We start from the raw sequence: 72,089 nt of genomic DNA on the forward strand, positions 1-72,089 counted from the left end.
TGACACACAGTTATATATTTCAATGAAGCATGGAGAAGCCCCTAAATTAGCTATTTTGGAAGCATGCGTTTCAGACATTAGGAAGTGGATGACTTTCTTGCTCTTAAACTCAAATAAAACAGAAATGCTCCTTTTAGGACCCAAAAAACAAATAGCGTTGTTAGCAGATCTCACTGTGAACCTCGACGGCTGCATGGTCGTATCCCAAAAAACTGTAAAAAACCTTGGCGTTACCCTTGACCCTGACCTCTCATTTGAAGAACATATAAAATATGTCTCAAGAGTTGCTTATTTTCATCTTCGAAACATCGCAAAAATTAGAAACTTCCTATCAAAAACTGATGCAGAAAAATTAATCCATGCTTTCGTTACTTCTAGATTAGATTACTGCAATGATCTTATCTCTGGTTATCCAGACAAATTAATAAGTAAACTTCAATTAGTGCTGCACACAGCTGTTCCTGTCCTTGTCCACCTGGTCATACTTCTGACCTAGTCTAAAATCAAATATACTCTGGATTTAGCCAAGAGAAATTTATTTATTACTCCAATTGGACTCTTAATATCTCACCCGGCACAGCCAGAAGAGGACTGGTCACCCCTCTGAGCCTGGGTCCTCTCTAGGTTTCTTCCTAAAATTCGACCTTCTTAGGGAGTTTTTCCTAGCCACTGAAATTCAACACTACTGTTGTTTGCTCCTTGGGGTTTAAGGCCGGGTGTCTCTGTAAAGCACTTTGTGACAACTGCTGTTGTAAAAAGGGCTTTATAAATACATTTTGATTGATTGATTGATGGTGTCCTGATGTATGTCCTTCTGTGCTGGAGGGTCATGGTGGCTGGCATGGATCCAGGTATCTTTCCCAGAGACTCGTAGTGCTGTGTGAGTTGTCAGGAGTACCTGGTGTGGGCCGCTCCATCGTGGATCCTAACATTTCCTCCTGTAGATCTTAATGTAGACCCAATTGCCAGGTTGGTATCTATGGCACGGCAGCGTCGGGGAAGGCGGTCCTTGTTCCTCCTTGACCTGTGAATGCATGTGTTCGACAATTCTAGTTAGCTCTGTGGCATAATCCAGAAGTGAGTCAGTCATGATTTGTAAGTCAATGTTTGGAGGAGGCTCCAAAAGAGTCCTCAGTGGTCTGCCAGTCAATATGGAGGGTGGAGGGTACCCAGCCCTTTGACTAGGAATGTACCCAGCCCATTGTGTTTCTGGATCAGGACTGCATTATCAAATCCCCTCTTTTCTGCTGCGTAGAGGTTGAAGGGTTTGGTGTAGTCTGGCAACCCCAGGGCTGGAGCTTGCTGTAGAGCCAGTTTCAGTTAAATGAAGACGCGCAGAGCGTCTTTATTGTTGATGACAGCATTTGCTGTCATCGACGTCCAGGTCGTGTAGTGTGTGAGACAACCTGGCATACTCTGGGATCAACATCCTGCAGTACCCCGTCATACCCAGGAACGTTGCCAGCTCCTTCTGTGCCCTGGGCTGTGGGCAGGCAGAGATAGCAGATACATGGTTTGTACAGAGATGTTTCTCACCCCCTTCCAATACGTGACCCAGGTACATTATCTGGTGGCGGACCAGCTGTGATTTTGTCCTTGAGACCTTGTTACCCTTTCTCTCCAATGCCTGCAGAAGGGTTATGGTGTCTTGGATACAGGTTTCTTCGGAAGGTGAGGCAAGTAGGATGTCGTCGACATACTGTATCAGGGTGCTTCCCCTTTTCAAACAGACATCGGCCAGGTCTGCAGCCAGCACCCTGTTGAAAATGGATAGAGACTCACAGTATCCTTGGGGCAGTCTAGTGTAGGTGTACTATTTGCCCCGGTAGGTGAAGGCAAAAGTATGGCCGTGAATCTGGGTGCAGAGGAATAGAGAAGAATGCTGAATACAGGTCAATGATGGTGTAACACTTTGTGTCTGTTGGAATGAAACACAGAATGGTGGCAGGGTTAGGTACCACTGGGAACTGAACCACATCATTTAGAGGTTGTAGGTCCTGAAACATTCAATACTTCCCTGTGCCCACTTTCTTCACTGGCAGGAGGGGAGTGTTGTACGGGCTGATGATTGGGATGAGTACACCTTGTCGCCGCAAGTCTTCAAAAGTAGGTTTGATTCCTGCCTCACCTTCATGTGATATCCGGTACTGTCGCACTCAAGGGCCGTCCATGTCAGGTTTCAGAATCATGTGGACACTTGGAGCAGAGCGGATGTGACCCATACTGTTTGGTCCTGTCGACCAGACATCCCCTTCAGCACATCTTCAATGATTTTCTCCACTTCAGGACACGTTTCTGAAACCACACACTGTGTAGAGGCCAGTTACTTCTCATAAATTGCAGAATCAACAGTGTTAACAACACATCGGTATACTGACATTCCTTCGCGAACTGTAGTTTCCCATTGTGTGTTTGGCGTTGGTGACCATGTTGTCAAGTGTTTTCAGCATTTTCGCCACATCAGCTGCATTGTAGGCCCTTTTGCTGACTGTCAGGGTGATGTATGGATGTCTTAGTGAATCAGGGAAATACCTTGCCTGTTCCTCAGGGTTGAGAGAGACTGTTGCTCCCATACTTTGTTTTACGATGTATAAGTAGGATGTGGTGATCATGGAGTTCCTTCCAAGCCAGCATAAGAGATCTCTACCCATCAAACTGACTGGTATCTTTGGGCAGTATAGGAATACCTGTTCAAAAGATTGGCCTGCCAATTTAACATTCAAAGGTTTTGTGACTGTTAACAGTAGCAGGCCCACTGAAGCCTCTTGCTGCTTGGGTTTTGGATGATAAAGGACATGTTGGTGTTTCCCAACCAACACAGGAAGATGTGGCTCCTGTGTCAATCAAAAATGTCATTGGCTTTAAAGGTTTGAAGATTTTTCCACTCAGAAAACGACCGGCACATCCCTACCTATGTTTTTTTGTTTCAATAATTATTAGTTACTTATATATTGATGAATAATTTGCAACAACTTGGGTTTATCTGTCCAAATGGCTTCACTGTTTGGATAAATTGCAGAACTAATGTCTGTTTGTATTTCGTCTGGGTGCTCTGAGTGTACCCTTTGTATCTCAAATATATACACAGGGTACACTCAAGGAACAATTTCTAACAGGAACCCACACTAGTGCCATGTTTAAGTGACTAGATAAGACATAATTCTGAGTGCTAGTGACAAAGACTGTACAGGGTAGGACTAGTTGCATTAAACAGCAAAAATGTTTGGCTGTCAGAATACCCCAAAAACAAACGTTATCCTTAGTTTCTCATAAAAATAGGCACAGAAAATCACCAGCATAATTATGGCAATTGCCCCTCCGGTGTTTATTTGGAGATTACAGGGATCAAAATATAAAGCATACAATACAGCACACTATTATGGTCTATGTGTTTGTTGTTTATTCTGAACCTCCTTCAAATAGCCACCAGGTGGTGCCAAAGAAGAATAGAGAGCCGTGACGTAATTTAAATGTCCGGTTATACCATTACAGGCCCAAATGGTTTATATTTATAATAATTTGTAACATACACCTTTTGCTATAATTTTCATCAGAACATATATCATACCATACAAAAATAGAGAACACAAGTGCAGTGGTGAGATAATAAGGAACGCAACCCAATCACCCGTTTTAATGAGCATTCTCATTCACACACACATCCAGTCCCCAACCGCACGCACACAAACATTGGCTCACTCGCTCACACAGAAACACTCATTCAAGGTCGACCATTCATACTTCTGTTAACATTGCTAAATTTGTCAAGTAGGTTTTGCTTACCTATTTATGATGAGCACAGTTCAATCAGCTGGAGGGAGTTGAAAAGCAGACACCCTTGTCGTAAAAATACTAAAGTCCCATCTGGGGTGCCAAATTGTGGAAGATGGAAAATGTTCGCGATTTATTAAAATAAAAACTTCTCAGTCGTTTGTATAACAGTTGATTTTTTATTTTGTGGATCCACGGGAACAATCGTCACAACAATGACAGAGAATGAGTACAGAGACCAGCAGAGTAACGTCATCACAGATTGTTCTGATTATGCATTTCAAGTTTCAAGCTTATATTTTCTTCCAACAGTACAGATGACGGAATTAGCATTTGCAGAATGTACGTACAGTAGGGAGAACAAGTATTTGATACACTGCCGATTTTGCAGGTTTTCCCAGTTACAAAGCATGTAGAAGTCCCTAATTTTTTAACATCAGTACTCTTCAATTGTGAGTAACGGAATCTAAAACAAAAATTCAGAAAATCACATTGTATGATTTTTAAGTAATTAATTAGCATTTTATTGCATGATATAAGTATTTGATACATCAGAAAAGTTTAACTTAATATTTGGTACAGAAACTTTTGTTTGCAATTACAGAGATCATACGTTTACTGTAGTTCTTGACCAGGTTTGCACACACTGCAGCAGGGATTTTGGCCCACTCCTCCATACAAACCTTCTCCAGATCCTTCAGGTTTCGGGGATGTCGCTGGGCAATACGGACTTTCAGCTCCCTCCAAAGATTTTCTATTGGGTTCAGGTCTGGAGACTGGCTAGGCCACTCCAGGACCTTGAGATGCTTCTTAAGGAGCCACTCCTCAGTTGCCCTGGCTGTGTGTTTCGGATCGTTGTCATGCTGGAAGACCCAGCCACGACCCATCTTCAATACTCTTACTGAGGGAAGGAGGTTGTTGGCCAAGATCTCGCGATACATGGCCCCATCCATCCTCCACTCAATACGGTGCAGTCTTCCTGTCCCCTTTGCAGAAAAGCATCCCCAAAGAATGATGTTTCCACCTCCATGCTTCACGGTTGGGATGGTGTTCTTGGGGTTGTACTCATCCTTCTTCTTCCTCCAAACATGGCGAGTGGAGTTTAGACCAAAAAGCTCTATATATGAATGGGGTGAACTCCCCTCCCCCACGAGTTCAACTTCCCGTTGCAATGTAAATGCCAAATCTGGTTTAGGGTTGTAGCAGGTTTCCTAAAACATCACCCCACACCCATGGAAGGACAAGTCTCTCTTTTGTGACATTTTGATAATTGCCAAATCTGGTTTGGATGTGTGAAGAGAGAGAAGTGAAAAAGGAGGCAGAGACATGGTGATAGAAGAGGTGCAAAGTGGTAGAGGAGGCGCAGAGTGATATCGAAGACAGTCATAGAGGGGGTGAGAATGACAGAGGAGGCATGGAGATGGAGGAGGCATGGAGACGTGGAGTGAGAGGAGGTAGAGGAGGAAAGGAGGCACAGAGGGATAGAGAAGGCATGGAGTAATATAGGAGGCATCCACATGATGGAGGAGGCGTGGGGAGGTAGAGGAGGTTTGGAGGCGTGGAGTGATAGAGGTGTGGAGTGATTGAGGAGGCGTGAAGGTGCAAAGTGATAGAGGAGTGGAATAATTGAGGAGGTGTGTAGGGATGAAGTGATAGAGGAGGCAAAGAGATGTAGAGCAGCTTAAAGAACTGTAGAATTATTAAGCAGTAAAGTACCTGTAGAGGTGTGAGGTGGTAGAGGTTTGAAGTGATAGAGGAGTTCTACAGGAGTAGAGAATATATAGAGCAGCGGTGGAGATATAGAACAGCGATAGATATAGCGCAGCAATAGAGACGTAGAGCAGCAGGAGAGAAATAGAGCAACAGAAAAGATGTAGAGCAGCATCAGAGATGTAGAGCAGCGATAGAAGGGGTGTAGACAAGAGGTAGAGTAGATAAAGAGCAGAGTAAGACTTCCCCTGGTGCACCACATCAAAAACATCTTGTCTCTAAGTGACCTAGGTCACAGTAGGTCACCCAATGTATTCCATTAGGATAAACACTTTTTGGGGGTCATGTATGACTTCCTGTGGACTAGGCCACCCTGCAATGAACATATCCGAAGCACAGCTCTTTACGACACTTGGAAACCCTTTAAAGGTTGAGTTGAAATTTGAGGAGTACTCCCATGAGAGGTCTACTTTTGTACAATTGGGCAGTATTTCCTACCCATGCATACTGTATACTTTGTTAATGTGCATAAGTCACCTTACATGACTTGTGCCATTTGCAATGAATTCTCAGGCATACAGCAAGAGGCCTTTCAATAGAAAGCATTTAAAGTTATTTCTCTCTTGTACAATTGGGTAGTATTACCTACCCATTGTTTTCTATTCCAAAAGCATATATTTCAAATCAGCTACTATAAGCTTATGGTATAGATTTGCAGTTTTTTAGGGTGTGTCCTTCTCTCAGCCACCTCCTCCAAGATGTCCTGCTTGATCCCCTGCGCAGAGCACGCCTTCCTGATCAGTTTATTGAGCTTTTCTGCTTCCCCAGACCTGATGTTGGAACCCCAAAACACCACCTCAAAGATGGCACTATACACCACAGACTGGCAGAACATATTCAGCAGTGTATTGCAACCGTCAAAGTACAAATTGTGGTTTGCCCGTCAGATTGTCAGTGATCCAGGAGACCAGGGTTCCTCCAAGTGCAGCATAGGTAGCATCACAGACTGATGGACCCTGCATACCACATTAATCGCTTAAAAAGACCAACTTTGCCACATATTCATTGTTTTTCAGGATACAAATGTAACAGCGGTCATTTTACTTTATTCTCAAGCAAATGTCTTTAAATTATACTCTTGGACTGCGTCAAAATTAACATGTCATGAAAGGTGTTACCGCAGAGCCTACGGTGGTTAAAATACATATCATGGGCCATTTACTGGGGTCAACTGAGTTTGACTTCAAAATTCATTAACTTATCTCTTCTGATGACATCTTACCAGTCATGTGCATGCCTGCCTTTAATAAAAAAGATACATTCAAAATTGAGATTACATCAAAGTCACTACACAGGTGTAAGCAGAGTGAAATATAGAGGAAAGCAATTTGTATCTGTCAGGACTGTGACTGAAATGCTCAACAACACCCACTAGAAATCTACATTTCCTAGGAATACATGTTTGCATTGAGATAAAAAATGTGAAGTATCAGTCTCAAAAAAATCATTTTTTAAGATAAAAACTGAATTATTGAGATCAGTCATTGGATTACTGATCTCAAAAAATAGAATTGTTGATCTCAGTAAATCATTGAATATGTGATAAAACGGCTTGCCATAGGTTTCAAGAATGGTAATTGTTTGGGAATTTCTTGATATCAAGATATATGTTTTTAACTAGTTCTACCTGAATTGAATAATAATATTTGAATAAATGTTCAAATGGCTTGCCATAGATACTTTCCAAGTGAACATAACTGAAAACACATTACGGCACCATAGGTTATTGCAAAAGTCTGTTTATGTTCATATCTACCTGACACGTTGTCATACTACTCAACCAAATGCCAAACGATGTGGCGACAATAATCCAGTCAAGTGTTAGGTCTTTATTGGAAAAGATTTGAGATGCCACAGGGAGTCTAAATAATGGCTGCACATACAGAAGAGGAGTCATTACTGTATTTAGATCAAGGCCGTAATTACAATATATATTGGGGGACCCCCCCCAATATTCAAATATGCTCAAAATGTCCCCCCCAATATACTGATATATGAATAATAAATAAAATAAAAATGTGCTATGCTACGACAGGCAACCATGAACCGCCGTCCATTAATAATTATTAGCAAATGTAAACATAATCATAACAAATTGCCGTTATTATTATTACCGGTTTTACGGTTTATTGCAGTTCTGCTTGTGGTTTGTCCAAATACTGTTGCCGTACTGTTGTTGGTAGGTACAATCAATGTCAAACATTGTACTGTCTTTCTATTTCATTAGCCTACTACTTTCAAATGTTTTAAAAAAGTGGAAATCTAGAAAGTAATATGAGTGTTACGTAGGCTATCTTCCTGTCAATTGTGATAGTTTTAACATGAACATATCATTTATTGCCGGAATCAATCACTAGTTATCTATTATAGCTAATTTACATGGAAAGTTAATTAGCCACACATTTATCCAGTGACTAACAATGGTACTCATGTGCATATTCAGTTAACTTTAATGTCTTACGTTGATGATGTTGGTAGATACGTAAAGTGTCAATAATTTATATTGCGGTTCATGTATAATTTATGCACATAACGACAGCCAACAGTAGTTGTTTTCAATGATTGTATATTCGTATATTATACAATATAGCTGTATTTGCTCATGAAAAATAGCATTATTAGTGTTTGTTTGAAGTGCAAGCAGTTTTATTAGTCAGCTTTCATTCACAGTGAGTGTCATCATGAGCAAGAGGAAGGGTGGCAGTGACATTCATCAGCTTTTTGATATAATAATCATTGCCATTCAGATCAGAAATGGTTAGTAATCCATTCCTGAACATCATGGCATGAAACACGACTTGTTTACTGATATTTATTTCATGTTCACTCTGGTGCGTTCAGAGTAGAGAGAGAGGGAGAGAAAGAGAGCATGAGGATGCTAACAATGCAGGGTGAAAAGGTGACATGGTGAGTGAGAAAAGGATCAAATATTGATGACCAATCTGATATCGCCCTGTTGGTGTTGTTCCCGACAACATTATAATTAATGTTGGCACAACTGAGGTTAGGCATAGGCACAGGTACCAATGAGGATAGGTTTAGGCACCGGTGTCCCTGAAGTTAGGGTTAGGTCAAATGGTGGGGGATGGGGGAATATTCTGTCTTTGGACTGGTGTAACCAACTAACTACAGGTCAGTTGCAATGATGGTCCTGGAGCAACATTTAATATGATGTTGTAGGAACAACAACACAGCGATATCAGATTGTGTAAATATTTATGGTTATATTTTGGTTAATATTTATTTATATATATATATGTTTTTCTGGCGGAGACCCCCAGACCCCCGGCTGATTTGGTCCCCCCCAATGTTAACCCCACAGCCTTGGTTTAGATGCAGTAACATTTTTATAGGACCAACAAAACTTTCTAGTGTTTATGTGCAACAGAGTTAGAATATGCACCTATATATATTTTGGGTTTGTCCATAATTGAGCAGACACATTTTTGACTAGTTATTAAGGAGCTATCTGGTGGAGGGTTTCTGCACCTGAACTTTGCACACGTGGTCACGTGAATTTTCAGTAGAACTAAGTTGCATTGCTGAAGATATGTTTATCGTGAACCACACAGTCTGATATCTTTTTGTACATTTTTCAAATTATATATGCTTTATGTGTATACATTTAACCCATTTAACAAGTATGTAGTCAAAAAATATATAAAAACAAAAAAACATGGTAACTGGAATCAATCTCTCCTACATTGGAAAGGATCATATAAGTGCAAAGAAGGAAGAGTGCTGCTTTGACATTAGGTGTAGTAGGAGCCACTGCTCAGTGGACAGCAGGGTATAATTAATTAGATGACAATTCTAATTGTGATCTGATTAATTATACCCAGCTGTCCACTGATTTTATTATTGGAGAAGAGAGCCGTGGACATTTTTTGAAGTCTAAAGCTTCAATCACCATCTAACTGGAAAGGAACAGTTAAAAAAACACAGATTCTTTTTTTTTAATTTTTAACCTTTATTTAACAAGGTTCGTCAGTGACAAAACATTTTACAAGAATTTAAGTTGACTAAATAATTATTTTCATGATTGTATTGCACACAACCTGACCCCAGCCCTTATTCATGTAATATTTTACAGAGATATGTAGATATGTATGATAATTAGGGAGAAACAATGGTGGCTGAGACAAAATATTAGCTGGATTGTTTTGGGTTTGGATGTTTGAACTATGATAAATTTAGAGATTATTTTAAATAATTCAGACTTTGTTTGAAATGACTCCAATGCTAATTTGTCACAAATGCAATTCAAATGTGATTGTCACATTCAATATTTGTAGTCTGAAAGTTTAAAACCTAGTGGAATTACAGGTTTTACCCATATATCAAACCACCTTGATTGATGGTTTAACATCCAACATAAATGAAAGTTCTGGCCATGTAACTTGTTTGTGAAAGGTTTGAGGGTTTTTTTGTCAAATATTTGGCATGTTTTTCATTTCCAGATAACTTGACAGTTAACATGTGGTATGTAACTTATTTAGATAGAGGGTGAAATTTGCATCAACATCTTACACTATGATTTTGAACATTCAAAGCTCTGGGAAGCTTATTTTTTTGACATATTACAATACAATTCCTAAACTTGTTAAAATAACATCTTATGAAATTCTTAAAATTGGGGAGGGAGAAATCATAACTTAAAATCTGCTTGCAACTGTCATATCGCCCACTGACATTGCTAAGTACACAAAGTGCAAGTTACCAAGTGCAAGTGCATTAGCTGCATAACTGAAAGTGCAAGCATTACCACCAATCAGCCTACAACTAGTGATAACTGTGTCCTTGGGATGTTTCAAACACCCTTGCCTAACCCCTAACAATCACTGGATTTGGGATATCCCATAGCAATCCTGATAGCAATGATTATGCCACTTCAAACATTCCTGGCAATACTATGACAACTAGTGGAGCCACATAAGTAAATGACTGTAAGACAAAGTAAAGAGAAAATATAAATGCATTTATTTAATGTTATTGTGCAAATATTTATCATATTAATATCAGCACAGTTTTTGTAGAAATAACACAAGACAGGTACAAAATAATGCAGTTTTTTTTATGTTGATACAGTACTGTCCAAAGGTTTTAGGCAGGTATGAAAAAATGCTGTAAAGTGACAATGTTTTCAAAAAGACATGTTCATTGTTTGTATTTTTCAATTAACAAAATGCAAAGTGAGTGAACCTAAGAATTCAAAATCAAATCAATATTTGGTGACCATGCAGCATAAATTCTTAAAGTAATACTTGCACACAGTAGTTGAAGGAACTCGGGAGGTCGGTTGGCCCAAACATCTTGGAGAACTAATCACAGTTCTTCTGTGGATTTAGGCAGCCCATCTCTTCATGTAATCCCAGACAGACTTTATGATGTTGAGATCAGGGCTCTGTGGGTGCCATACCATCACTTCCTGGACTCCTTGTTTTTTTTTACACTTAAGATAGTTCTTAATTAATTTCACTAAGTTTTTGGGGTTATTGTCATGCTGCAAAATAAATTTGGGGCCAATCAGTTGCCTCCCTGATGGTACTGCATGATGGATAAATGTCTGCCTGTACTTCTCAGCATTGAGACCATTAATTCTGACCAAATCCCAAAATAAAATTGCAGATATACAGCCCCAAATTTTCTAGGAAGCTCCACCATGCTTCACTGTTGCCTGCAGACAGTCAATCATGTACCGCTCCTCAGCCCTTTGGCGAATAAACAGCCTTCTGCTATTACCAGATATTTAAAATGTTGACTAATCAGTACAGTGCACATGCTGACATGTTTCGGTACCCCAATTCCTGTGTTTTTGTGCATTAAGTTGCTTGGCCTTTTTTTCACATCGGAGGTATGGCTTTTTGGCTGCAAGTCTTCCATGAAGGCGACTTCTGACCAGACTCACCAGGGTCCCACTCTTTTCTGCCAATTCTGAACTGATGGCACTGTTCTACCTATTCCTCTTCTGATTGCAAAGGAACGTAAGCAAAGGGTCTTTCATCTGCTGCGTTAAGTTTCTCTGGCCGATCACTGCTTCTACCATCCTCAACGTTGCTGTTTCTGAGACAGCACATCTGGAAACCCATCTGCCTTGAAATTCCAGCCTGGAAGAGACCTTGCTGATGCAGCATAACTACTTTGTGTCTTTGCTGTGCTCAATCTTACTATTGGTGTATGACTTTTAATAGTAAACTGTCTTCAGCAACCTCACGTTGTTAGATGAGTTTGCCTGGTCCTCACCCAGTTGTATTCCTCCTACACTGCGGTTTCTGATTCAGTTAATGATTGTGTTTCAACATATTGAATTTATGATCATTAGATGATCATTATCACATGTTTGGTATAATTGTTTAATCATACACCTGACTGTATGCCTACAAAATCCTTGACAATCCTTGTGCAAGTGTCCCTTGTGGCTGTTTTAATGGCAAAGTGTGGTCACACCAAATATTGGTTGGACTTTTATTTTTCTTCTGTTCACTCACTTATGTTAATTGATAAATATAATCCACTAGCATGTCTATTTTTGAACACATTCTTAGTTCACAGGATTTTTCACACTGGCTAAAACTTTTGCACAGTAATGTGCATGTCCGTAACTGACAATCCATGACACCAAAATGTAATTAACGTATACATAAATGTATTTAAACTGCCATAGAAAGTATCCCATAATAATCCGCATGAAGGTTGAATCTTCAACGATGCCATTTTGCTGAAAATAATTTAGAAAGTCAAGCCTTTGGTTTGAAGATAATTATGCACCCAAAATGAACACACATTCAAACCCAGTAAATCCTAAATAAAAACTTTAAACTTAAAAAATAAAAGTTGGTATGAGTTCTGTGTGATTTCTAAATGTTTACCTCTGGTAACTTCGAAACAGCGCTCACAGTGAATGGTGCGTCTGTAGACCCACATACTGTCCCCAGCTTTCAGATGACCCAGATCACTGCTGCACACCTCACACTGGTGATGCAGAGAAAAACACATTCAGAAACGCTTGTTAGGCAAAGTTGGTTCCAGAAGTTGCACAACATTTTCAGAACTTTAAATCTTCATCTGCATTACGTTGGTCCTCCACTCAACGCAAAACACTGGCAAAATAGTCTCAATAATTTGTGCTCTGTTTGTGTTGATTTGTGCTTTTTAAATTTGTTTATGCTGCTATAATATTTTATAGGTCATTCTGTGGTAACTCAGCCCCCCAACATTCAATTCACCCAAAATAGTCTTGTTTGTTTGTGCTGCTGCAGTATTTTGCTTTTTAGACATAACATTTTAGGTGAATTTTTGTGAATTTGAAATATTCTTTAATATTTAAAAACTTCTAGCAGCACATACGAAAGTTTGAACAGCTCAAATGGAGCAGAGATGATTGAGCCTATTTTCAGTCTGTTTAGAGCATATTGGTGGACTGGTAAAGTCATCACATAAAAGGTGTTACGCTACTATACTATTGTGCTGGGGGATATGAGGAATGCACTATTAACTTTTCCCAGTCTCCTCCAGTTTTAAATTTTAGGAGGAGATGAGGTCCTGGTTCACACCTGCGGATTACCTGGTTTGGGGGGCCCGTTGCTGTCCCTGTCCTTGTCCACTTGGTCATACTTCTGACCTAGTCTAAAATCAAATGGACTCTGGATTTAGCCCAGAGAAATGTATTTATTATTCCAATTGGACTCTTAATATCTCACCCGGCACAGCCAGAAGAGGACTGGTCACCCCTCTGAGCCTGGGTCCTCTCTAGGTTTCTTCCTAAAATTCGACCTTCTTAGGGAGTTTTTCCTAGCCACTGAAATTCCACAATACTGTTGTTTGCTCCTTCGGGGTTTCTCTGTAAAGCACTTTGTGACAACTGCTGTTGTAAAAAGGGCTTTATAAATAAATTTGATTGATTTGATTGAGCTTATCGCTCCCTAGCTCTGCCGCCATGTGTTGGAGTTTACCCCGGTGAACGAGAGGGGCGTTTCCCTGCGCCTACGGGTCAGGGATAGGTCTCTCACTGTTGTTTGTGCCTACGGGCTGAACGGCAGTGCAGAGTACCCGACCTTCTTGGAGTCTCTGGGAAGGGTGCTGGAAAGTGCTCCGACTGGGGACTCTATCGTTCAACTGGGGGACTTCAACGCCCATGTGGGCAACGACAATGACACCTGGAGGGGCGTGATTGGGAGGAACGGCCCCCCTGATCTGAACCCGAGCAGTGTTCAGTTATTGGACTTCTGTGCTAGTCACAGTTTGTCCATAACGAACACCATGTTCAAGCATAAGGGTGTCCATCAGTGCACGTGGCACCAGGACACCCTAGGCCGTAGGTCGATGATCGACTTTGTTGTCGTTTCATCTGACCTGCGGCCGTATGTCTTGGACACTCGGGTGAAGAGAGGGGCGGAGCTGTCAACCACTGCTGACTGTGGAGCACCCCACAAGCCTTGCCATTTTAGAGATGCTCCTACTCAGTCGTCTGGCCATAACATTTTGGCCCTTGTCAGGGTCGCTCAGGTCTTTACTCCTCCCCATTTCTCCTGCATCCAACACATTGACAACGAGAACTAATTGTTCGCTTATTATTTAATCTACCCAGATCTGCCCTTGTTAGGAGATGATCAACGTTATTCGCTTCACCATCAGTAGACTTTGAATATTCTACAATTTTCTTATGACAGTTAAACAACATGTCAACAGGGTATGCAGAAATATTGAAGGGTGGTGAAGAAAAGTACTTTACCTACTTGGCACTTTAACCAAATTAATGTCTTTAACCACTTTAATGTTTTTTGATTAATTTATGATCCAGCATCTCAGAAACAGCTGACATGAGATTGGACTGTAAGTGCCTGAGTTTAAAGAGAACAGCAAAAAACAAACATTCAGTGAACGGTAGTTCTGTGGGCAGAAACCTTTTTTAGGAAAGAGGTCAAAGGTGCATGTAAGTCCACAACTACTCAAATAACCTCTCTTTATGGTGTGCTCAAAGGTATTTCTGAATGCACAGTGGTTGGGCTGTCAGTAAGGGATGGGGAGATGAGGTTAACAGGGGGCACTTTACCAGAACTGGATGATTGAAGACTGTAAAAATGTTCTGATGAATCTTGATTTCTGATGCAACATGCAGATGCATATTCTACCTGATGCTTCCAGCATGCTTCGTTCAAACTGGTTCCACAAATAGTGACTTCATTTTACTTCAGTGGCCTTCACAGTCCCCCGATCTCATACCAATTAAGGTCCTTTTGGATAAGGTGGAGCGGGAGGTTTGCAGCATGAATTTATGGCTGGAACATTGTCAGGGACTGCATGATGCTATTGAGTTAGCAAGGACCAAAATCCCAAAGGAATGACAATTCAAGCTGTTCTGGAGGCAATATACTGGCTACTGAGTGTAAATTGCGAAACTTATATAACAGAAGCTTGTATGCAACTCAGTCAGCTGTTCAATTATTTCAATATTTGTTAAAATGGTTGAAGCATACTACCTTGAAGCAGGTAGTATGGCAGTTGATCTTCATATCCTCCAGCACCATCTTAGGGTCAGAGCTCATGGGTGAACGGCAGTAAGAACACAGGTCTCTCTCCAACACAGTCCTAGAGGGACTAATAGGGACAGTATCATCCCTGTGTGGAAGAAAGAATGGATGTAGCATCTCATGTGAGGCCAGACATAATTGTAATATTAAAACTTGCAGTGCTTTGTAATTTGTGATATTACAGGAGCCATGCTGCTGTAATATTTGTAGAATGTGGTTTGGCATTGTCTTGCTAAAATAAGCTAGGCATTCCCTGAAAGACAGATGGCAGCATATCTGCCATCTGTTTTAGCGGTTTTAGCGAGCGCCGAAGAAAAATTACCAGTGCCAAATATGAACTGAAAAAAGATTTGCATTTCAAATCATCTCCGAATGTGTTTAATAGCAATTTATCAAACAACTGTTGAACAAGCAGAACATAAACTGAAGGCTTATGAAATCCTCTAACGTAAAACTTCACATTACAAAACAAAGCAAAAATGTTCAATTAATCATGATTTGATTTTAGGTCATATTGTACTGACCTATAGACTACCATGGCCTTGTCAGATCCTTTTATTTAGTTAATAAAAAGAGGGTGAAATGTTCTGAAGCAGGATGTGACCTCTGCAACTGACTGTACCTCACACCCATGTCCCTCAAACTCACTCCACTCCCCCTTCCAATGTTGTAATAAATAAGATTTATTCAGAAATAACAAGAAAATGCATAGATTTCTGTCATAAGGTAACTCATTGCCTTTACTGTACATGGACCAATTATTCTTACTGACGTGCGTAGTAACCCCCCAAAGGCCCATTCTGAGCCAGGAGAAACCCTGTCATAAGTTTGCATACCCTGGCAGAATTAGTGACATTTTGGCATTGATTTTGAAAATATGATTGATCACGCAAAAAAAAAGTATTTTATTTAAGGATAGTGATCATAGGAAGCCATTCATTATCATGTTGTTGCTTGGCTCCTTTTTAAATCATAATGATAACAGAAATCACCCAAATGGCCCTGACCAAAAGTTTACATTTCCCTTGAATGTTTGGCCTTGTCACAGACACGCAAAGTGACACACACAGGTGAAAATGACAATAAAAGGTTAATTTCCCACACCCACAAATTGAAATTAGTGTCTGTGTATGAATAGTCAATGAGTGTGTTTGCTCTCATGTGGATGCACTGAGCAGCCATGGGGAGCAGAAAATAACTGTCAAAAGACCTGCATAACAAGGTAATTGAACATTATAAAGATGATAAAGGATATAAAAAGATATCCAAAGCCTTGCAAATGCTAGACAGTACTGTTCAATCACTTATTAAGAAGTGGAAAATTCAGGGATCTCTTGATATCAAGGACAAGCTCTCTCTTGATAGACCAAGAAAGATTTCAGCCAAAACTGCCGGAGGAATTGTTCTGGATACAAAAAAAACTTCACAGGTAACCTCAGGAGAAATATAGGCTGCTCTGGAAAAAGATGGTGTGGTTGTTTCAAGGAGCATAATACGACAATACTTGAACATAAATGAGTTGCATGGTCGAGTTACCAGAAAGAAGCCTTTACAGCGCCAATGCCACAAAAAAGCCTGGTTACAATACACCCGACAAACACCTTGACATGCCTCACAGCTTCGGGCACACTGTAATTTGTTTTATTAAGTTTTATGTTCACAACCATAAGCGCTATGTTTGGAGAGGGGTCAACAAGGCCTATAGTGGAAAGAATACCATCCCCACTGTGAATCACTGATGTTTTTGGGGCATGTGAGCTCTAAAGGCACGGATAATCTTGTGACAATTGATGGCAAGATGAATGCAGCATGTTATCAGAAAAATACTGGCAGACAATTTGCATTCTTCTGCATGAAAGCTGTGCATGGGACGCTCTTGGACTTTCCACCACGACAATGACCCTAAGCACAAGACCAAGCTGACCCTCCAGTGGTTACAGCAGAAAAAGGTGAAGTTTCTGGAGTGGCCATCACAGTCTCCTGACCTTAATATAATTGAGCCACTCTGGGGAGATCTTACACTCTGGGGAGATCTTACATGCGGTTCATGTAAGGCAACCAAAGACTTTGCATGACCTGGAGGCATTTTGCCAAGACGAATGGGCAGCAATACGACCTGCAAGAATTTGAGGCCTCATAGACAACTATTACAATAGACAGCACACTGTCATTGATGGTAAAGGGAGCAATACACAGTATTAAGAACTAAGATTATGCAGATACTTTTTTTTTCTTTGCTGCCATGTTTTGTTTTATGATTGTGCCTTTCTGTTATAACCTACATTTGAATATAAATCCCATAAGAAATAAAAGTAATATGTTTTGCAGGCTTATTCATGTTTTCTTAAAAAAATAAACATATTACCAATTCTCCAACGGTATGCAAACTTTTGAGCACAACTGTTGTGCCTTCAAAGATGTGGATGTCAGCCATGCCATGTGCACTAATGCACCCCCATACCATCACAGATGTTGGCTTTTGAACTGTGCACTGATAACAAGGCAGATGGTCCCTTTTTGCCCAGAGGATGTGGCATCCATGAGTCACAAAAATAATTTCTAATTTGTATTTGTCAGAGCACAGGGCAGTTTTCCACTTCGCCTCAGTCCATCTTAATAATTTTACCTGTTCCATCCACACTCATACTTTTTCGTATGGAGGATGCTTGTCTACATTGGAATTTAAAGCACTAGTGATATACTCTAGAACCAGTTCAGCTTCAGGTAAAGTACAATGAACAAAATTATAAACGCAATACTTTTGTTTTTGCCGCCATTTATCATGAGCTGAACTCAAATACTTTCTCTATGTACACAAATGTCCACTTCTCTCTAATATTGTTCACAAATCTGTCTAAATCTGTGTTAGTGAGCACTTCGCCTTTGCCGAGATAATCCATCCAACTCACAGGTGTGGCATATCAAGATGCTGAATAGACAGATTATTGCACAGGTGTGCCTTAGGCTGGCCACAATAAAAGGCCACTCCTATATGTATTGGCATAAAAGACTGTGTTAACTTTGTAATTATTGGAGAACATGTAAGAACTATGGAAGATCAACATTCTGGACTCATGCTAAATAAAGATTCTCCCCTGATTACCGGTTGCATTAATTTTATTCATGGATAAAAAATTGACAGAATCTAACACAGGCGATTTCATCACTAAAATCTGAAAACATTTTCCCCCAAATTCCATCAAAATGTCTTCTGCCCCACCAGAGGAGACAATACACTGGACCAGGTGTATACAGACATTCCAGAGGTCTACAAACCCCCCCCCCCCCCCCGCCTGGGTCAGTCTGATCACCTCTCATTGTTCCTTCTGCCCAAGTATTTACCCCTCATTAAACAGGTGAAACCATCAGTGAGGTCAGTCAAAGTGTGGCCAGAGGGAGCAGACTCACTAGTACAACACCAGTTTCAACACACAGACTGGATACTGTTTGCAATTGATGCCACCCTTGACTCCCATACAGACATATGCTTGCTCCGTCCGGATCGAGGAGCACTTCAACAAAAACTCAGATTTTGCATGTCGTAGGGAATCCAAGCCATCACAGACTACTGGCCAAATAGCCCCACCCCCACAGCTAGCGACGTCTCCACCACCGACAAGTTAAACAGGTTCTATGGTCGCTTCGACAGGGACAACAAAAAGCCAACCATCAAAGCTGAACTCCACCCGGACGTCCCACCCTAAGTCTGTGCTCTCTGCACTGTGCAGGGTGAATACACGTAAGGCCACTGGTCCTGATAGAGTCCCCGAGTGTGTGCTCAGAACATTTGCTGGTCAGCTGGCCGAGGTCTTCACTCAGGTGACCAGCATGTTCAGAAGTCTTGACATTTTCAACTTGTCACTGGCCCAGGTGGTGGTCCCCACGTGCTTCAAGACCGCAACCATTGTGCCAGTGCCGAAGCAGTCTTCTGCATCTAGCCTGAATGACTTTCGACCTGTCGCACTCACCCCCACGATCATCAAGTGCTCCAAAAGACTAGTTTTGGTCTGCCTCCTGTTGTGGAAATTTCTTATACAATGTATTCTGATTGTATAAAGGACTGAGTCCCACTGTTAAGATAGGTACAGGAATGTGTGGGACCTGGTATTTGCATAGGGGGCATCTATTGCCTGTCCAGATGGAGATCAATGGGTTTTAGGACAGGATAGGAGAAGATACAGCAAGGGGGCAGTAAGGCCAGTTGGCCCCTTTGGGTAAACATTATTACAGGAAGGATAAGGTGGGGGAAGATAGCATTTGACGTGTGTGATAGAACAAAGGGAAAGGTGTTTGATTGACATGAAACAGATGGCAGCATCTTACCACACCCCTTTTTCCTATGTAATAAATACTGTCGAAATGATGTTTTTATTTAGAAACTATCCACCGTTACTTTGTAACCTGTATACTTTCTCCTTGCAAGCAAGATTAAAACCGTTTATTGCGCAATTGATTTCTCCTGTCTTACCTACCATTTTCATAGAACTTTGGAATTTTAGAAATTGCCATCACACTCCCCCCAAACCTGGATTCCTACCAGTTTGCCTACCGGTCAAATAAGTCTACAGAGGACGCCATCTCCACAACTTCACCTCCTCTACCCTGATACTGATCACTGGTGTTCCACAAGGCTGCGTGCTGAGCCCCCTTCTGTACTCCCTCTTCCCCCCAACTGTGTTCCTGTACAAAGCTCCAACATGATTGTCAAGTTCACAGACGACACCATGGTGGTAGGCCTGATTAGTGACAATGACGAGTCAGCCTACAAGAAGGATGGTCAAGTGCCTGGCAGCATGGTGCGCTGATGACAACCTGGCTCTCAATGCAAAGACAACCAAGGAGCTCATTGTGGATTACAGAATGTCTAAAGGCTGCAGTCGCCCCAGTTCTCATTGATGGCAAAGAGGTGGAGTGTGTGCCCAACTCCAAATTCCTGGGTGTCCACATATCCGAGGACCTCAACATCTCAGCCCTGTCGGTCTTCCAAGATCCTTGTGAACTTCTACCGCTGAACAATCGAGAGCATTCTGACCAATTGCGTCACCGTGTGGCTTGGTGGTTATTCCATAGCTGACCAGAAGGCCCTGCAACGGGTGGTGAAAACGGGTACCCAGCTCCCAGCTATTGAAAACCGCAAGCACAAGCGGTGTCTGCATAGGGCTTGTGGCATCACCAGGGACCCTTCACACCCATGGCACAATCTATTTGCCCTCCACCCATCAGGCAGGCGGTACAGAGCTCTCTGTTCACACACCAGCAGGCTCAGAAACAGTTTCTTTCCATCTGCTATAACCCTGCTGACTTCCCATTACCAACTATACACTACCGGACTAGTCTGATAAGTTTTTTTATTTCATGTGTCATTGCTGCTATTCCTTTATTTCATTTGCACATGCCAACTTGCACCTTAACCCTGCACATTTGGAACTGCAACTGTACTTGCAGTTTCAATTGTTACACAAGCCTACCTCAAGAACCTTATTGCTGCTATCCCTACATTTTAGCTGCACATGCTACCTTTCTCCTTCATTTTGCCTCGATTGCAAATTCAGAATACTATTGAGAATTGCCACAACTATTTACAGTGGGGAGAACAAGTATTTGATACACTGCGGATTTTGCAGGTTTTCCTACTTACAAAGCATGTAGAATCTAAAACAAAAATCCAGAAAATCACATTGTATGATTTTTAAGCAATTCATTTGCATTTTATTGCATGACATAAGTATTAGATACATCAGAAAAGCAGAACTTAATATTTGGTACAGAAACCTTTGTTTGCAATTTCAGAGATCATATGTTTCCTGTAGTTCTTGACCAGGTTTGCACACACTGCAGCAAGAAATTTGGACAACTCCTCCATACAGACCTTCTCCAGATCCTTCAGGTTTCGGGGCTGTCGCTGGGCAATACGGACTTTCAGCTCCTTCCAAATATTTTCTATTGGGTTCAGGTCTGGAGACTGACTAGGCCACTCCCGGACCTTGAGATGTTTCTTACGGAGCCACTCCTTAGTTGCCCTGGTCGTTGTCATGCTGGAAGACCCAGCCACGACCCATCTTCAATGCTCTTACTGAGGGAAGGAGGTTTTTGGCCAAGATCTCGCGATACATGGCCCCATCCATCATCATCATCATCATCATCATCTTCCGCTTATCCGGGGCCGGGTCGCGGGGGCAGCAGTCTAAGCAGCGATGCCCAGACTTCCCTCTCCTTAGACACTTCCTCCAGGTCTTCCGGGGGGACAGCCGGCCGGGAGACATAGTCCCTCTAGTGTGTCCTAGGTCTTCCCTGGGGTCTCCTCCCGGTGGGATGGGACCGGAACACCTTCCCAGGAAGGTGTTCCGGAGGCATCCGGAACAGATGCCCAAGCCACCTCAGCTGACCCCTCTCGATGTGGAGGAGCAGCAGCTCTACTCCCGGGTGACCGAGCTTCTCACCCGATCTCTAAGGGATCGCCCAGCCACCCTGCGGAGAAAGCTCATTTCGGCCGCCTGTATCCAGGATCTTGTCCTTTCGGTCATGACCCAAAGCTCAAAGGCCCCATCCATCCTCCCCTCAATACATTGCAGTTGTCCTGTCCCCTTTGTAGAAAAGCATCCCCAAAGAATGATGTTTCCACCTCCATGCTTCATGGTTGGGATGGTGTTCTTGGGGTTGTACTCATCCTTCTTCTTCCTCCAAACACGGCGAATGGAGTTTAGACCAAAAAGCTCTATTTTTGTCTCATCAGACCACATTACCTTCTCCCATTCCTCCTCTGGATCATCCAGATGATCATTGGCAAACTTCAGACGGCCCGGGACATGCGCTGGCTTGAGCAGGGGGACCTTGATTGCGCTGCAGGATTTTAATCCATGACGGCGTAGTGTGTTACGAATGGTGAGACTGTGGTCCCAGCTCTCTTCAGGTCATTGACCAGGTCCTGCCGTATAGTTCTGGGCTGATCCCTCACCTTCCTCATGATCATTGATGCCCCACGAGGTGAGATCTTGCATGGAGCCCCAGACCGAGGGAGATTGACCGTCATTTTGAACTTCTTCCATTTTCTAATAATTGCGCCAATAGTTGTTGCCTTCTCACCAAGCTGCTTGCCTATTGTCCTGTAGCCCATCCCAGCCTTGTGCAGGTCTACAATTTTATTCCTGATGTCCTTACACAGCCCCCTGGTCTTGGCCATTGTAGAGAGGTTGGAGTCTGTTTGATTGAGTGTGTGGACAGGTGTCTTTTATACAGGTAACATGTTCAAACAGGTGCAGTTAATACAGGTAATGAGTGGAGAACAGGAGGGCTTCTTAAAGAAAAACTAACAGGTCTGTGAGAGACGGAATTCTTGCTGGTTGTTAGGTGATCAAATACTTCTGTTATGCAATAAAATGCAAATTAATTATTTAAATATCATACACTGTGATTAGATTCCGTCTCTCACAGTTGAAGTGTACCTATGATCAAAATTACAGACCTCTACATGCTTTATAAGTAGGAAAACCTGCAAAATCTGCATTGTATCTCCCCACTGTATCATTTTCCATCTTTATAAAGTTCCATTACCTTGTTATGTAGGTCTTTTGACAGTTCTTTTCTGCTCAGTGCATCATGCATCCACGTGAGAGCTAACGAACTCATTGACTATTTATTCACAGACACTAATTGCAATTTAAAAAGTCCCAGGTGTGGGAAATTCACCTTTAATTGCCATTTTCACCTGGGTGTGTCACCTTGGGTGTCTGTAACAAGGCTAAACATTCAAGGGTTCGTAAACTTTTGATCAGGGCCATTTGGGTGATTTCCGTTATCATTATGATTTAAAAAGGAGCCAAACAACTATGGGATAATGAATGGCTTCATATGATCACTTTCCTTAAAAGTTTTTTGCATGATCATTCATGTTTTCAAAATCAATGTGAAAATGTCACGATTTTTGCCAGGGTATGCAAATTTATGAGCACAACTATATAAAGATGAACCCACTAACGTGTTTATTATTATAATTTTTTTAATAGATTTACAATTGCTTAAATCTCCAAATGCAGCGTCATTATAAACACTTTTTAGACCCCCTTACAAATGGTACCTTATTTGACCCAATCAAGCAGATATGTTTTATGTGGTATCTTGTGGTAGGTTGTAATACTGTAGATGTTACCTTTCTGGGATAAAGTACTCAGTTTGGATGGATGTTGGTATAAGATCAACTGGCGGATTCTCAGTCCTGTTCAGATAACACAAAATGCATTATTAACCATATATTGTATGGAGTGTAGAAATTATATTGCTTCTAGAAAATACAGAAACACAGAATTATACACATGTCAAGCCCGGTCTTACTTTTTCTGGGTAGTGCCTGCTGTCATTCTGACATCAGTTGTCTCACTCACTTTTGGTTTTGATGGTGGTGTCCTATTCAAAAACAATGTTACTGTTACCACTTCCATTACCATAACTACTGTTCCACAATGTTCCTTTTACTATTTTAGTTTTTGTCGCATTGTCACTGTTACAACAGGAACATTGTCATTGTTCCTGTTGCAATGCCAATGTTACTGTAATATTAAATCTCTGTTAAAGGTCACATTATTAACTGTAGTGTAATAATCAGGATTATGATGTAAAGGGATGTCTGTCGAACCAATGTGATTGTGTGTATAACATTCACAAACACAATTGGACCATTAGATTTTTTGTAAAGATGGACTAGAACTGATCCCCTGAACTATTTTCTTTATGGAATCAATTGTTTCATCCAAGTACATGCCCGTACCATTACACCGGAACTGAACAACATTACACTGCAACGAAACGCCCGTTGCTGTTGACATTAGCCTCCCAGAAACGAGTGTAGTACAATAGTAGCCTATTCACCGTGGTGGCCAAATGCTATTGTTTGCTAGGCAAAACTCGTCTGTGCATTACCAAACCTTCATCATATCAGACCGGGAAAGACGACGTGTTTGTAGCCTATTCATTTAGAGAAGAGGAGAAGAGGAGAATTCACAATAAATCCCTCTCACAGCCACCGGAGGGCGAGCATTCAAGGTGAGCACGGGTGAAGAGGATAACTATACAAATCATTGGAAATCTCCTTTGATAAATTCATTTGATCGCCTATTCCCTATGGGCACAATGCTATTGATTTTTTAAACCAATCTCTTCTTGGCTTTTCTATAGCAATCGGGTGAATACGATTTACATGTGCATTCCATAGCTTCAAGTCTTTACATTCGATTGGATTCTTGGTTGGTTAATTGAGGACAATGTGGTATGTAAATGGCAATAAATGGAATAACTTCAAATTAAACTGTAGAGGCCACACATTCCTCACAATTTTGATTTAATCAAAGTCAATGTAGCCAAATTGTTATATGTATGAGCATGTTATGTCTGATATCAGACTTGACATCACTCTTTCTGGTCGTGTCACACACTATATTGGATTCTGAAGTTATATTAAAATATTTTGCCATATCATCTTTTTATTCATTTCAATATTCATAACTGCTTGTATAATGAAAACACATGGTGACGTAAAACCTAGTTGCCAAGGCTGCTGCCGTGAGGGAGCAGCAGCAGGAACAAAATATGATCAATAGGCCTGTCTGTTAACCATTTTCTCACTGAAAACCATCACAAGCCATAAAACAAAAAAGTTATTTACATATTGTACAGGTCATTTCTTTTACCTTCCACCTATCACCTTTTAGACAGGTGGGGGGTTTAAACTGGCAACCCTTCAGTTGCTAGCTAGCCTCTCTAAAAGCTAGGCTGCCCTTTGACGGTATTGTCTGAGAATGTTTACCCTTGCTTTGAGGTCAAGACCCGGTCGGTGAAGGTCTCTGTGTTGTCACTCGGCAATTTCACAACTGGAGATCTGTAAAACAGAATAGGCTTAAACATTGTTGGTTATGTATTTATTTAGAGTGGGCACACTCTATAATAAGCTTGGGAATAGTAAAGATAAATAGGCTGTTTACATTGTCTCTCGTTCATACAGTGAGTGAATGCTTTACCTGCACACACTCTGACTTGTGTTAACTGAAGTCTGTGTAGTCATGTCATTTTTGGTGGTGGTTGTTGTGCTGAAGAAATATATTGAATGGTGTGTCAAAATATTAAAATGTTACTGTCAGCTTTGATTAACTTGGCCAGGGTTCCCTTGCATAAGAGACGACCAGCTAGCCTTGTTGAATAAAATACAAGAAAAATCAGGCAAAACCTGAAAAAACACTTGTTATTGTGTGTGCACACTTCAGAACTTACCTTTTCTTCTTAGGTTCTTCTGGAACTATTGTTTTATAGACTTTGCTTCTGTAATAAAATCAAAGAAATAAAGGCAAAATATATATATTTTTATAACTAATACATTTGATTACACAAAAATGAGCAATACTGCACAACAAAAATAAGATTTTACAATTGCATGAATTTAGGTTTTGGTGGTATGGTACTGAAACAAGTACTGTAACAACAGCATTTGACAATATCTTTTACAACAGCAAAATATCACCATACAGAAAGATTCTGTTCATGGTCAAACATTACCCTTTTGTGTAGGTTACGCTAGAATGTCCATTAAGAAAATGCAATGTGCTACATCATGAAGGGATATTTTACCATCACTAATGAAAATGTAACCAAGAGGATAGGTTGAGGATAGGTTGAAGTTGCATAATTGAAATTAAATAGAAAATAAATGTCTATATTGTATTTTATATCTTTTTTTTCTCAGTCTCCCTAGATAATTAGGATCGGAGGTGTTATCAGTTATTATTAACATATTTAATATTTTGCACTGAAAAATGCCACATGGCATGTCACATGATAACAGACAAACAGTGCTGCTTAAAAGTATAAGAACCCCTTACAAAGTTGTATATTTTTTGGTAACACATACTCTGTCATAGCTATGTCATAATGTGTCATGTCAGCTGACATAACATGTCATATCCTGTTATAACATGGTCACGACACTAATGACACATATTTTGAAATATTATGACATATATTGTGTTTTTTTATGACTTGATTTATGTATTTTTGCCCACATGAAATCTGAGTTTCTGTTAAATAAACAATTAAATATGTTTTTGTTTTTCCTTTATTTATACAGTGGGCAAAAAAGTATTTAGTCAGCCACCAATTGTGCAAGTTCTCCCACTTAAAAAGATGAGAGGACTGTCATTTTCATCATAGGTGTACTTCAACTATGAGAGACAAAATGAAAAAATCTGAAAAATCACATTGTAGGATTTTTTATGAATTTATTGGTAAATTATGGTGGAAAATATGTATTTGGTTAATAACAAAAGTTCATCTCAATATTTTGTTATATACCCTTTGTTGGCAATGACCGAGGTCAAACGTTTTCTGTAAGTCTTCAAGGTTTTCACACACTGTTGCTGGTATTTTGGCCCATTCCTCTATGCAGATCTCCTCTAGAGCCGTGATGTTTTGGGGCTGTCGCTGGGCAACACAGACTTTCAACTCCCTCCAAAGATTTTCTATGGGGTTGAGATCCGGTGACTGGTTTGGTCCCTTTGGTCCCTTTGCAGAAAAATAGCCCCAAACCATGATGTTTCCACTCCCATGCTTCACAGTAGGTATGGTGTTCTTTGGATGCAACTCAGCATTCTTTCTCCTCTAAACACGATGAGTTGAGTTTTTACCAAAAAGTTCTATTTTGGTTTCATCTGACCATATGACATTCTCCCATTCCTCTTCTGGACCATCCAAAAGCTCTTTAGCAAACCTCAAACGGGGCCTGGACATGTACTGGCTTAAGCAGGGGGACACGTCTGGCACTGCAGGATTTGAGTCCCTGGCAGCGTAGTGTGTTACTGATGGTAGCCTTTGTTACTTTGGTCCCAGCTCTCTGCAGGTCATTCACTAGGTCCCCCATGTGGTTCTGGGATTTTTACTCACCGTTCTTGCGATCATTTTGACCGCACAGGGTGAGATCTTGCGTTGAGCCCCGGATCGAGGGAGATTATCAGTGGTCTTGTATGACTTCCATTTTCTTATAATTTCTCCCACAGTTGATTTCTTCACACCAAGCTGCTTACCTATTGCAGATTCAGTCTTCCCAGCCTGGTGCAGGTCTACAATTTTGTTTCTGGTGTCCCATGACAGCTCTTTGGTCTTGGCCATAGTGGAGTTTGGAGTGTGACTGTTTGAGGTTGTGGACAGGTGTCTTTTATACTATTAACAAGTTCAAACAGGTGCCATTAATACAGGTAACGAGTGGAGGACAGAGGAGCCTCTTAAAGAAGAAGTTACAGGTCTGTGAGAGCCTGAAATGTTGCTTGTTTGTAGGTGACCAAATACCTATTTTACCAAGGAATTTACCAATAAATTCATAAAAAATACTACAATGTGATTTTCTGGACTTTTTCCCTAATTTTGTCTCTCATAGTTGAAGTGTACTTATGATGAAAATTACAGGCCTCTCTCATTTTTTTAAGTGGGGGAACTTGCACAATTGGTGGCTGATTAAATACTTTTTTGCCCCACTGTATTTGTTATGAATTGGGATAAATCTTATAATATAAATAGGGTTCATACACTCTCAAGCAGCACCGTATGTACTGTAGTTAAATAGAGCCCTCGTGAAATTTCCCATTAACCATGTACTACTGATGAAAAAAGACCATAATAAAATAAATTTGATTGGTTTGATCGATAGAAAGACATTTTTCTGGTAAACCAAAAAGAAAAGTAATATACTGTACATTGCCAAGTCATTTTGCCTACTGGGTGCAAACACAGTATTACTGCAACACGTAGAGGTATGAATTCTGTGAGCATGGGAAAAAGCCTACTCACCTGCCCTTGGACAAATCTTCCTGACTTCCACCAAATCTGCAACCAGTCAGAACAGTGTTAGAAAATACATTTTGACATCTTCATGTTGTATAGATATAGACATTGTTTTTTATTTGAAGACAATGGCCCTCATTCACGAAACATTCTCAGAAAAGATCTCAGACTCAAGCGTGGGGAGAGACTTACAATCATCTCCAGGTGTGATTTATGGAAATGTTGCACCTCTTCGAAATTAGCATAGATGTCATCACAAATTGATAAATCTGAAAAAGCCACGTACACAAGAATGCACTGTATCTGTCCTTATTTACATATGACACACCCATAATGTATGCCTAAACAGATAATTTACTATTCGTTATTCTCCTTGACAATATCAGTACAGTTACGGAACACTCTTTTGTGTCTCAGCCCAGAGGTGAGGTCCTTTAGAATAGCAAGCTCTGCATCATTAGGATAACGGCTCAACCCAGAACCACTGGTTTATTTATCCTCATTAGTCCATTTAAGACCTGTTAGTTAATGAAGATTTCAGCCACCAAAATTATAATGACCATTTAAGATCTCCAAGTATGTCAATACTACAGGCCTAAGCGACTTTGGAAAAGCAAGGCAAAGTAAATTTATTTGTCTACTTACATACACAAAGGCAATTCAAACCTTACAAATGCATGAAAAAAATGCTAAATTAACTGAAATAAATAATACATTAATAATACATTCATTGTGAATCAAGCACTATCTATTTTTTTTCTGTTGGTTTACACGGTCTCCAATTAGACGTGAGTTTATAAGAATAAGACAAAGACAATATTGATGAATACCAGCTCTGTCAGTGAAATTATTGTATGATCATTTCAAGATCGTATTTGATTGTACACATGTTTCATGAATGAGGGCCATTGTATGTTGAATGTTGATATTGGTACCTTCTTTGGAGAGCCTCTACAGTGGACTCGGTTTTGGTTATCGGCATCTTAGAGGAATTTGAGTTTGCAGACTCAGCGCTGTGAATAAATATGTTTTATAAACTAAATCAAACAGCTACTATGATTATATTGAATCTTGCATGACAACACAAGTATTTGACCAAAATCTTTCAGTATTGATGCAATGTTTTCATTTAAACTATTTTGACAGTGAGTATTCATTAAAGATCTGTGAAAATTCAAATTGTTTGTAAAGTGCTTTGTGTTTTCATGGAGTTATTTAACTTATATGGGGGGGAAAACAGATACTGTATCAGGAAATGGGAGAAAATACCTGTCAAGAGCATCACTGGACCGGTATTTGTTCAGAACCACTCTGCCAAAGTTGGGATCTTGGCTAGGAGAGAAAAGAAGAGGTTTTCTGTAAGCCACAGCACTGTAACAAACCAAAGGTCATAGCTGCTTTGATTTGACATCAATGACAAAGAAGTACATTTGGTAAGAGAGAGCATAAGATTTTGATGATATTCCCATCTCAACTCCCAGTTTTTAACTTACTTTAACTTACATTATGGCAAGTAATGTACAATTGTACATGATAGCCATCATTTACAATTGTCACATTACTGTAATGTCTAGTTTTCTGTAGAGCCTTATCACATACAATGTATACATTGTACAATATGAGACAAAAACCTGTAAAATGCATCCTAAATATAAACAACTGACTTAGCGAACACCATTTGTGTTTAATATGAGTTATTTTGCATGAAATATATTTTTTACATTGCAGTCTATAAGTATTTGGACAGTGACACAAGTTTTTTTTTTTGGCTCTGTGCTTGAGCACTTTGGATTTCAAATGATACAATGATGGGATTAAAGTCAGGTTTAATTTTCATCTAGATAGGATAAACAATTGAGAAATAACAGAACTTTTTGTACATGCAACCTCCCATTTAAGGGACTAAAATATTTACCCACTTGGTGGGGGAACAGCCCGCCCTTTGGGTAAAACCTATGTGACACAAGACAGATGGCCAGTAACTTACCAAACCCCTTTTTCTTCTATAAATACGAACTGTTCATGTATTTATTTAGAGACTCCTCGGATGATTATGTGCCAAGAGAATTGTGCCAAGAGAATTTTGTCTTTGTACTTTGTAATTGCCATCACACTAGGCTTTAGGCTTAGCGACGTCCCTGGTTCTAGTGATGGAGCCAATCTCATTTCATGCTCGTTCCGTCACGGTAATTTCTTTATACAATGGGTAAATTGCATCATACAAAAACCTATACTTCAATAATACTTCAATATCAGTCATTTGTTGTCCATCATCAACTTTCACCACAGCAAGCTTGGTGTGTCAGCTGACCTACAGCATCATCCAAAAAAAAAAGAAAAAACTCCAGAAAATAGGCAGAGGAAAGTAAAATCAGCAGCCCACAGAGCTAAATCAAAACATTTACCACAAATCTTTTTTAATTAGTCAAAATACCCTATATGCTCCCCAAATCAATCTATTGGTTTTGTTCAATTCACAAGAATTTAACAATATTCCTCCCCCGGGTAGGGCTACAGTGTCGCCGGACCCCCCCGTCTCAGTTCCAAGGTCTTACGCTGCTATACTATTGTGCTGGGGGATTGGGTCAGTTCTCCTTCTCCACTATAAATCGTTGTTGTTATGAGGAATGCATTGTCTGAATTTTCCCAGTCTCCTCCTGTTTTAAACTTTAGGAGGACATGAGGTTCTGGTCCACAACTGCGGAGTACCTGGTTTGGGGGGCCCTTTGCTGTCCCTGTCCTTGTCCATCTGGTCATACTTCTAAATTTAAATAGGCTCTGGATTTAGCCCACATGCATTTATTAATTATTCCAATTGGACTCTTAATATCTCACCCGGCACAGCCAGAAGAGGACTGGTCACCCCTCTGAGCCTGGGTCCTCTCTAGGTTTCTTCCTAAAATTTTGCCTTCTTAGGGAGTTTTTCCTAGCCACTGAAATTCAACACTACTGCTGTTTGCTCCTTGGGGTTTAAGGCCAGGTGTCTCTGTAAAAGCACTTTGTGACAACTGCTGTTGTAAAAAGGGCTTTATAAACAAATTTGATTGATTGATTGATTGACAAGACAAAATAAATGTGCGTGTCGGCCATCAATAATTCATCCTCAGCGTTTCGTGAAGCTTGGACGCTGCCATTGTATGTGATGCAACGCGAGCAGTGTAGCAGCAGTCAATTATTTCAAAGGGGCATTCCATAATGGTTGACGGTTAATGGCAACGCTGCACACTCAATGGCTGCAGTGTTTTTCACAATTAAGTGAACAAGTAAGTTCCTCCATCACGGTAATGTCTTTAATAGGGGTGAATTTGAACATAACCTATACCTCTCCACTTCAACAATCAGTCATTCGCCATCCATCATCAAAATTTGTCGTCTGCTCTTCTCTACTTTTCAAAAAATGCACTCTCTGTAGCAATACTGATGGGAATGCAATGCAATCGAATTGTGTTGTTACACTGTTACAGAAGCTTATACTAAATTTGGACTCAATAAATTGTCTATTTTCTATCAAAGAAATTGTTTAGAAAATGTTTAGGTCTTTAATTATGTTTGTTGAGGTCTTAAAAAATATTGACTTTAAAAATGGTGCAAGAACCCTGTTAAAACACCTGCCCTGGTCCTAAAGCAGTGGTAGTCCTAAAATCTCTCTCAGTTCATCAGATTATCAACATGGAAACTCCTCCCTCTTTTTATGCAAAATCATTACACAATTTCTCACTGCATGCGGTCACTGAGTCAGAGGTGCTGAATGATCTCCTTAAACTGGACCCTAGAAACGATCTTGGTCAACTGGCCCAGATTCCTTCTTCCACCTTTTTAACTTATAAAGGGGAAGATCAAGCTCAACCAATCTGTTATAGGCCAATACCTATCTTGTTGAATCAAGCTAATCCAATCTTTTATAAGCAAATATCTACCTTGCTGGAAAGACTTGACAGTAACCAATTAATTGGTTTTCTTGATGTCTAAAATGTTTTCTCTGATATGCAATCTGGTTTCTGTTGTGGTTTTGAAAAGGTGCTAGAAAAACTTGTCAATAAAAAATGTATTGGTTTTCTTGATGTTTATAATATCCTCTCTGATATGTAATCTGATAATGATTTACTCTCTCCCAACTACCCCAGCCTATGTACTGCATTCAAAAAACAAGTAGGTAATTAGCCAGTTTGAGTGTCTGGGTACTTTCCAAAAAAGTTGAAAAGGAAAGTTTTGAGTGAGGAACAGAAGCGTTCAGTTTGCACTGTTCTCATAATTTTAACCTTTCAGTTCCTCACTCAAAACTTTACTTTTCGACATTTTTGGAAAGGAAAGAAAAAGGTGCAGTGGTCTCTTGATTTTTTCCGGAGCTGTGTGTATGTACATTTATATATACAAAACCAATTCCAAAAAAGTTGGGACACTGTACAATTGTGAATAAACACAGAATGCAATGATGTGGAAGTTTCAAATTTCAATATTTTATTCAGAATACAACATAGATGACATATCAAATGTTTAAACTGAGAAAATGTATCACTTAAGGGAAAAATAAGTTGATTTTAAATTTCATGGCATCAACACATCTCAAAAAAGTTGGGACAAGGCCATGTTTACCACTGTGTGGCATCCCCTCTTCTTTTTATAACAGACTGCAAACGTCTGGGGACTGGGGAGACAAGTTGCTCAAGTTTATGAATAGTAATGTTGTCCCATTCTTGTCTAATGCAGGCTTCTAGTTGTTCAATTGTCTTAGGTCTTCTTTGTCGCATCTTCCTCTTTATGATGCGCCAAATGTTTTCTATGGGTGAAAGATCTGGACTGCAGGCTGGCCATTTCAGTACGAGGATCCTTCTTCTATGCAGCCATGACATTGTAATTGATGCAGTATGTGGTCTGGCATTGTCATGTTGGAAAATGCAACGTCTTCCCTGAAAGACACAACGTCTGGATGGGAGCATATGTTGTTCTAGAACTTGGATATAACTGTCAGCATTGATGGCGCCTTTCCGGATGTGTAGGCTGCCCATGCCACAAGCACTCATGCAACCCCATACCATCAGAGATGCAGGCTTCTGAACTGAGCGCTGATAACAACTTGGGTTGTCCTTGTCCTCTTTAAGTCCGGATGACATGGCGACCCAGTTTTCCAAAGTGAACTTCAAATTTTGATTCGTCTGACCACAGAACACTTTTCCACTTTGCCACAGTCCATTTTAAATGATCCTTGGCCCAGAGAAAACGCCTGCGCTTCTGGATCCTGTTTAAATATGGCTTCTTTTTTGACCTATAGAGTTTTAGCCGGCAACGGCGAATGGCACGGTGGATTGTGTTCACCAACAATGGTTTCTGGAAGTATTCCTGAGCCCATGTTGTGATTTCCATTGTTGTGATTTCCAATGCAGTATCTTTCCTGTATGTGATGCAGTGCCGTCTGAGGGCCCGAAGATCACGGGCATCCAGTATGGTTTTCCGGCCTTGACCCTTGACGCACAGAGATTTTTCCAGATTGTCGGAATCTTTAGATGATTTTATGCACTCTAGTTTATGATAACTTCAAACTCTTTGCAATTTTTCTCTGAGAAACTCCTTTCTGATATTGCTCCACTATTTTTCGCCGCAGCATTGGGGGAATTGGTGATACTCTGCCCATCTTGACTTCTGAGAGACACTGCCACTATGAAAGGCTCTTTTTATACCCAATCACATTTAACTTTTCCGGCCTCTTATTGCTACCTGTCCCAACTTTTTTGGAATGTGTAGCTCTCATGAAATCCACAATGAGCCAATATTTGGCATGACATTACAAAATGTCTCACTTTCAACATTCAATATGTTATCTATATTCTATTGTGAATTAAATATAAGTTTATGAGATTTGTAAATTATTCCATTCCTTTTTTACTCACAATGTGTACAGTGTCCCAGCTTTTTTGGAATCAAACCATTTAGGTAGTGATTGGTGGTTTGATTGTTGTGATAAAGCTAATGTCAATTTACAATGTCTTCTCTGATATGCAATCTGGTTTCTGTTCTGGTTTTGAAAAGGTGCTGGAAAAACATTAAGAAATGTATTGGTTTTCTTGATGTCTATAATACCCTTTCTGATATTTAATCGGGTTTCTGTCCAGGATTTATGTCACTGCAACTCTAAAGGTCTGAAAGGATGTCACCACTGCTCTCGATACAAAGCAATGTTGTGTCGCTATTTTTATTAATTTGGCATTTAGGGCTGCCAAATAGAGTAGACCATTCCCTCCTAGTGATCCGGCTAAGGAGTTTTGGTGTCTGTGGGCAGTCCTTGGCCTTGTTTGCTAATTACCCCTCTCACAGTGTCCAGTGTTTAAAGTTAGAACATCTGCTGTCTGAGCCCCTACCTGTCACCAAGGGAGTACCAAAAGGCTTGATTTTAGGCCCCACAATTTTTTCTATTTACATAAATAACAGTACAGGCAAGTAGGAAGGTCTCACATCCATTTATACAGATTATTATATTCAGCTGGCTTCTTCCCTTAATTTGTGTTTATAACAATGTTTTCTTAGTATCCATCAAGCTTTCTCTCCCTGAAACCTTGTTCTAAACACCTCTAAATCAAAGGTCATGTATTTTGATTGGAAGATTAACCCAGCTCTTCTCGTGGTGATTACTACAGTTGTGGGTTTGGAGCTTCAGCAAGTGAAAAAATACAAGTACAAGAGTTTGGCTAGACAGTACTTCTCTCATCATATTTCCAAGCTACAGGCCAAAGTTAAAGCTAGACTTGGATTGCTTTATTATAATCGGTCATCCTTTACCCTATCTGCTAAGATCACCCTTGCTGTCATCTACAAATAACAATCCTATCCATGCTAGATTTTGAAGATACAAGCATGTTTGAAGTAAGTGTCTTACTCGACTGCTTCGTCTTCCACTGCATTTCTCCTGATCCAACTGTTGTCCTTCAACAGAGACGTCTTCTTCTTGCTATCCTCAATCGCTTGGCTGGGACAGCTGCTTTTAGCTACAACATCACACCAACACACCAAATACAGACAGTCAAACAAAACAAAAACAAAAAACTTATAAACTAATCTTAAAATATTACAATTGACTAAACAAGAATAGAATTGCAGTTTTATTACATAATTATATACATTATGTAATCAACTCATACCTATTTGTTTTCTTAGGGACTGTCTTTGTGTCTGTTTGTCTTTGTCCTGATAAATTCATTATAATCGCAAAGGGCAAGTTACAGGGTTGTGAGCCCTTTTTGAGGTTATCAAACTCTGAAATCACTTGGGTGCATATAGTCAAGCTGAAAAAAAATTGTGCATGGAACAAAAAACTTGCCTAAAGGCCAACAGCCAGGACAATATGTCTTAAAATAATAATCTTTTGACAGTTTCTGTAAACTCCAAACAAATCAAAGAGTGAGATCATCTTTACATGAAAAGATTCTGGTCTCAAAATCATGTTTTAATTATACTTTATACACCAAGAGTGTACCTCAAGCTAGTAATAAAACCAGATTTAAAATCAGATAAAGCAATACCTAGCTGTGCAACCCAGACTGTGACGAGGTGTTGATATAATATGTACTGTATTATTATGTATTAGGTATTGTATTGTGTTCAAGGCCTAATATAAAATAATGTATATTTTATCATTATTATGATAGTTCTGTAAATTAAATTATTATTTTATGTCAACTGTTTTGTATAATTTAGTAATATATATTTTTATATTTTATCCGGCAATACATTATTTCCCATAGGATAAAAAATATAAAAGAAAATCTGTCTTAGTCTTATGAAGACCTATAACTGGTAAATTATTTAACTTTCCAATCGGATGATTCACCTTGGCTGCCAAAGGTGCCTTGTCTTACCTAGTATTAACTCTGGGTTGTAAAAGCCTATTAAGATATATTTTTCTAAAAATATTTTCTTTATTATTCTTTCACATTCAAAATACGTAGTCAGTTTGGCTGTGTGCCTAATTGTTTAAGGTGGCAAAATGTGCAAACTGTACAATTAGTGTTTAAAATGTACGTAGTTACTTACCTGCATTGGGAGAATAAGACGTCTTAGAGACATGAGACATTTTGATATTGTTAAAAATCTGAAAAAAGGTAAATATTTAAGGTGTAGTAATCATCTTATACAGGTGAAGTTATCATTTCATTCACCCAATTTAGTTATACATTACAATACCTATATTGTGATTCAACACAATAAAAAAATTATTGTAATAATGCGGTAATAGAAACATTTAATAAGAGGACCAGGACCATGGCACTATGATTTCTTTTCATATTATGAAACAACTGTTGTAAAAGAGTCATCTATCCAATGTCCATCTATAATGAGAGATTATCCAATATTTATTCACACACAGAAACCCACAATATCCAAGTGAAAAAAAAAAATCGAAAAAACTTAAAATGTATTATAATCGAAACAGTAAGATGATCTATTTGTAAAATTAAAATCCCTCCTTAGAATTTTAATGCAAACTTGCTGGGGTATAACCAACCATTTTCCAGATAAGCTTCAAGCTTCAATCTGTGATCAATTACTGTATAGTGATTTTGATTAGTTTAGAATAAAAGCAGGTATTTTACTTATCCAAATAGGTTATTTTCCTATTTACATTTTTTTAGATGTTTTATTTCACTTAGATATTGTGGGTTAGTGCTTTTCACAAATTCTCAAGAGCTGGCTAGCTAGTGTTTATGGGATTGCAAAAAAAATGGGCCATATGTAGAATTTTTACTTAGGATTATAAGAAAATGTCCTGTTTCTGCAGTACTGCAGTACTGGAATGATAGTGTTTAACATCTATTCACCAGAAAATATTTTGCGTCAATACAAAAGTGCATCCTAAAATGCAGAAACTATTTTAGTCAACAGAAGCCAGAACACCTGCCATTATTCTATTCTAATGGGTTGAGACAATCAACAGGGAAAGGGCACCCATAGGGTGGAACCAGCATGTCTTTGTTGTTGTAACAACTATGCAAACTGTCAGTGCTGTCTAACACCTGATTTGACAGTTAACCACTCAAACCTGTTATTCTGGCTCTGTCCACATAGTGATACACAAACATACCCTCTATGACACACCTTTCCAATACAAATCTTTTGGCAGTAGACAGAGACACACCTTTGGCAGCAAACTGTGCCAAATGCCAGTGCTCTTTAACACCTGACTCATTAGTTAAGCCCTCAAAACTTGTCAATCTGGCTCTTTCCTTATAGTGATACACAGTCACACCCTCTACGACACACCTTTCCAATACAGACCTTTGGCTGCAAATACAGACCTCTGTGTCAATTGCAAAAGGTGTGTTTTGTTGAGGTTGAATAACGTCAGCAAAATTCCTCCAGTCTCATGATAATGATTTACTCTCTCCCAACTACCCCAGCCTATGTACTGCATTCAAAAAACAAGTACGTTATTAGCCAGTTTGAGTGTCTGGGTAGTTTTTTCTGCCAAGATCAATGTTTATATACCACTGTACCTTTTTCTTTCCTTTCCAAAAAAGTTGAAAAGGAAAGTTTTGGGGTCTCATAATTTTAACCCTTCTGTTCCTCACTCAAAACCTTCCTTTTCAACCTTTTTTCCAGAGCTGTATATATATGTATGTACATTTAAATATACATTCTCAAGAAATCAGAAATACTACAACTATTCTATTCAAACCACAAACCATTTAGGTAGTGATTGGTGGATTGATTGTTGTGACAAAGCTAATGTCAATTTACATCCATAAAATCCATAGAATATATGCTGTTGTTTTCCACATTTTTTATGGAAGCTGTGCTGACAAAGAAAATGTATTTTGTATTGTCATCTCTAATGGTTATTGTCATATCTGACAAAAAAAATAGCACAGGAAGTTCTTGGCACAGGTAGTTCTTGGCACAGGTTGATAAATGTACCATTAATAAACAATGTACCATTAATAAAAAATGTTCTATTTCTAAACAACTAGGACAGGAACATATGTAAATTTACACTCAGAGTCTGTTATATTCTTGAGCTTCCCTCGTCAGTCATTCCCTCGTCAGACTGATGCTATGGTTGTAAGTTGAATAAGGGTTAAAAGTGTTACTCCAGTACCATTCATGGCCTATTGAACACATAGTTTATTTGTTGCCAGATTTTAGTTTTGAGTAGTAACTGTGCAAATCAGAGGATTTGAACTAGGAGAAGATAATCTAAAATGTCAAATATCTGTTTTGTAACAGTTAAACTTACAAAAATGTACATTAATGTAACGCAATGGCACTATAATTCAGTATGGCACTGGATTATAGCAGATCATTATCATGACAGAACTCTCAGAAATTGACATGAAATGCCCTCACAAGCACATTCACACATCCAGATCCTTTTGTGAATTCAACAAACATTATCTATATACAACAGACTATGTTACTAAAAACAACTCATAACAGTACAAACAAGTTCTCTCTGCATTTGTCTTTACTTACCTCCAACCTTCTTTTATCTTGCAGAGTCAAAAATTACTTTGCTGACAGCGTCTCCTTTAAGTGACAGTTATTCAAAAGATTTACTGGTTACTCTTACATGTCTATTAGTAACAAGTGTGTTAACACCCCTTTCTTTATCTCTTTATTCCTCTGTTATTGACCAGGGATGGGACGTCAAACAGGCAAAAGCCACCTGAAGGTGTGGCCTCAAAAAACATATCTCTACCTCCCTTTCTCGTTATTATGGCATTCGGGATTGGAGTTGTACAGACAATGGAACAAGCTAGGTCAAGCACAGTAGAAGTATCAGAAACATTGCCCCACAGTGTGTGTTGTCTATTATTATAATATTTATATGATACAATATATTTAAAAACCAGTCATAATCTTAAGTACCTTTATTTACAACATTTTATGACACAGGAACAATAGATACCAGATTTATTTTGGAGTGAACTGGTAGTATTTCAAGATGGCCCCATGTTCTCATGAGATGTTGCTCACAAACCCCAAGACTTGTGCAAAGGCTTCTTACCAGTAGTGGATTCTTTGCTTTGAATTGCACTAATAAGCAGCGGAGTCCTCTATAAACTGTTTTTATTCAGAACTATTCAAAGTCACAACAGTTGATCACAGATGAAAATTAATTAGCTTGATTTGTGATATGGAAGGTTATTTGTTAAATCACCACAAGTTGGAAATTGTAATTCTAAGGAGGGATTGTTAATTTATCCAAATAGGCTATTTTACAGATTTCATTTTTTTAAATATATTTTTTTATTCATTTAGAATTTTATTTCACTTTGGATATTGTGCGTTAATGTCTGTAAATAAACACTGAAAAAGTCTGATGTTATAGTAAACACTGCTATGCAGAAGAATAGGCAGAGTTGCTTAAACCTGGGTGGAGTTACCTAAACTTCAACCTCGCATATATCTCTTCTTCCCAGTGGTGGAACAAATCATAGTGTATTTAAATTACATCATATTAGGCACATACAGTACTTCAGAGGATTTATATAATACATAGGATATGGTCTGGTGCCTTACTGATTTTTACATTAGTCATTACAATGTTCACTGGAGACATGCTGCATCCTGGCTTGTTTTAGGTCCTCCATCATCATCCCAGTCCCTAAGAAGCCAAGGATCACAGGCATTAATGACTTCAGACCTGTTGCCCTGGTTATGAAGTAATTTGAGCGCCTTGTACTGTTCCACCTCATGACCATCACCGACCCTCTACTAGATCCATAGCAGTTTGCCTACAGATCCAACAGGTCTGTGGATGACGTGGTCAACATGATTTAGTTTCATCCTCCAGAATCTGGACTCCCCTGGAACTAACGCCAGAAACCTGTTTGTGAACTTCAGTTCCACATTCAACACCATAATTCCTGCTTTGCTCCAGGACAAGCTATTTCAACTGGGAGTGCCTGAGTCCACATGCAGGTGGATGATAGCCTTCCTGTCCAACAGGAAGCAGCACGTGAGGCTGGAGAAGCACTTGTCCGACCCACTGACCACCAGCACTGGTTCCCCCCAAGGCTGTCCTGTCCCCCCTACTCTTCTCCCTCTAGACAAACTGCTGCACCACCAGTCACCACTCTGTCAAGCTCCTGTAGTTTGCAGATTACACCACCCACATCAGACTTATATTCAGATGGAGATGAATCCGCCTACAGGTGGGATATTGACCATCTGGTGTCCTGGCACAGACAGAACAACTTGGAGCTCAACATCATAAAGACTATGAGGTTGATAGTGGACTTAATGTGAAGCCAAGCTGCCCTTCCCCCCATTGCCGTGGATAGCTCCCCTTTCACTTTCTGGGCACCACCATCACCCAGGATCTCAGGTGGGAGCTGAACATTACCTCGCTTACAAACAAAGCACAGCAGAGGATGTGCTTCCTGCGACAGCCAAAAAAGTTCAACCTGCCAATGACTATTTCTGCACTGCCATCATAGAGTCCATCCTGATCTCCTCAGACCCGTCTGGTACACTGCAGCCACGGCCAAAGACAAAGGCAGGCTGCAACACACCATCTGCTCTGCAGAGAGGGTGATTGGCTGCAATCTGCCGTCTCTACACAACCTACAGACCTCCAGGATCCAGAGGCAAGCGGCAAATATTGGGGCTGATCCCTCTCACCCCTGAAATGGAATATTCAGTGCTCTCCCACCTGGCAGAAGGCTGAGGTCTGTCAGGACCAAAACCTCCCACCACAAGAACTGTTTCTTTCCCATAGCAGTAGGCCTCATGAACATGCCCCTGGAACCAAATTTACTATAGCCTTCTCCCAACATATACAGACAACCCTCAACTGGACAAATCTATAACCCCTCCCCACATACATGAACAACCCTCAACTGGACAAAATGTTGCACCTTACATACTTTTCAATTATTTTTAGTACAGTCTACAATTTTTCATGCACAGTCTACAATTTTTATTCTCAGTCCACTATTCTTATGTGGCTTTACTTAACATTTTCCTTTTGTATTAATTGTTGCACCAACAGCCAGAACAAATTCCTTGTTTGTTGTGAAACTTACTTGACAATAAAACTCTCTGATTCTGAAGTGTTTCCCCCATATTCAAAATTGAAAATCCATCAAGGAGGAGCAAATGAGTTCAATTGGCAAATATGTTCCTTGTGAGGAAATTGACTTATCCACCATTTTATTTGTCTCTATGTCAAACAGAGTAAGGGGCATGAGCTTGCGAAGTTGTCTGGTTCAATATCACCCCTTTGTGGTTAGTAGGAAAATGCTTCCACACTGTATGTCCTTTCAAGGTTCTGAGCAAGTGTACTGAGGTGGATTTTAATACGACTAACGGTTTCTCAATAATATGCTTATATGTTCAAAACCACACCCACTTTAAGATTTATTGGTCAATAGCAGCCACATTTTCTGACATTTTGGCTCAGCTTATACACTCACCTAAAGGATTATTAGGAACACCTGTTCAATTTCTCATTAATGCAATTATCAAATCAACCAATCACATGGTAGTTGCTTCAATGCATTTAGGGGTGTGGTCCTGGTCAAGACAATCTCCTGAACTCCAAACTGAATGTCAGAATGGGAAAGAAAGGTGATTTAAGCAGTTTTGAGCGTGGCATGGTTGTTGGTGCCAGACGGGCCGGTCTGAGTATTTCACAATCTGCTCAGTTACTGGGATTTTCACGCGCAACCATTTCTAGGGTTTACAAAGAATGGTGTGAAAAGGGAAAAACATCCAGTATGCGGCAGTCCTGTGGGAGAAAATGCCTTGTTGTTGCTAGAGGTCAGAGGAGAATGGGCCGACTGATTCAAGCTGATAGAAGAGCAACTTTGACTGAAATAACCACTCGTTACAACCGAGGTAGGCAGCAAAGCATTTGTGAAGCCATAACACGCACAACCTTGAGGCGGATGGGCTACAACAGCAGAAGACCCCACCGGGTACCAATCATCTCCACTACAAATAGGAAAAAGAGGCTACAATTTGCATGAGCTCACCAAAATTGGACAGTTGAAGACTGGAAGAATGTTGCCTGGTCTGATGAGTCTCGATTTCTATTGACACATTCAGATGGTAGAGTCAGAATTTGGTGTAAACAGAATGAGAACATGGATCCATCATGCCTTACCACTATGCAGGCTGGTGGTGGTGGTGTAATGGTGTGGGGGTGTTTTCTTGGCACACTTTAGGCCCCTTAGTGCCAATTGGGCATTGTTTAAATGCCATGGCCTACATGAGCATTGTTTCTGACCATGTCCATCCCTTTATGACCACCATGTACCCATCCTCTGATGGCTACTTCCAGCAGGATAATGCACCATGTCACAATGCTCGAATCATATCAAATTGGTTTCTTGAACATGACAATGAGTTCACTGTACTGAAATGGCCCCCACAGTCACCAGATCTCAACCCAATAGAGCATCTTTGGGATGTGGTGGAACGGAAGCTTCGTGCCCTGGATGTGCATCCCACAAATCTCCATCAACTGCAAGATGCTATCCTATCAACATGGGCCAACATTTCTAAAGATTGCTTTCAGCACCTTGTTGAATCAATGCCACATAGAATTAAGGCAGTTCTGAAGGCGAAAGGGGGTCAAACACAGTATTAGTATGGTGTTCCTAATAATCCTTTAGGTGAGTGTATATCTTTTACAGACCATGGTTTATTGAAGCCAAATATCAAAGGACGTGAAGATCAGACATTTGGTGCTACAGGAATTTTGTTAAGTGTTTTTCACAAAATCCTAAATGGCTGAAAATCCAATATGATGAACTTTGAGCCCTAATTAGAGAAATGTTCATTTTAAGGAGATAGACCTACGTACCAATTTTCATGACTCTAAGTCACATAGGCTGAGCGTGATGGGGTTTTGAATTTGGACACTTGGAGGCTAGTTACAGCACCATCATGAGTCTGATTTGAATACCACTGCACCAGATGTTGTGGCCATTGGGCCTGTATTAGCATACAGCCTTTTCTGGCCATTTTATCTCACAGGAATTTGCAAAAAGGACATGAAAACGCTGTGATGATAATAATAATAATAATTGAAGCTGCAATCAGCATTGAGTGTGTTTTAGCATTCAGCTGCTATTGGCCTTTTTTCACACTTGTGCTTTGAGAGATCCATGTGAACCCTCTATTCATACATTCTCAAAATAAAGCATGAAGGATGTTTCTTGTCCAATGATGCCCCCCATGTGGCTAAATTGAGCCATATTTCATATATTAGCTAGATGGATTACTCTTATTATATGTGCCAAAAGTAAATCACACTCAGTGATACAGATAAACAAATAATGCCATCTGGCTATTATGGTGCCACCTTGTGGTAAAATGTAATTTACTTGAATACCTTACATCGTAATAATGTTGTGGATGTGTACATCAAATGATTTTATCACATGAACTGTCTGATTTATATAAATATCTGTGAAACCACACCCACTTGTTTATTATGTTTTTTGGTCAATAGCGACCACATGTACAGAACTTGGTCTATATAAGCCAGATATCAAATTGACGTGAAGATCAGACATTTGTGCAATAACAGTTTTGTTTTAAATGTTTTTCAAAAAAATCTAAAATGGTGGAAAATCTAATATGGCGAACTTTGAGTCCCATTGGCAAATATTATCCTTGTGAGGAGATGGACTTATAGAACAAACTTTCATAAATCTAAGACACAGGGCATGGGTGTGTCCTAGACTCACCCAACTTATTGTGGGAAGCTGGTGGAAAAATTTTACCCTAGTCAAACAATTTAAAGGCAATGCCTTTTAGAAATGATTCTCTCTAATTTCACATTCTAAAAAAAGTGGTGATCCTTACTGACCTAAGACAGGGAGTTTTTACTAGGATAAAATGTCAGAAATTGTGAACAACAGAGTTTGGGCTAAATGTCGGACTTCAACTGTATGCACCATATGACAAGATACATCACTAACGAGCTGCAGGCTAAGCAACAAGATTAAAGGCTAAACTCAATTGCTTCATCCCCCAACCTGTGAAAATACTGAAACCAAGACAGTAGCCAGTCAAGAAGTCACTGGGGCAACAAATGTACACTACTATTTAAACATTTCTACACAGCGACTCATTCAAGGTTATTTCTTTATCTTTACTACTTTCCTCATTCTAGAACAAAAGTGAAGACATCAAAACAAATATCACATATGGAATCATGTAGTAACCAATAAAGTGTTAAACAAATCAAAATACATTTATATTTTCGATTCTTCATAGTAGCCACAAATCAAAATACATTTATATTTTAGATTCTTTGCCTTGATGACAGCTTTGCACACTCTTGGCATTCTTTCTACTGGCTTTATAAGGTAGTCACCTGGAATGCTTTTCCAACAAAACAAAAAAAAACAGTCTTGGAGGAGTTCCCTTATAAGCTAAGCACTTACTTGGCTGCATTTCCTTCACTCTGTGGTCCAACTCTTTCCTAAACATCTCAATTGGTTTGAGGTCCCGTGATTGTGGAGGCCAGGAGAGAGATTTAGTATACGGCACCCAAAGTCAGAGTGATTTATTGCTTTCACCTTTGTCAGCTGTGTGTTGTGAAAGAATTATGAAAATCATTTTTTAATGGTTGTTAATTTATGACCGGATGTTAACAGTTGTTTTTTCCGGGGTTTCATGTCCGTTTGGTGGGAGCGGTTAATAAAAATGTTTTATGGTTATGTTCTTCTGCGTTAGTCTTGAGATGAAAGATGGAAAGGAGCAGAGCAAAGGATGGGTAATCTTTTTTTTCTTCCTGGGGCTTCCTTCTCAGGGATGAAAGGGTGTTGGGTTTCTTGAGATGTGTAAGGGCGGTTGAGCAGTTACCGTGGGGTTCATTCTCTGAGAGTCCCAAATAAATAAGAGGTAGACTTCTGGTTTGCAGTTGAATTAGTTTTATTTAGTTCAAGATGGCATCTGTGCTTACACCTGTGACAACATAGACAATAGATACGTTCCAGAAATATATGATGCACCAAAGAAGCGTTTTCTTAATGTGTATAGAACACCGTTAGATTCTGTCAATTTTTGATCCATGAACAAAATTAATGCAAAAAGAAGTCAGGGGAGAGCCATATTTATTCAGCATGAGGCTACAACGTTAACTTTCTAGTTCTCTCATTTTTCTCTCCAATAATTACAAGTCAACACAGTCCTTTATGCCAATACACATATTTCTTACGTTCCAGAAATATATGATGCACCAAAGAAGCGTTTTCTTAATGTGTATAGAACACTGTTAGATTCTGTCAATTTTTGATCCATGAACAAAATTAATGCAAAAAGAAGTCAGGGGAGAGCCATATTTATTCAGCATGAGGCTACAACGTTAACTTTCTATTTCTCTCATTTTTCTCTCCAATAATTACAAGTCAACACAGTCCTTTATGCCAATACACATAGTAGGCGGTCAGTGATTGTCAGACATCTACATGCTTTGTAAGTAGGAAAAGCTGCAAAATCGGCAGTGTATCAAATACTTGTTCTCCCCACTGTACAATCCCCACTGTACACCAAACAAAGCAAAACATGGCAAAGGCAAAACTTCCAGGTTAACAACAACCTCGATCAAATACACAAATATTCCACCAAGGAATACAAAATGCAGCCAATCGGAACCCTTGTGCACAGGGAATACCAAATAGGAACAATGCATTTACTAGGTCGACCACAACCAGATATTGACAAATGCCCGGGACTCGGGTCACTATCTCATACAGAACAAGCACAACTTCATTAACTCTACTATTCGCCAAAACACAAACTGACCAACAACTTTGGCGTTTTACAGGAGCAATCCCTACTCCTTCCTACAGTCTCTTAAATTGGTGGACATATAGATCTGTGAGGACCCGTGAGTGTAACAAGTGGTCGTGCCCTACCACACGGATACGTAACGGTAACCTCACAGCTCCGGTTAGCTGTCGGAAACAGGTTCGCTCCCCCCATGTCGCCGGAATTCAATCCGAGGACGTCTCACTGCTAACCCACCAATCTCACCTACCTACAATACAGGTCGTATGAGGAGAAATAGGGGCTCAATTCCCTTACTGTCGAAAAACAAACAAGACATCTTTCTCGCATTTCACACAGACAGTTGCACAGAAACCAGAATCCTGCACGAATCGCCCCGCAAAGACAGCATGGGAGTGTCTTTCGATTCTTTTCTGAACCCGCGTAGACTCTCCCAACATGTCCAAAGCAGAGCATAACGGCCTCCAGACGGCCTCCAGACGGCCTTTTGCATCACCACGTTCACAACAAAAAAGGTCCATAGAGCGAAATGAGTCGGGGGCTATCTCGGTCACCAGCGGGGTTGGCTACGTCTATGGCAGGTAAAAAGGGACTTAGGGACTAATAAATTATTGTGTATATGTCTAAACGGGTATGCACCCATATATACATGTTCCTATACCTGTATACATGACACATCAGTATACACGTTCAGTCGACTGTCATAGACGACCTACCCAGACGACTGAACGCACGTATATACACGTGTAGATATTATCCCGTACAGTAGAGGGGGAGTAACCCGGGGATTTCTAGTCTGTACAAACAGATAGAACACCTCCAAAGGTTAGTTTTTCTGCAAAAATATCGGTGAGTAAAGGTAGTCTTTCATCTAGCTAAAACCACCAAATTTTTGGTCAATTAGTTTTGTACTTTTTTTTTGTATTATTGTCTTTGCTATGCGGTTTTCTCTGTATGAGTTTTAACACAAGCGAGACTGGATGGCTAGTTAAAACCACAGACAACAACTTCAAATCTCAGTCATTAACGTTTTTTATTAGTATATTTTGCCTCTTTCTTACAGGTTTCCCATGAAGAACCTATTTTATTTCACCCTTTTCTGTAAACAGGACTTATTTCTACCTGTAATGTGTAGCCTATATACTTTATTTTTCAGTATTGTAAATATCATTTGAATGTACATTGTAAATAAGGAAATAAATCTCTACATTGTTTTCATTATTTTTAATTTCACCCTTTTCTGTTTTATAAAATCAATAACTTTATTTAAATAACAACTGTAGAATTCTAGCAAGCTATGACCATGTAGTCTTACATGGTCATCATAAATATGCCATAGCGCAAACTTGGCAAGAAGCGCGGATAAATAAAACAAAAAGCATGTTGTGCGTGTAAAATCAGACATATAGCAGGTTGTCATTTTTTCATGCCCTGGCTAAAGAAATATTAAGTTATTTATTTGGGATTATAATTGGCTGTTTTAAATAAGTCTCAAAATTGTGCTAATATAGGCCTACTGTCAAAATGAATCGCAGCTCCAGTCATCCTTCATGTCAGTATATGTTTCTGGCGACAATAAACACACATTTTGTGAAATAGCCTATAAGTAATATTTGTATGGTAAAATATGTGCTGGTAAATAAATAGGTTTGTTGCATTACCGTGCCACACAACTTTGCGATAAACTTAGCATAGATCAATAGAAATATATTTAAAATAAATATTCTTACCAAGCTATTAGCTATGTTTTATGCCATTCCTAAACAAATGTCGAGTCACAACGTGGTTTAATTGTGTTTATGGATATCTCAAATCGATTTAACAGACTAACAGTGTGATAGGATACTCTGTCAAACATTAATCAGAATTGCTCAGGTCTCGGTTTCAAAATCTAGCCTAACTTTGTGCTAGAATAATCAAGGCTCCACAAATAGTAATTCCATAACCATTTGGAAACTATTAACCCCATCCCTATTATTTTATTTTCCATTCAATTCTAACAGTTAAATATGCATTGACTCTAGTATGAAAAAAATAATATTTGAACAATAGATGAAATAAAAAATATGCTAGCCTATATAACACACTTTTGAAATATATTTCCTTCAAATAAAATCATGTTTTAGTTTAGCTTATAAACTGCTTGACCAAATTCAGCAACATATTTTACTGTCAGAATGGGTCTATATAGAATGGGAAAAATGTTTAGCCATCAAGTTCTTGTAGCAAGAGTCAACACAGGGTTGTTCCCTTGAAGTATATTATAACAGACAAGATGTCCCTTAACTGTAGGCTACACTGAATAAAATACTGTATAAAAACGCACTAAACTTGCCAAACCACCTTCCGGTGTATGGTTCAGCCTTCTTTAGAATAAAAATCCACAAAAGATCAGCACCCTCTACAGGATTATTGAATAAATACATACACGTATTGAAGGCCAAGTGAGTCAAAAACATAACAAATTACGGCGTCACATGTCGTCCAATGACACGCAAAATATGCCGTTCCCCAATAACTACCATCCAAAATGCCATTCCCCCAGTAAATGGCAGTCCAAAACGCAGTTTGTGACGCCGTCCAAGTGCTGCAATAAGCGCCGTCATTTACAGCATCTTCACTCACTCATGTCGCCGTCTAAAGCGCCATTGCTCCTGTACTACACGGCATTTGCGACGCCTTTGTTGATGTCAATAAGCGCTGTAACTTACAGCGTTCTGTATCACTTTGGTTTGGTTTCCATTTCATATTTGGATTTTGCATCAATCACATGGCTAGATTTCAACCAATCGCTGAAGAGAACAACTTTGAAACACGGAAAAATAACAAGAACCGCAGCAAGTAAAACTGCACTATCTGTAAGTATGTTGCCTGTTGGACATGTTCTTATGACTTTGGCTTACTAAATGTAATAAGATTGTTTTACTAGCTAGATGTTGTGTTAGTAATGAAGCTAAAATGACATTTTCACTTTGAAGCTCTACATCTACATCTAACACTTCGAAGCTCTACATCTAACTACAAGCTTACTAGCTTGATGGTTACTGCGAGTGGCTTTAATTGTTTTATAATCAAGCAGGTAGATTGTCTAGTGTGCGCTTCCTTGTATACTGAAGCCTCGTTCACACCAGACACGGCATAAAATTACCGTACAGTAATTTAACGCAAACATCGCAGTCAATCTACGCAAAAAACGCAATCAATCTTCCGCATCTTCATAACCAGTATCGCAAAGATGGAGGAGAGCCTCATTTTGCTAGTGTCTAGCCACCCTTGTTTGTATGACACTACCTCGGACGTTTACCGAGACCTAAATGTTAAAAATGCTGCGTGGAAAAGTGTAGCCATGCAAGCAAAGATGCCAGGTTTGTAGAGTTGTGAAATTCTTATTTTGTTATGCTAGCAACAGCAGCTCTTGTTTGTCACGTAACGTTGTATAGGCTAACCTGCTAGATGTGGTAGAGAGCTAGAGAAAGTATGAGTAATCAACACATTTAAAGTGCATAAGATAAATATATATTTTTTTCACTATTAGAAGACGACTGTAGGAAGAAATGGAGAAACCTCAGGGACAGATACATAAAAGAGAAAAGAGCAGAGAAGGAGAAAAAGAGGAGTGGGGCTGCAGCCAGCAGCCACCGTCCTTGGCGGGGAGGAGAGAGGAGAGGAGAGCAGAAGAGCGGAAGATGAGATTAGAGAAGAGAACATTGAGCTAGAAAATGTTACTGTCCATGAGGAACCCATGTCTGATGAAGACTCATCTTCAGCCACAAGCTCTTCACAAGCTACCAGACCCAGACCCCATACACGGAGGCATCGGACAGGACAAGCCACCCCCAACATGACGCCATTTCAGCAGCGCCTCCTGACTGCCATTGAGGTAGAAGCCACCATTCCACCAAGACCCGATGATGAGGATGAGCTTTTTGCTAAAACCATCGTGCCCTCACTAAAAAGACTACCAACACAGAAGAAGGCTTATGTAAAAATGCAAATTCTCCAGCTGCTTTATGATGCAGAATTTAATTGTAAGTTATACGTTGACACACAATATCAGAAATACAGCCCTGGGAAAATATTAAGAGACCACTTCACGTTTTTTGTTAGGAAAAGAGCAAGAAAAGCAGTCTCTGAATTCTTTCCAGAGCTGTATTTTTTAATACTACAACTACAGAATATTATTCTGTGTACATGTTTTCTAGTGCAATCTAATTTTTATTTTTTGTAATTGCAGAGATTATATGAAAATATGACGTCCCAGGATTTCCTTCTACATGGTGCAACTGTTCCAGCCCTGCATCACACCCACCCACACACACACACACACACATAGAACCACATCACATAAACTCATTCAATAAAGTGCTTTTTTGGAAATGCTTGTTTATTGTTGAAATTACATTGATATTCTGTTAATAATAGTTATAATTAATTTTGTACAAATAAATGGTTGTTCAGTATTCCCCAAAGAATTTGTGTGGTACTGTGGAGGAGGATGGTCATAGATTGGTCACACCACTTTGTGTTGCCATGGGACTGCACCAGTTGGAGAAAAGAAGTAGGTCGTCAAGGTCTCCCTCACTTTATTCGCCTCCCTGGTGGCAATAGTTTGCATCGACAACTGCCAAGAGGACAATAGAATAGGTTCCTTTATAATTGAAAAATTGGGACCCAGAACATGGCGGAGCCTGGATCACCACATGCTTCCCATCTATTGATCCGAGACAGCGAAAGTTCCACTTCTCCTGGAATTCTTCCGCAATTGCTCTCCAGTCTTCCTCCTTGGGGACAGGCATGTATTCATGAACTAGTCCATCCCAAATGGCTTTCGACACTGTGGACACAATGTTTGACACAGTGGACCGACCAACACGGTAGCTGTATGCAATGGTACTGTAGGAGTCACCAGTAGCGAGAAATCTGCAAAGGAAAAAAAAAGATTAATTGGATGCGAATAGGATATTATGAGCCAGTAGTCCTATTGAGCACATTTTGTAGCAAAATGCACTTGTATATACATGTCAGGATAAAAGGTAAAAGTGTATGCTAAACGGCATAAATTATCTCAATTTATTTTAAGATATTATATCACCCAGAATAAATTAATAAGACAACACAGATTGTGAATTCACCAATGTACAACAAAGACTCAATGTAGTTGAAGGGCAATAAGTAAATATCAATACGTTAGCAGTAATTCTCATTCATGTGTGTACATTAACATAATTGTACAATTCCCCAGAATGTAACCCTTTTGTTATATCCATCTATTTTAAATGAACTGGTTGACATTCATGTAGAATTGCCCAGTTGTCATGAAGTGCTTATACATACACCGTATACGCTATATTGAGAAAAAGCAATGCAGATGTAGAATCTCAACTAACCGAAGACAAATGGCCAGCCGTTCAGCTGGACTGATGGGCGCGCGGTAGTTTGTCTCCATCCGTGCGATTTTAGCTCCGATCTTGCAGAGCAACAGGTCGAACTGGCCCCGATCCAGCCGAAAGTAGGTCTGGAACTCCACCCCAAACAAGCGTAGTTCCGTGACCAGCTGATGGTACTCTCCATGCTGCGTTCTACCCTGTAGCAGTGGGTGGACCCAGAATGATCTGGGGTGCCGCTGGACACACCTGTCCTCTAGCAAGGCGATGAGCAGAAGCTTTCTCAGTTTAGGTTTCATTGTAGTAGATGAAATGAAAACGTCATCCAGGCTGTATATATATATATATTTTCCCTCAAATATGTTTTAACCAATCAGGTCTAGGATATGTCCCGCTGAAATATTTAGCGTTTCAAACTTTGATCTGGTAGGCTATTAGCTACAAATAATTAATGAGCTGTCAAATCTATTTTGCGATCCCATAAACCCGTAATTGAAAGCTACATATTAGCTCTTCTTCGGTGGTACATCAACTTCCGTTTCTGATACCGTACGGCAAAACACCGCACAAGTTGGAAAGTTTCAACTCATGCGACACACCTGCCGTACCGCAACCAAATCTGGCCGCGTACGGTAGATTCCGCCGGAACGCATAAAGATTGCCGTGTCTGGTGTGAACGAAGCTTAACAGGCTGTGTGCAAATGCATACACTGCTTTTAGGTGTTGTGCAGAACGTTCTGTGTTAAATTTAGTGTATGTCACCTTCATGAACAAGGGAAAGCTGGCATTAGCTAGCGAGATAACTAGTGCCTTTAGTTATGACTGTTAGTTATTGCCAATGGCTTTTCTGTCTTGGTTGGAATACTATCCATGTTACACGGCTTTAGGAAACATGGTTGTGTATGGCCTGGTAACAGCAAAAAGTCAGTTTTAGAATTCAGAGATACAAAGTTTTTCCTGACAGTTCTGTAATATCTCTTCCCTACTCTTGGTTTTAGGTATTGTGCTGAACATTCTGTGTTAACATTGTCATTACATTCATGAAGTAGGTAAAGCTAGCTTTAGCTAGCTAGCCAAGTACGTCACAATGGCTTTTCTGTTGGTTTACTGTCTTAGTTGCAATAGTACCCATGTTACATGGTTTTAGGGAACATGGTTGTGTGTATGGCCTGGTAACTAAACATCCAGCAAAAAACAGCCTGTTTTAGAATTCAGTGATTCACGCTTTCATATACATCTGTCAGGAGGACCATCAACATACAAACCAACTTCCTGGACATACATGTTTGAGTCATTGGCCCTTTGGATGGTGAAAAAGAACTTTGAGGAAAGTTTCTTCTCAGTGACATTGAACCAGGGAAGTTCTTCCATTCCCCAATCCATTCCAAACAGGAGACTGCTCCCTTAAATCTCATGACAGTGTATTTAATGACACACACAACTACTTGGGATTTTTAACAGGATGCATTGGCCACACAGAATCAATACTGTCTTCACAACTATGGGCATTGGAACTTAAATCATTAGAATCAACTAACAGGCATGTGGGTCTCGGATGTAAATAGTCAAGGCAATGTCTTGTTGTTATACTGTTTAGAGATGTTAATACAATTCTTAATGTTGTCAAGTAAACAGTTCCAGAATAAAGTATTGCTGAAATAGGGGACAGCTCTCTCTGCATTGCTCCTGAATATTGAACACAGTAGAAGCAATCCCCAGGTGTTGATATGTAAGAACAAAATGTTGGCGTCTTTATCCTGAGACTTAATTCTGTCTGCTGCACATCTTCAGATCGGCAGATGACGTGACGCGTGTTTTTTGTGTAATTAAGTGTAAATGTTTACTGAACTGCATTTCTCAACTAAAACAACACTTGCCAGTGGGGCATAGAACATCATTTTATTTCAGTATTATGATTTTGGGACGTAAAATGTATTTGGTGTTGTTCATATTTCAAGGTAATTAGCAAAATGTCCTGCGGTGTGACTGTAACATTGATGACTCATCAAATGTAAATATTAATCAAATAAAGCAGATATGTTTGGAGCAGCTAATAAATGCTTTGGCATTATTTTGTATGTATTTACTTGATTAACTTATGTTTTCAAAATGATAAAAAATGACTCAAATAATATTTACAGTACATTTAGTTTTGAAACACAAATGGTGTCCTGCAGTGTGACATAGGATATTAGATTTTTGTACTGGCAGTTACATGGACAGCCATAGGGGTCTTTTAATCAAGCCCCCTACCAGGGAATTCCCCAGATGTTTGGATGATCTAAGGAGGGAAAAAGCTGAGTGTTAATCTCTTATTAATTTGATAAATTTCATCATTTCTGTCAGACCATGAACGTGTCCATTTTTGATAGTCCTGTGGTGTGACTGATCTAGTTCGAGAAAAAAAAAAAAAAAAAAAAAAAAGATTCATATTCAGGTTTAAAACAATGAATTTATTCAGTTACTGTAAGGCCCAAGATCAGTCTTGTATAGCAATGACTCAAAATGGCCGCAAAGGTGAAAGAGTCCTGTGGTGTGACAGCCCGTCCTGTAGTGTGACATAATTAAGTCAGATGTCTAGCTAGATTCTTGTCTGTTATGCTTGCTATATTAAACATAAATATATCTCTGTCTCTCTATATATATTAAACAAATATTGTAAATATTATATATAATATACCTATATTATACATATATTAAACAAATATATATCTGTCTTTATTATGCATAATATACCTATATATATATTTAAAAAAAATATATATATATATCTGTCTTCCTTTGTTTGTTGTATATGTATGTTAACAGTCACCGATCATTGTTTTTAAAGCGATTTTTGTCAGTTTTTAGGCATGAGCAAAGAAAGGACAAGGAGGTACCGGGAAAGGTTAGCACAGGATGAAGCCAGGCATGAGGAGATCCTTAGGGAAAGAAGGAGGAAGTAAATAAGTTTATAATAGGGAAATTGAGTTGGTGAAACATTCTCTAAGACGTACACTTGTATAGAAAACATGTTTTGTATAGAAAACAGTTGTTTTTGTTCCAAAAATCTAAAGGGGAAATTCGACCAAGAAAAATAACCAGCCTCCCAAAACATAAGAGAGCAAAGCTTCGTGAGGAATAGGGCCATGGAAAAGGAGCTCCTGATGGGGTTGGAGCTTGTGTGAAGCGGATGGCAGACCAGGCTGTCCAAAGGGGAGCTGATCTGCAAACTGCAGAGGCCTTCTTTGAGTTCTTGTCCAGCAAAGAGATGAAAATCCAAATGAAATGGATAGAGGAAAAGGACATAGAAGAATTTGACAAACTGCTCCCTCCTGTGCTCCCTGCTGTAAAAGGCATACTAGGTACACACCAGATTTTCTCTACAACACCAGGGGAGGTGTTTCATAGGGCAGTAAGTTGCTTCTGCAGCTACCCAAAAGTGTGTGGCTGCTTCAAGGTTACAAAAGTCACAATGACTGGTGACAGTCCAGCTCAAGAGATTACCCTTATCCCTACCCCGTCCTTCTTGGATGAAGATGTTGAAAGTGACCAAGACCAAGTGTGTGAAGTGGGAAAGTTCATCATAGTAATATATGATGAGAAGCAATATGTGGGCCAAGTGTTGAATATTCAGGGAGAGGAAATACAAGTGAACTGTATGGTTCAACATGAAAACAAGAATGCCTTCCAGTGGCCGGACAAAGAAGATACCATTTACTACTCACGGAGTGACATAATTGGTACGATTACAGACCTTGAGCCCCATGGTCGAGTTGCGAAATTAACGAATATGGACTGGCTCATGTTCAACACATAAGTTTGCCTGATAAGGTCTGATTTGATACCTGAATGTACATTTTTCAGTATCTCTTGTTCACTAAATTCAAACACTAAATAAAATAAATGATGCATTTTCAATTTTGTTCAAATAGAGATGAAAATGAATTTGTTTGTTACAAAAATATTCAATAAATTTTACCATAAATATTCATACAGTGTCTAATTTTGTCCTGTGGTGTGACGGGATGTCCTGTGGTGTGACATTACTTCAAACACAATTAAACGACTTTTATATGTTAACTAGCTTAAATAATTATATGCATTTGAAAACATTGCATAATATAACTATATATATATATATAAAAAAAACATTTTCAAATATTTTTTTCTCATTTTACACAATATTTCCACTGGAGTGAGTGGTAAAAGATGGCACAAGCAAAGAATATAATCGAAAAACAGCTGTGAAAAAAAATAATATGCAGAATTTTAATGATCATTCTTTAAGAATACTTGTTAAACTTAAAACATACCTGATTTGTATTTGAAATTAATAATATTTCAATATTTACATTTTATAGTAATGTCATGTCACACCGCAGGACATATTTTGCCTGGAGCTGTGAGAAAAACTTAATAATAACATAATGAAAAAGAAAATCTGCTAGCCTTTAACAGTTTCAAAAACAACAGTATTTGAACTTTACAAATTCATACAATTCTCAAACAATTTAGAACTTTATTTAAAAAAATGCTGTTTCACCCTTATTTGTCATCTGACCAGATATCAAGGGAAAAGAGGGTCTTCATGGCAAGGGGGTACACGTTCTCTCTAAATCTGAAGAAAAAACATTTGAAGTAATTTAGTGGCAAGGAAATGGGACTCGTTCACCATTAAACTTTCACCATTAAGACAACGTGCAAACATTTATAGGATACTTTTGGTCAGTGATAGCCAACAGCTTGTAGTCTTAAGGAAAGAGTGTCTCAGTAAATGTACCCGTTGGATTGATAACACATAGAAAATAACACAAACATACAACCAATACCGAAGTTGTCTCGGACCGCAATGTCAAAGTCAAGATATATGCAATACAATAATATGTAAGATGCTTGTGTATAGAACACAGGTTACTGTAGCCTTTTAACCAAAGGTGGTAAAAGTACTTCCCCATGTTTCACCAGAGTACTTGACCTTGTTCACTGCTTTTTACTATGACTAGGCTAAGAAGTGTAAGGGTTGTTACTCCTCTGGATCTCCCTTGGCCACCTCCCCAAGCTGTGTGATGCTCCTGCAGTCTAGGCCACTTCCTCTAGTGCACATGTACTGCTGAGGCATGGGTTAGAACTTTGAACCTGTCCCATTACTCTTTGAGCAAAAAATAACTCTGACACATTTTTTGTTTAATGACCCCATAATGACGGGGTCATAACATTAAATGCAGTTCAGGAACTGTAATTCAAAAACAAAAACATATTTAAAGAAGATTTTCTATTTCTGAAGTACACTGATGATTTAAGGTTAAAGACGCCGTCCAAGAGACGCATAAGCGCCATCATTTACGGCGGCTTCAATCACTCTTGTCGCCATTCAAAACTGCGTTTTTGCTGTTGTACAACATTGTTAAAGACGCCGTCCAAGTGCTGGATTAGCACCGTCATTTACGGCGTCTTCTATCACTCATGTAGCCGCCCAAAACTGCGTTTTCGCTGTTATACGACAGTGTTTGTGACGCCGTTCACCAGACAGGAAACACCTACATACTTCTGGGTCACGATTACATTTTTAAAAAAACTTATCATTAAATGTATTTAAATGGTATGTGTGCTGTATTTTACTAGCTATGTATTATATATATAAAAATAATAATGAGTGTGTATACAATTTTTATATATTACCTTTTACAGTCTTATTCTTAATGCAATATGAAGTCAAAAGACCCTTAAATATTAAATAAAGATATAATCAAGCATATTTATACATTCTTAAATAGGAAAATGGTGAAAGAAAGGGGGAGAACAATGCACAGTGGGCCCAATTCGAGTCCACACTACAGCTGGTTTGGAACACCAAGTCTGCCGATCACAAATCTTGATGGAATTATGGAATTGTATAAAATGAACTGTATATTTTAGAGTACTCATTTAATATAGAATACTTGTAATCCAGACATTATGGGATTTTATTTATTTTGCCTGAATGATCAACATGTTTTTGTGTGCGTTTGTACTATACCTATATAGGGGCCTGAGGGTGTCAGGTTTGGGGACCACACAATTTCGTTTAAGTATCTAGGGGTCTTGTTCACGAGTGAGGGAAGAATGGAACGGGAGATTGACAGACGGATCGGTGCAGCTTTTGCAGTAATGCAGTCGATGTATCGGTCTGTCGTGGTGAAGAAAGAGCTGAGTCGCAAGGCAAAGCTCTCGATTTACCAGTCAATCTACGTTCCTACTCTCACCTATGGTCATGAGCTTTGGGTCATGACCGAAAGGACAAGATCCCGGATACAGGCGGCCGAAATGAGCTTTCTCCGCAGGGTGGCCGGGCGATCCCTTAGAGATAGGGTGAGAAGCTCGGTCACCCGGGAGGAGCTCAGAGTAGAGCCGCTGCTCCTCCACATCGAGAGGGGTCAGCTGAGGTGGCTTGGGCATCTTCTTCGGATGCCTCCGGAACACCTTCCTGGGAAGGTGTTCCGGTCCTGTCCCACCGGGAGGAGACCCCGGGGAAGACCTAGGACACGCTGGAGGGACTATGTCTCCCGGCTGGCCTGGGAACGCCTCGGTGTCCCCCCGGAAGAGCTAGAGGAAGTGTCTGGGGAGAGGGAAGTCTGGGCATCCCTGCTTAGACTGCTGCCCCCGCGACCCGGCCCCGGATAAGCGGAAGAAGATGGATGGATGGATGTACTATACCTTGTCAAACTATCCTATTGGACATTATAGGTAAATTTATATTCTGGATCGTCCATAACTGTTGCTTTTTACTCTGGGACATTAGTTTGGCATGGACACTGTGGTATTAATATAGCACTTCACAGGAATAGTTGTGGTAATTGAATAGTTTTACATTGTTTAGTGCAAGTAAGTAATTTATGAGGACATTTCCAATGTCAATTTAAAGTTAACAAATCCAGCTCTTGGCTTAGCCAAGGTTTGAGGCAGAGGTCTGTGCAATTGGCCAACACCAGGGTTTGGGAGTTAGTAAATAAATTGTCTTGCTTTATCACACTCTAGCAACTCGTTGAGGCAGCTTGGATGTCTGTGATCTCAATCAAAGTACAAATCCAGAGAGTGTGTTCCTTTTAATGAGAAAGGATTCAGCAACATACAACAGCAAAAATATCCATTCCTTACAGAATATTGTTTTTAACAACTGTCCAAAGTATATAGTGCATCCAAAATAGGATGATGTGACTGACACCAGGATAACTTTTTTACAGCAAAATGACCAGCGTGGATAATCTGCAGAAAAAGAGATCAATGGAGTAATAGAGAAAGTAAAGAGACAAGGTACTGTCTTCAGACGCCGTCCAAGTGCTGCATAACCGTCATTTACAGCGTCTTCAATCACTCTTGTCGCCGTTCAAAACTGGTTTTTTGCTGTTGTACAACGGCATTAAAGACGCCGTCCAAGTGCTGCATTTGTGCCGTGATTTGCGGCGTCTTCAATCACTCTTGTTGCCGTTCCAGATGGGGGTTGGCCTCCACCAGGGCTGCGCTTTGTCACCAATCCTGTTTGTAACTTTTATGGACAGGATATCGAGGCGTTGTCAGGGTGGGAGGAGTTGCAGTTCGGTGGGCTGGGGATCTCATCGCTGCTTTTTGCAGATGATGTGGTCCTGATGGCATCATCTGTCTGTGACCTTCAGCACTCACTGGACCGGTTTGCAGCCGAGTGCCAAAGCGATTGGGATGAGGATTAGCACCTCTAAATCTGAGGCCATGGTTCTCAGCAGGAAATCGTTGGAGTGCCTCCTCCGGGTAGGGAATGAGGCGTTACCCCAAGTAAAGGAGTTCGCGAGTGAGCGGACAATGGAGCGGGAGATTGGCCGGAGAATCGGAGCAGTGGGGGCGGTATTGCATTCGTTTTACCGCACCGTTGTGACGAAAAGAGAGCTGAGTCGGAAGGCAAAGCTCACGGTATTACCGGTCAATTTACGTTCCTACCCTCATCTATGGTCATGAAGGCTGGGTCATGACCGAAAGAACAAGGTCGCGAGTACAAGCGGCTGAAATGGGTTTTCTCAGAAGGGTGGCTGGCTTCTCCCTTAGGGATAGGGTGAGAAGCTCAGCCATCCGTGAGGAACTCGGAGTAGAGCCACTGCTCCTTTGCATCGAAAGGAGCCAGTTGAGGTGGTTCGGGCATCTGGTAAGGATGCCCCCAGGACGTCTCCCTAGGGAGGTGTTCCAGGCACGTCCAGCTGGGAGGAGACCTCGGGGTAGGCCCAGGACTAGGTGGAGAGATTATATTTCGACACTGGCCTGGGAACGCCTCGGGATCCCCCAGTCAGAGCTGTGGCTCGGGAAAGGGAAGTTTGGGGTCCCCTGCTAGAGCTGCTGCCCCCGCGACCCGATACCGGATAAGCGAATGAAGATGAGATGAGATCTTGCTAATGCATTAGAACCCAGTCCTACCAAACACTTAAACCTATATTTCCAATGTCTTTCTGCTTCCTTTGTCTAAATAGATGAGAACAGTGGTAAACAGTAACAGTATAGTTAAAACATTAACATTTCTGGTGCTTCTTTCCTGCTAGCGTAGCAAAATAACAATACCACTCTTTCCTATAGTTGGTTTAACAACCAACAGAAAACAAAACAACACAAAGAACAGAAGAACAAAAGTTTCCATTTCCTATTACTGTTCCAATTACTCAACATCAGTTAAGATAATTTGCTTACATTGAAGTATCACTCTCAAAGACTGGTTCATGAACAATTCTCAGTTCACCTAACCAGATCTCAGTTGGTATATAATTACATCTGATTGTGCAAATTAGATTGTTGCAGCAGCTGTGGCAAAAGCTCTGGTGGACATTCCTGCTGTCAGCGTGCCAATTGCACGTTCCCTCAAAACTTGCAACATCTGCGGCATTGTGCTCTGTGAACTGCACAGTTTAGAGTGGCCTTTTATTGTGGCCAGCATAAGGCACACTTGTGCAATAATCATGATGTCTAATCAGCATCTTGATATGCCACACCTGTGAGGTGGATGGAATATCTCGGCAAAGGAGAAGTGCTCACTAACACAGATTTGTGAAGAACATTTGAGAGAAATATGCCTTTTAAGTACGGAGAGAAACAATAGCAATAACAGTATATAAGGGTCACGTAAAACAATTATTCTAAATATATGAGAATCATGGTATTACAGAGGGGATATATATTGTTGTGTGAAGGCTGAAAATTACAGAGTGGCTATACATATCTGAAATACAATATTTGGAGGGGAATCAAATCAGGGTCAGAATATTACAGGGATGTCCCCACTACACCACAGGGGCTACTGGTTGTCCCTACAGCTCTTTATCCTCTCCAAATGTAAATTTTACCCTAGCCATTACAATTTTGCTGACATAAAATGGCCAACAAAACATTTGTAACGGAACTAAACGAAGTTGCTGGAACCCTTTTGTGTTTGTACATTTTATTAGGAGACCAAGTACCGTAGGTACGGTACCCTATTGTTTTTGTTGGTTTTATTATTAAAGGACCAAGTACCGTAGGCACGGTACCCTATTGTTTTGTTGGTTTTATTATTATTATTAGGGGACCAAGTACCGTAGGTACGGTACCCTATTGTTAGGGGGCCAAGCAACAAAGTTGCTGGAACCCTTTTATGTTTGTATGTTTTTTTATTATTATTATTCTCTAGGGCCATTTTCAGAGGTCCATAGCTCGGTTCCCTCTGCCTCAAAACGCTCCAAACTTTGCCTGATTGTAGATGGCCAAAGTCCGAAAGCCATCATGGTACCCATACTCCTCGTGGTGGCGCTGTAGCACTCAGTCGAAAATGGAAAAAGTGAAGCTCAGATCTCATGAACTGAATGTCATAGAGACATGCAACCAAGTTCCAGATATACCCCTTCCCATGCTGACCAAAAAAGTCTCTGGGGTCTTTCAAGTTCGCCTTTTGGATTTTCCTTCATTTTAAATTTGGTGAAAAACACGTTAACAACATCTCCTCCGAGACCGCTGAACGGATTTGCATGCTGTTTGGTATGAAGGACTTTTGAACTATTATCTTTAAAAGTTATCTAAGGAAAGTTGATATCTCAAATAGTATGGCCGAAATCAGCTAATCAAACTGAGCTGGGCGGGTCTATGACCTTGGACGTCCATTAATCCCAAATGGAATATCAAACAGCTATGAAACGAAACATACTAGTACATGTGTCTCTCAAGAATGGACAGAAAAAGTCTCCCTTGGGGGCGCTATAAACATCACCGATGTTTCTCACGATTTTGCCGTTAATAGAAACACACTTAAACGACATCTCCACCAAAACCACTGAACAGAGTTGGTTGACAATCGGTGTAAAGGACCACTGGACCATTGTCTTTAAAAGTTATATAAGAAAATTTGATATCTCAAACAATATGGCCTCCATTTTAACTTTTGTGAAAAACTTGTTAATGACATCTCCTCGGAAACCGCTGAACGGATTTGCACACCGGAATTTTGATATCTCAAACGATGCGCGCATAATAGGCTAATTACTTTTACATGGATGTGGCATTTTGTCAGGCTATATATCCTGTCAGGAATATCTGAGACATACATCCTTTAACATAGCACTAAACATCCGGTCCTGTCAGGACCTGTGCAGTATCAACCAAATAGACCATAAGGGAGTGCTACAACGATATTGAAAACTTTAAGCATTTATGAACTGTAAAATACACACTTTTAGGACATCTCTTCGGTGACCACTGCAAGGATTTGCACGCCGTTTGCTGAGAATGACCCTGGGACCAGTATCTTCAATTGAATTATTGGGAATTTTGATATCTCAAACGATTTGACCGCAATAAGTGAATTAAGTAAAATTACCTAAACACCATCTACTCTGATATCATGAATGATTGGCATGCTGTCTGCTTGTACAGACATTTACAGACATTTATTTTAAATGTCAAAGTTGCTTGGCTAGTTTTAAGAAAAAAATTAACATTATCTTTGCAATAGTGTTTTCCTTTTTCAGTGTGTACATTTGCTAGGTGAATTCTGAAAGACACTAAGGGACGTTATTCATTCTTAAATAATTCTAAAATGCTTGTTTGGTATTAGAAAATAATTAGTCATTATATTAAACCCAGCTGAAAACTATTTGGTTTATTTAAATTAATAATGTTTTCTGTGTTATTGAGTTGTCACAGTATGTAATGCACTGGCATGTGTTAAGGTAAGTATTAGGTTACAAATGGCAGAAAGGAATTAAATGAAGCTGAAGACGTGAGGCATCTATTTCTGAAATTACACATTCTGATGTACATATTATTTTGTTTAGTTGTACATTTGCTCCTTCCACATCTTTGATTCCTCAAAACATTGATTGACTGGCTGGTTTCTACAGTGAGCTGTTTATTTTTGCACTTTTTGAACTAATATTGACTTCAACACATACCAGTCTACTGCAGACTGTGGCAACACACAAACTCAAAGACCATATAAAGCTTAATTTATCCAAGAAAATAGCTTTTAGCTGTTTGATATAATTAAGTGATGTTTAGTACCACATTAGCAATTTGGCATGATCACTCAAGGATAAGGCGTTGGAGCAATGGTTGTTGGAAATTAGGCCTGTGTAGATTTAATCAAAGACTTAAATTGTAATTTTTTTGACATCATGAATGTCCCGACTATTGTGATGGTAATTCCATGTATCGACACTCGGAGTAAGGAACACAGAGAAAGTTCTCTTGGCACATTCTAACAGTTTTATTAACTATTATGCAAATATGAGAGACGCGTCAACCGCATACACAAATAATCGTCTGAGGAGTCTCTGACTCAAAACATAATTTCAACAGTATTTATTACATAGAAAAAGGGGTGTGGTAAGATGCTGCCATCTGTTTACCCCAAAGGGCGGGCTGTCCCCCCACCTTATCCTTCCTGCCATAGTGTTTACTGTTGTGTTTACCTAAGCTTCACACAAAGGACAGCTCTCCTTCCTGCCATAAGTAACTTCTTTAATTCTAAGAGTTCTTACAGCATCTGGACAGACAATAGATGCCCCCTATGCAAATACCAGCTCCCCCACATTCCTTTTCTAATTTGATTAAGGGAACTCAGTCCTTTAATCAGCGAGAATAAATTATAAAAGACATTTCCCTGACACTATACTTTGATCAGTTGAATACCACTTTGGTGAATAAAAGTGAAAATGTCCTTTCAAAAAAGCAACATTTGTAAATTATTTCAAACTTTTGGCCTGCAGTGTATAACTTTTATTGTCCTGTTAGATTTCAGATCAATCCCGTTGCTAAAATAAAGGTTTCCATGAAATGTATTTCAAATTGAATAACAATATTTGGTTTATAGATGCCACGCAAACCTGGATTTATGTTGATTGTTTTGTGCGTGTCTTTGGTTGTGGAGCCTGTCCTTGTGTGTGGGTGTGTGTTCAAGTGGCTCTATAATTTGAGTGAAATTTGTAATTAAGTTCTGTTTGATTTCCAATTCAGCCAAATGTTGTGTCCTAGGGCAAGGCACTCTCCCCTCATTTATTCCAGGAAAATGTACCTGTACTTATTGTAAGTCACTCTGGATAAGAGAATTCTGTGAAAAACGTTAACGACATCTCCTCCGAAACCGCTGAACGGATTTGCATGCCGTTTGGTATGAGACCTTTGAACAATTATCTTTAAAAGTTATGTAAGGAAAGTTGATATCTCAAATAGTACGGCCGAAATCAGCGAATTAAATTGAGCTGGGCGGGTCTATGACTTTGGATGTCCATTAATCCCAAATGGAACATCAAACAGCTATGAAACAAAACATACAAGTACATGTCTCTCAAGAATGGACAGAAAAAATCCCATACAGAAATACCTCTTGGGGGCGCTATAAACCTCACCAATGTTTCTCATGATTTTGCCGTTAATAAAAACAAACTTAAACGACATCTCCTCTGAAACCACAGAACAGATTTGGTTGACAATTGGTGTAAAGGACCACAGGACCATTGTCTTTAAAAGTTATATAAGAAAAGTTTATATCTCAAACAATATGGCCTCCATTTTGACTTCTGTGAAAAACTTGTTAACAACATCTCCTCCGAGACTGCTGAACGGATTTGCGTGCCGTTTGGTGTGAAGGACCTTTGAACCATTATCTTTAAATGTTATATAAGGAAAGTTGATCTCTCAAACAATATGGCCGAAATCAGCGAATGAAATTGAGCTGGGAAGGTCTAAGACTTTAGACGTCCATTAATCCCAAATGGAACATCAAACAGTTACGAAACAAAACATACTCGTAAATGTGTCTGCTAGGAATGGACAGGAATACTCCCATACAGAAACATCGCTTGGGGGCGCTATAAACATAACCAATGTTTCTCACGATTTTGCCATAGGATAAAAACACACTTAAATGACATTTCCTCAAAAACAGCTGAATGGATTTGGATGACAATTGGTGTAAAGGACGACTGGACCATTGTCTTTAAAAGTTATATTATTGTAAATGTTTCTGGTGGATTTTCAAAATATGCATGTTATTTCGGGTGTTATAGATCACAACCCGATGAGAATTTTCAGTCTGCCAGTCGGCCCTGTGGTGTAGTGGGAACATCCCTGTCCTTCAATGTTGTGACCCCAGTTCGATTCCCTTCTCAGACATTCCAAATTCTGTATCTCTTAAATGCTTTTCCACTTGGTGCTTTTCAGCCTTCACACAACAATACATATCTGAAATACCATGATTTTCATTTATTTGCGAGAATATTTATATTACGTGACCTGTTTTATACTTTTATAGTTTTCCAAAGAAAGGAACCAGCTATGGAGTGATTGGAGTCATTGATTTCGTTATAAGTAGGATGTATAGCTATTAGCTAGCCACCTATAATAATCTTTGTACAACAGTACACTTTAGTTCCGTTACAAATGTTTTGTTGGCCACTTTATGTCAGCAAAATTGTAATGGCTGGGGGAAAATTTACATTTGGAGAGGATAGAGAGCTGTAGGGACAACCAGTAGCCCCTGTGGTGTAGTGGGGACATCCCTGTAATATTCTGACCCTGATTTGATTCCCCTCCAAATATTGTATTTCAGATATGTGTAGCCACTCTGTAATTTTCAGCCTTCACACAACAATATATATCCCCTCTGTAATACCATGATTCTCATATATTTAGAATAATTGTTTTACGTGACCCTTATATACTGTTATTGCTATTGTTTCTCTTCGTACTTAAAAGGCATATTTCTCTCAAATGTTCTTAACAAATCTGTCTAAATCTGTGTTAGTGAGCACTTCTCCTTTGCCGAGATAATCCATCCACCTCACAGGTGTGGCATATCAAGATGCTGATTAGACATCATGATTATTGCACAAGTGTGCCTTATGCTGGCCACAATAAAAGGCCACTCTAAACTGTGCAGTTCACAGAGCACAATGCCGCAGATGTTGCAAGTTTTGAGGGAACGTGCAATTGGCACGCTGACAGCAGGAATGTCCACCAGAGCTTTTGCCACAGCTGCTGCAACAATCTAATTTGCACAATCAGATGTAATTATATACCAACTGAGATCTGGTTAGGTGAACTGAGAATTGTTCATGAACCAGTCTTTGAGAGTGATACTTCAATGTAAGCAAATTATCTTAACTGATGTTGAGTAATTGGAACAGTAATAGGAAATGGAAACTTTTGTTCTTCTGTTCTTTGTGTTGTTTTGTTTTCTGTTGGTTGTTAAACCAACTATAGGAAAGAGTGGTATTGTTATTTTGCTACGCTAGCAGGAAAGAAGCACCAGAAATGTTAATGTTTTAACTATACTGTTACTGTTTACCACTGTTCTCATCTATTTAGACAAAGGAAGCAGAAAGACATTGGAAATATAGGTTTAAGTGTTTGGTAGGACTGGGTTCTAATGCATTAGCAAGATCTCATCTCATCTTCATTCGCTTATCCGGTATCGGGTCGCGGGGGCAGCAGCTCTAGCAGGGGACCCCAAACTTCCCTTTCCCGAGCCACAGCTCTGACTGGGGGATCCCGAGGCGTTCCCAGGCCAGTGTCGAAATATAATCTCTCCACCTAGTCCTGGGCCTACCCCGAGGTCTCCTCCCAGCTGGACGTGCCTGGAACACCTCCCTAGGGAGACGTCCTGGGGGCATCCTTACCAGATGCCCGAACCACCTCAACTGGCTCCTTTCGATGCAAAGGAGCAGTGGCTCTACTCCGAGTTCCTCACGGATGGCTGAGCTTCTCACCCTATCCCTAAGGGAGAAGCCAGCCACCCTTCTGAGAAAACCCATTTCAGCCGCTTGTACTCGCAACCTTGTTCTTTCGGTCATGACCCAGCCTTCATGACCATAGATGAGGGTAGGAACGAAAATTGACCGGTAATACCGTGAGCTTTGCCTTCCGACTCAGCTCTCTTTTCGTCACAAAGGTGGGTAAAACGAATGCAATACCGCCCCCACTGCTCCGATTCTCCGGCCAATCTCCCGCTCCATTGTCCGCGAACTCGCGAACTCCTTTTCTTGGGGTAACGCCTCATTCCCTACCCGGAGGAGGCACTCCATCGGTTTCCTGCTGAGAACCATGGCCTCAGATGTAGAGGTGCTAATCCTCATCCCAACTGCTTCGGCACCCCGCTGCAAACCGGTCCAGTGAGTGCTGAAGGTCACAGACCGATGATGCCATCAGGACCACATCATCCGCAAAAAGCAGTGATGAGATCCCCAGCCCACCGAACTGCAACTCCTCCCACCCCGACTATGCCTCGATATCCTGTCCATAAAACAGGATTGGTGACAAAGCGCAGCCCTGGCGGAGGCATTAGCAAGATGCAATAAGCTAATGTAATGGACATATTTCTGATTGTGTACTGTGCAGTTGCAACTAATCTTCTCAAGGAGAATTTACTGACACATACAGGACACATCGCAGCGATTCAGCGAAAGAGGACTGGTTGGAGCCCAGAGAGATTGAGTTTGGCTTAAAGGACAACTGTGAGGTGGGCTGAGATAAGATGGATCTCACACATACACAGACGTCTACAGTGATGCCTGGTTCCTGACAGCTGGATAAATTCTAGTCCTGACGATTCTGCCATGATATGGAGAAGGCAACCTCCAACCGAGAGGATGGGGGCTAAGGAAAGCTCTGGTTCTGGACAACGTTTACTGGGGCGCGGAAGACCAACTGCACGACATCATGCCATGCAGGTTGAGGGAAAAGTGAATTTTCAGGTGCTAGTAATCATCACTTTCGACCCGGCCTGCAGCTATAGAGCCTTTAGCTAAAACTGGTCATTTTGGCATTCACAGTGGAGAACACACAGATTCTCCTGACCTGGCTGATAAAGCAGATAGAATGGAGACAACTAGAGCTGTTTCATGGTAACCTGCATTTGAGCTATGAAGGACAACAACTTGGAATATACATCTGACTTTCACGTTCTGTTACAATGGTCTGCCAAGAAATGGTTCATAACTGACATTTGAAAGAGCAGAACATTTGCAATGACTTTGGAAGTACATCTAATTGGAACCATGAGAGGACTTTGCAGTGAATCTAGTAATTGGGATGAGAGGACTTTGTACTAGTAACAAATTGAAGGATGTATTCAGTGATAGGTGTTTACACACCCACGTGTCGATGCTACATATCCCACACTGTCAATATATGTGTGACTTGAATTCATTTCCTTTGACCAGTGATTTTAACATAAAAGGTTTTTCTGTATTATGTTATAGTTCTGTATAATGAAAATGTGTGGTCTTGGAGTTAATACGCAGGTAATGGTCTAGAAGCATGTAAATGAGGATCCAGACATTTCAGATTTGTTCCGTTCTCTAATTATTAGGGTAATGATATCAACAGGGTCATGTTGTTACAGAGTAATGTTTTGTTGCAGTGTACATCCTAATGAGTAAACTGTTTAAGGATTGATACCAAGAGTTGATTTGGTATCAAGAGGATGGCTTGTTGTGGAAATTCTTGAACTGATATATATATTTGGTCCTATACTTGTATAAATGGGTTACTAGTTAAAGGTACCGAGCCCCCATGTTTGGATGAGAAAAGGAATGTAGGAGAGGGGGATCTGGTATTTGCCTAGAGGGCATTATTGACTGGTATCAGCAGATTAAGAGGTTACCCATGTGGGGGAGGATAGCTTGCCCCTTGGGTGAAATCTAGGAATGTAATGGTGGCTTGGGCAAGACCTAGGACACGCTGGAGGGACTATGTCTCCCGGCTGGCCTGGGAACGCCTCTGTGTCCCCCCGGAAGAGCTGGAGGAAGTGTCTGGGGAGAGGGAAGTCTGGGCATCTCTACTTAGACTGCTGCCCCCGTGACCCGGCCCCGGATGAAGCGGAACATGATGTATGTATGTATGTAATGGAACAAAGGGAATGTGTTCTGTTGAGTTAGGACAGCAACTTCCCACACCCCTTTTTGCACTATGACTGTTCATGTATTAAGTTAGAGACTCCTCGGATGATTATGTTTGTAAGCATTTGACGCGTCTCTCTATTTGCAAATAAACTTGATTATGCAGAGAGAATTTTGTCTCTGTACTTCCTCTTTAAGAGTTCTGATTGATGAAATTGCCATCACACGTTGTAAGCCAAAGTCATAAGTAAATGTCCAACGTACTTACAGATAGTGCAGTTTTACTTGCTGCTGTTCTTGTTCTTTTTCTGTGTTTCAAAGTTGTTCTCCTCAGCAATTGGTTGAAATGTAGCCATGTGATTGATGCAAAATCCAAATAAGGAATTGAAACCAAACAGTCGTTAATAACGGCATTAAGTGATACCGAACGCCGTAAGTTACAGTGCTTATTGACATCAACAACAGTGTTTTGGACAGCGACATGAGTGAGTGAAGACGCCGTAAATGACGGTGCTTACTGCAGCACTTGGACGGCATGACAAAAGCCGTTTTACAACAGCAAAAATGCCATTTTGAACAGTGGTTTACTGGGGGAACGGCGTTTTGGATGGCGGTTTACTTGGAGAACGGGGTATTTTGCGTGTCATTGGAAGCCGCGGGACGCCGTAATGTGTCATGTTTTTGACTCACTTGGCCTTCCATATGTTTTTGACTCACTTGGCCTTCCATAGCTTTAGTCGACTGACTTAGACGACTGAACACACGTGTATGTATTTATTCACTTATCCAGCAGAGAGCACTGGTCTTTCCAGAATCTTTTCGCATGAACAGAACGTACATCTGCCTGTCTGGGTTCATTTATCTTAACACTAGATCAATGAAATGGCCAAGCCATTTGGCGTTCCAGTTTGTCATTAAAATAATGCAGTTTTGAAAACTAAACCCTCTTCCTTCCATCACTTGTCATAAATATGTGTATATTAGGCTACGTTCTTCCATTGTCAGAATCAGAGGCATCGCTAGGATCACAATTCTTTCTGGGCTTAGCCCACCTCCCGCCCCGTCCGGGACAGAAAGTACAGGGTTTTGAATGTACACGTGGAAAATCTCGATGTACAAGCTAGAGGCCTACACGTTTACATTGTCATAATGCACGATCGGAATTATAGATGAGTAGATCAGTCACAATTTTTTTATTATTATAATTTTTGGTCAATTTGAGATCATAAAAGATCTGAGGCTATAGCCCCGGACGCCCAGGCCTAACGACACCACTGGTCAGAATTATAATCTAACAAACTGAAAACGAATTAACCTACTGTTTATTTTTATCCTGTATCCCTACCTAAAACGCTTATATAGCTGCTGTTTTCATGATATAGTCATTGAGAATCCCCTTTGTTGTAGGCTACAATTAATTGTCAATCTTCTTAGCCTGCAGTTATGCACAGAATAAAAATGTTAGAGGAAAAGTAAAATAAATTATGAATATTACCTGGCTAGCCAATTAGTGACAATGAATACAATCGATTGCTATTTCGAAAGAAACATTTATTTTATTAATGAATGTTTTAAAATATATTTTTTAATATGTGTGTTTCTTATGGTAGGACAGAGAGTTGCCAAATACAGTTATTTCCCGTTTAAAAACTGGGGATAATACACAGATTTTGCTAACATTTTCAACCACAGCAATATATACATGGCTTTTAAAACAGTTTCCACCAGCAAACCTTTTCAAAGATGATTGTTTGGACGTAGTTCTCAGAAGCAAATATGATACAACTGACATTACAGGTTTCTCAAAAACATATTTAATTCTTCAACAAATGAATACTGGTGGCCCCTATGACAGATGTTTAATATTAATGTACAATGCATGCCTAGGCGCCAAATTGCGTATGGCAAAGTATGGCAGCTGCCATACTTTGAATCAGTATAAAAAAATAAATATAAGAAACAAATTTAAGTTGTATTGCCTTCAAATTGATAGCAAAAATTGATGGGCTAATTTTTTTCTCAAATTATATAATGTACATAGCCTATTAATATTGCACGTTTGGAATGTTTGTATGTGAAAAATCAGTGGTGGCTAGTTTGCAATTAATGAGCATTGAACAAGTTTGGGACCTGCTTTGGGACCTGTGAAACGTGACCACGGGTGCTCCATACAATGGATAGATCTTTTGGAGAGGCTACTTGGACATTAGGGAGCACTTATTGACATAGAAGGTTTTTTACTGTATGGTCATATTATGCATAGATTATTACATGCATAATATGCCCGCTTTCAGGCCGATTTATCTATAAGAAGGAAACAGACCGCTGAAAAACCTGTCAGTGAAAATTAGTGTCAGTGAGTGAACTTGGTCTTTCTTACATGTTTGTCAACAACCTGCGTGAAGTTGGCCCCCCCACCAACGCAAAACGTTGTCAAACTATGCTCGTTCGTTTGTGCTGGTTTGTGCTGTAAAAAGTTTCGTTTGTGCTGCTTCTGTTTTTTAGATATTAACATAATATTTTTAGGTCAATCTGAGATCAACCAACCCCCCCACATTCTCCAAATTCACCCAAAATAGTCTTGATCGTTTGTGCTTCGTTTGTGCTGGTTTGTGCCGGTAAAAGTTTCGTTTGTGCTGCTTTGGGTTTTAAAATATTCGACATTGAATTATAGACGATGACGTCACCATCCCCCCCACATGCCTATAGGCTACAAACAAGGCCTCTTTTAATGAACACAGGACTGTGAAAATGGAATCCCTGTCGACTGCTGGTTTCTTGGGCATCTGGCATAAGCAAAACATAATTACCCTCAATTATTCTGATTCCAAAAAATATCATGTACAGCATTAATTTGTTTAATATATTACTGTATTGGTCTGAATATAATGATCATATAATATAGTAAGGATAATGTAGATGGATAATATATCTTATATTAGGACCAATATGGTAATGTTCACCCCTAGATTGTCATTTTTTATTGAACTGAAAATTCATTGCTAACACTATCACCAATTTAGCTATGAAATGTTAAATACAGTTGCACCCATGGTCGTTTTTTAATACTAAAATGAAACTTTGTGCAACTGTAAATAGCATTTCATAGCTAAATTAGTAAGAGAAGTGTTATTATTGAGGTTTCTGTTCAATAACAAGGTTAGCTCTCTTGAATGTTGTACAATATTCTTGCAGCTACTAGTATTGTAACAGACAGTTTTAAAACAATGTATACTTACATTGTTCAGAAATTTGGATTAGTAACGACTTTTGTAGTTTGATTTATATCGACCTTTTCTCCACTACCTCTACACAATTTTATACAAGAGCATTCTTGAATGGAAGTGTCACTTGCGGTGGGAGTGGAGTGTAGCAGATGAGACTCGTAAAAATAAAATACAATCACAAGACACTGAAGTGAGGATAATTGTTTATTGAACAAATTATGTGATGACAGAACGTCTTCATTAATTCTACTTTAAAAGTGTGCTCACCTCGAGGATAGTTTAGCTGTTTTCTTGCCCAAAAATGCTGAAGTTACATTTAAACTATGACTTGATGGCACACGCGCACAAATCCATTTTGCTCATAGAGTAGCAGAAGATAAGAGTGACATAGGCCTAATAAAAGAAAAACATTACGTTTTTATTAAACACTACAGGACTACAAAAAACCTGATAAGAAATTGCATGATGTTCTATTAAATCATCTTTATTAGTATCTAACATTTTAGAGATTGAATAGAC

The 72,089-nt window shown here is 39.8% G+C and overlaps 1 protein-coding gene and 1 long non-coding RNA gene across 4 annotated transcripts; one reads left to right on the forward strand and one right to left on the reverse strand.

Moving 5' to 3' along the window:
• Nucleotides 1-9,512: 9,512 nt before the first annotated feature.
• On the reverse strand, nt 9,513-38,475 carry scel (sciellin). Of its 2 annotated transcripts, none has more exons than XM_010905689.4 (14): nt 38,343-38,475; nt 35,907-35,964; nt 34,753-34,861; nt 29,154-29,216; nt 28,820-28,897; nt 27,891-27,926; nt 25,329-25,376; nt 25,079-25,147; nt 24,868-24,939; nt 23,400-23,471; nt 23,218-23,283; nt 15,021-15,138; nt 12,411-12,513; nt 9,513-12,259 (listed from the first exon to the last, which is right to left on the reverse strand). In XM_010905689.4, exons 2-14 carry the CDS (start codon nt 35,944-35,946, stop codon nt 12,243-12,245), a joined length of 891 nt encoding a protein of 296 aa, XP_010903991.2. In that variant the 5' UTR covers nt 35,947-35,964; nt 38,343-38,475; the 3' UTR covers nt 9,513-12,242. The 2 variants fall into 2 exon arrangements, with proteins under 2 accessions (XP_010903991.2, XP_010903990.2); XM_010905688.4 differs by having other exon boundaries at nt 15,021-15,159.
• Nucleotides 38,476-48,232: 9,757 nt separating this feature from the next.
• Nucleotides 48,233-50,000, forward strand: LOC106024035. Of its 2 annotated transcripts, none has more exons than XR_001198063.3 (3): nt 48,233-48,481; nt 49,159-49,651; nt 49,858-50,000. It is a non-coding gene; the product is annotated as an uncharacterized LOC106024035 (long non-coding RNA). The 2 variants fall into 2 exon arrangements; XR_001198064.3 differs by lacking the exon at nt 48,233-48,481 and adding an exon at nt 48,605-48,988 and having other exon boundaries at nt 49,858-49,996.
• The last annotated feature ends 22,089 nt before the right edge of the window (nt 50,001-72,089 follow it).

This window comes from Esox lucius, chromosome 16, assembly GCF_011004845.1.
Source record: "Esox lucius isolate fEsoLuc1 chromosome 16, fEsoLuc1.pri, whole genome shotgun sequence".
NCBI lineage: Eukaryota > Metazoa > Chordata > Actinopteri > Esociformes > Esocidae > Esox > Esox lucius.

Bases quoted from the DNA above. Each gene is read 5' to 3' on its own strand.
- scel (XM_010905688.4), bottom strand. From the start codon at position 35,946: ATGTCTCATGTCTCTAAGACGTCTTATTCTCCCAATGCAG. The intron at 27,927-28,819 runs GTACCAATATCA...GACTGGTTGCAG, and splicing joins GTAGAGGCTCTCCAAAGAAG to ATTTGGTGGAAGTCAGGAAG. The intron at 23,472-24,867 runs GTAAACATTCTC...GTTTTTGAATAG, and splicing joins GTCTTGACCTCAAAGCAAGG to GACACCACCATCAAAACCAA.